Raw genomic sequence first — 61,127 nt, forward strand, 5'->3', positions numbered from 1 at the left:
TGGATCAGGCCAAAGGCCCATCTAGTCCATCTTCCTGTATCTCACAGCAGCCCACCAAATGCTCCAGGGAGCACACAGAACAACAAGACACCACCTTCATGCTGGTACCCTCCCCTGCATCTGGCAATCTTAGGTAGCCTACCTCTAAAACCAAGAGCTTGCACATATCTACTTGTAACACGTGATGAACTTTACAAATATTAAGGAAAGCATGTCTAATCTTACTTCTACATCCGACTTCCTGCTCCTGGAATTCTCAGATGTCCGAGAACTACAGATCTTGCACTTTCTTCTATTCTTAGCCTTGTATTTGACAACCATAACTGGAAACTTTCTCATCATTGCTACTATCACTTTAGACCATCACCTCCACACCCCCATGTATTTCTTCCTGATGAACTTAGCCCTGATGGACATGGGCTCCATTTCTGTCATTTTACCAAAATCAATGGCTAATTCACTCATGAACAGCAGGAGCATCTCTTATTCTGGGTGTGTTGCACAAGTGTTCTTTTTCTTCTTCTTCATTTCCCTAGATTTTTTCAATTTAACCATTAAAGCGCATGACCGTTACATTGCCATCTGCAAGCCCCTGAAATATGAAGCAATCATGAACAAAGGAGCCTGCATTCAGATGGCAATCAGTGCATGGATTTGCAGTATCATCTATGCTGCATTGCACACTGGTTGCACCTTTGCCATTTCCTTTTGCTCTAACATTGTTAATCAGTTCTTCTGTGAAGTCCCAAAATTAATGAGGCTCTCTTGTGATGATTCATATCTAATTGAAGTTTGAATTCTTGTGTTTAGTTGGGGTGCATCACTTGAATGTTTCATCTTCATCATTGCAACCTATGTGTGTATCCCTTCTGAGCAGGAACATCAGAAAGCCCTCTCCACTTGCCTCCCTCACGTCATTGTTGTCTCTGTGTTTCTGCTGACTGGACTTTTTGTCTATGCAAAGCCTCCCAGTAATAACTCATCTGGTCTGAATCTTGGTTTTACTGTGATAAATGCCATACTCCCTTCTACGTTGAATTCATTCGTTTATAGCATGAGAAATCGGGAGCTTCAGACTGCCTTGCGGAAGCTATTATATCCTAGGCAATTTTCTAATGGGTTCCCCAGATTTTTGTGATTCTTCAGATTGCAACATCTCTGTTGTATACTGCTTTGGGTTTTTAGAAAAGTGGTATATAAATCAAATAAATAAATAAATAAATAAATAAATAACATCCTTCTTTATTCAAACAGTGGAGAGTTTTCAGATAAATTATTTGCTCAGATTTTATGAAAACTTAAACCTCAAGTTTTCATGGAATTTTCTCATACTTAGCTACTTCGTCCATGTTATGCGGGCAACATCTTTGGAGAAAGACGTTATGCTTGGAATGGTCAGTGGTAAAAGATAACAGGGACACCAAAGAATGAGTTGGGAGATGTAATCATAGCAGACACCGGCCAAAATATAAAGCTATTGAAAGAAGCTGCACAAGATTGGAAATCATGGAGAGATCTGGGTCATGGTATCGCCAAGGGTCAAACACGACTGAATGGATAGTTCGATTTGAAAACCCCAGTTTAATTTCCTTGTTTTCCCAAACTTACAGGTTTAGTTCCTTTAATAAAATTGGATTCATATGTCTCTGTTTAGCAAAAAGTCATTGTATAGAACTGAAATTTGCTATCTTTTCAATGTTAGTAAATTCCAGTTACTCTATTTCAGGGGTGCTCAATAGGTGGATCGCGAGGCAAAATGAGTAGATCGCGGAGCCCTGTCTCTCCAAACTGTTAATATGTCAGTTTCGTCTAGTGACTAGACGAAACTGACATATTTAGCTGACACTAAACTGACACTGAAACTGACACTTTAGCTGCTCTTCAGGCATGCAGCAACAAAACTGACGAAACTGACTAGACTCTAGTCAGTTTCATCAGTTTCTTGGCGCTGCATGCCAGAAGAGCAGGAGCTAAAGTGGGTGGCGGCGGGAGGGGGAGCTGGGCTGCACTGGACTGAGGCACTTCCTGGGGCTCCATAGCGGAAGGGGGGAGGGGCGGGAGTTCGAGATGGAGTTGCTCTGATGGCGGTTGCCACGGGAGGCCCCGAGTGACCCTCCCCTTCCCTTCCAGTCAGGTCCGGCCCAACCCAGCCCAGCCATGCCTGGCCCAGCCACCCCTGTAGGAGCCCAGAGGTAAGTGCTGTGGCTGCTGCCGCTCTCGGTTGGGGCTGACAGGTGAGATGACCCCCTGGCCCCCCCGCCGCTGCAGGAGGAGGGCCGGTGGGAGCAGTGTCTCCCCTGCCTGCCGCCTGCATGCGCAGCCCCTCTCCATGGAAACGGGGAAGCCCCCCGCCCCTTCTGAGGAGGACCTGCAACACCTCCCTCTCCCTGCTGGTCTCGGGGCGCAGCCACAAAGAGTTTGGGGGGGCGGGGAGTGGGGAGTTCCCCCCCATAGTGCAGCAAGGCTGGGCATGTGCCTCTTGGGGGGACCTGTGGCTGCCCCCAGTATGTGGGGTGGGGAGAGAGGAGAGGCCTCCCGTGTGCTTCCTGAAGCATCTGGTGGGCCACTGTGGGGCACAGGAAGCTGGACTTGGTGGGCCTCCTCTGACCTGGTCCAGCATGGGCTCCATACATCAAAGGGGGTGTCTGTCAGATGCTTCCTTCCCCCCTGGTAGATCTCCGGGCCTTGCTGGGTTTCAAAGTAGCTCTCGAGCCAAAAAAGTGTGAGCACCCCTGCTCTATTTAGATGGGTTAACCTAGAATCTGATTAGATTTCAGGAAGTGCTTACTTGTGACTGTGTCACTTAAGTGAATTTGAATCAATTGAACATGTTCTCTTTTTCTGTGCATTCTTCCAAAGGCTGAGGGAACATTTTATTACCTCATCCATTGTAGACAAAAATTCCACATAGAATGATTTGGTCTTGCTTCTGCCCGAGAATAAGATAACATCCCTTCAGTAACCAGGTTTATAGTAATGGAAAGCAAGAACATCCATAACAAGGATGGCCATGGAGGATAGCAAATGTCACACTGATCATTAAAATAGTAAGGAGAGGGAATCTGGGAAACTACAGGATGGAAACTGCAGGCCAGTCAGCCTGACATCTGCTCCAGGTAAGATGGTGGAGGGCCTCATCAAAGATAAAATCTTAAAAGAGCAAGTCTTACTGAGGGGGGATCAGCATGGCTTCTGTAAAGGTAAGTCTTGTCTCACAAACCTTTTAGAATCTATGAGAAGGTCAGCAGGCATGTGGATGTGGGCAAGCCTGTGGATATTACATATCTGGACTTTCAGAAGGTGTTTGATACAGTCCCTCGCCAAAAGGTGCTGAGAAAACTCCACAGTCAGAAAATAAGAGGGCAAGTCTTTTTATGAATTAAGAATTGGTTGAGGACCAGGAAACAGAATGGCTGTAATGGGAAATTTTCACAATGGAGAGAGGTGAAAAGCAGTGTGCCCCAAGGATTTGTCCTGGGACCAGTGCTTTTTAACTTGTTCATAAATGACCTGGAATCAGGGATAAGCAGTGAGATGGTTAAGTTTTCAGATGACAGTAAACTTTTCCAGGTGGTGAAGACCAAAAGACCAGAAGGGATTGTGAAGAGCTCCAGAGGATCTCTCCGAACTAAGAGAATGGGTGGCAAAACAGCAGATGTGGTTCAATGTAAGTAAGTGTGAGGTAATGCACATTGGGGCAAAAAAATTCAAAACTTCACATATAGGCTAATGGGTTCTGAGTTGTCTGTGACAGATCAGGAGAGAGACCTTGGGGTGCTGGTGGACCCCAATAAAGTGTCAACCCATTGTGTGGTGGTAGCAAAGAATGCCAATCCTATGCTAGGGATAATTTTGAAAGGTACTGAGAATAAAACAGCCAAAGTGATGGCAAGGCCACACCTGGAGTATTGCATCCAGTTCTGGTCACCACATCTCAAAAAGGATATAGTGGAAATGGAAAAGGTGCAGAAAAAGGCAATCAAAATGATTGCTCGGCTGGGGCACCTCTCTTACGAGGAAAGGCTTCAGCAGTTACCACAATGGGACTTACTTCTGAGGTAAAACATAGGAGGGAGAGGCGGTGACAGGGTGGCTCCTTCTTTTCCTTTTGGTTTTCTTGACAAGGTGGCTTTGCTGGCTAACTTTCCACTCTTCTCCAACCTGTTTCATAGCATCCTTGATTCCCCCCGCCCTTTATGGCAGCCCTTCTCCTGCAGCTTTTGAGTGTCCAGGGCTGCAATCCTATCCACACGTTCCTGGGAATAAGTCCCATTGAACAAAATAGGACTTCTGAGTAGACATGCATAGGATTGTGCCTAAGCAAGCATTTTCTTATTACCCAGCACCCCCCAATAAAGACACAGGCAAAGGCATATGGTACAAAGGGCCACTTTATTAACTATTTAAATATACTTAAGATTGCAACAGGGCCTGTGACAAAAACCAGACCACACTCCTCCTGACAGTGTGATCTCTTTATTGCCCTCAGGGTGATCAAGTGGCCACAAGCCCTTATGGCCCCTTGGCACCCGCAGATCTCTCCTAGACCGTTTGCCAATTAGCTCTTAAACCCCAGAGCTTCCACTCCTGGTAGCCAGGACAAATTTGGGGAACCCTCCCCCTTGAGTCGTACTCCAGCTTACACCCCCCTGGGCTCAGCTTGGGAAAAGGAGTCGACTCCCATTACAGGGTCTCCAGGGTCCTCCCCAGACACACTGGATTGCCTCCCACAACCAGTCCCCTGTACTTTCTCCTTCCCAATAATCCAGTCAGTGGTAAAGAATAGGATTTATTGAATAAAAGATTAAGGCAGGGTTATACAGACAGCACTGCATTAGTCTAAGATTAAGAAATTTAGAAAAGAGCACACCAATACAATACAACACCCAGCACAAATAAAATAATAACAACTAACTCCTAGCTCTAACTATCACTCACCAAAGTCCTAGCTTTCAAAGTCCAATCTACCCCATCTTGCTGCAGTCAAGTTCGGTCACTCTCGCCAGGATGGTCCAGGATCTCAGGCCCCCTCAGCCACAGACAAAGTGAGAAGAACAGGTACTCTTCTTCCTCACCTTTATAGGTCCCCTGACCTATCCACCAATCAGAACTTGGTTCTACCCGAACAATCTAGGGGTGGATGTGCCACAAGCCTTCTCACTCATGCTGGAATCCCCCCTCCCAACCTGAGAGGTTCACAGCTGAACCCTGTTGTTAATCATGTTGGCCTTGAAGCTCACTTGGTAGCTTGGTACAATATCTGAGGGCCCTGTGAAACGGCCTCCTCCACAGTTCTCCCAGGCCTGGTATGCACTAATTAAAATCGGTTACAGCTGGAGCCCTATGCCTAGGCCTCTCAACATGGCTACAGGCAGAGACTTTCCTAATTCAGATGTTACCTGGTCATTGATGTCCCCTTTTTTGTCACATGCCTCCCTCCAAAGAGGGGGTTTGATTGTCATACACCTTCAACCACTTCTCAGAACATAACACATGGACTTTTAAGTGAGGACACACTTAAAAAAAAAAAAACTTACTCTACGTTACAATCAATAGAGCTTATGAAATAAATACATACAGAGGTAGAGCTTGTTTAGCAGCATTAATGAGGATACAATAGATACATACTCAGCAAGCATAGCAGAAACAAAATACTTAGAAAACTTCAGACTCAATTAAGGCAGAAACATCCTCTTTTAATCACCATTGGCACCCTGTGCCTCATGACTCCCCAAACGGGAGAGTGCATCAGCTAACACATTTTGCACTCCCTTCAGATAGGAAATGTCAAACTGGTAGTCTTGAATGCTTAAAAGCCAGCGGATGATCCTTTGATTGTACTTTGCCTTAGACAAAAATACAAGGGGAGAATGGTCTGTCTGGACTAGAAACTTTGCTCCCAGCAAATACGGACGGAGCTTTGCAAGCCCCCAAACCAAGGCAAGGCATTCTAGTTCAGAGATTGCATACCGTTTCTCTCTATCTAGCAGTTTATGACTTAAATATACCACAGGGTGTAATTCCCCATCCTCAGCCCTCTGTAATAAGACTACTCCCAACCCAGTGGCACTAGCATCACACTGCACAATAAACTGTTTCGAAAAATCCGGTGCACGCAACCAAGCCTCTGCCTCTGCCAAGCTCCTCTTCAGTGCTTCAAAAGCCCGCTGGCACTCTTCAGTCCACTTGACCTGCCAGGGAAGATGCTTACGACACAGGTTAGTCAAAGGTACAGCAAGTGTGGCACAGTGAGGTGTCAACTTTCTATACCAGGTGTTACTACAGTTGCCTCCCCTTGCAGAAAACCATTATATTGCCAGTGACAATTGAAAGAACTGCACAGGTGGCGCTGAGCTTAGTGGAGGAAAAAATGCTTCAAGGAACTGAACACATCCTGACCTAACAGCTTCTGCAACAGAAAGTTTACATACTAAAAGACAACAATAGCAGTAAGTAAGTAAAAGTTTATCCTCATCCACCGCTGACTATTGGCTTACACTGCTGTCTAATCATTGCATAGGATTTCATATTGGATTGGTAGCATGAGGATAAATATAGACAAAATCCTTTTCAGCCTAATTACATACAGAAGCAATTGCTCACATTTAGAGCCTCATCCTAGGCATATCTACTCAGAAGTAAGTCCCATTATAATCAATGGGATTTATTTCCTTACCCAGGCTTCGCACACTGGAGAGGACACTCCAACTTCGCCATACGGCATCTGCACAACACAGGAAGCAGCAGTTACCGGTTATAAGTCTTCGCTCCATTGGCATAAGTCTTCGCTCCATGTGACGCCAGGGGCTGCTTCTGACGGTGGGAGAGATCATTGCATCTCATTGGGCAGCTACCACCCACCTTAAGCTGGTTAGTCCCCAGCCAGTAAGGTGTTGCCTCGCCACAGTCCGTTAACCTCACGGGGTGCGTGGGGTTTAGGGTGAAAACCGACAAGTGGATCGACAACTCTGCACCATGCAACAGAAAACAGGAAACTCCTGCCCTAAATCTGGGCACCTGGAACGTAAGGACAATGACACCTGGCTTCTCTGATGACCTGCAAGAAATAGACGACACACGCAAAACAGCTGTCATCGACATGGAGCTGAGCAGACTGCAGATGGACATCGTCGCCCTTCAAGAGACAAGGCTGCCAGATTCCGGATCTGTCAAGGAGAGAAATTTCTCATTTTTCTGGCATGGAAAACCACCAAATGAAACCAGGGAACATGGTGTTGGCTTTGCAGTCAGAAATACCCTGCTGAAATCCATCATCCCACCTACTGTGGGAAGTGAAAGAATTTTGTCCCTGCAGCTCCAGTCATCAGCAGGACCTGTCACTCTCATCAGTGCTTATGCACCGACTCTGTCATCTCCAGCAGAAGCCAAAGACAAATTCTATGATGACCTGGCCACCACTATCAAGAAGATCCCCGTAAAAGAGCCATTGTTCATCCTCGGCAATTCCAATGCTAGAGTTGGTGCTGATAACAGTTCGTGGCCCACTTGCTTAGGTCAGCACTGGGAAGATCAACGAAAATGGCCAACGCCTGCTAGAGTTTTGCTGTCATCACGGTCTCTGTGTCAGCAACACGTTCTTCGACACGAAGCCCCAACATAGAGTCTCTTGGAGACACCCAAGATCAAAGCACTGGCACCAGCTCGACCTGATTCTCACCAGACGCTCCAGCCTTCCCAGCATCAAGATCACACGCAGCTATCAGGGTGCTGTCTGCGACACCGACCACTCCCTGGTGTGCAGCAGAGTGAAACTGCAAACAAAGCGACTATACCACACGAAAAAGGAAGGAAGACCTCACATTGATACCAGCAAGACCCGGGATCAGAGAAAAGTGGAGGAATTTGCATGAGCGCTTGAGGAATCTCTTCCAGGCCCGGTCGATGCAGACACATCCAACAGATGGGAACATTTCAAGAATGCCATTTACAACAACACCTTGTCCATATTTGGCAAGAAGACCAACAAGACGGCAGACTGTTTTGAAGCCCACTCTGAGGAGTTGACACCAGTCATTGAGGAAAAGAGGAGAGCTCAAGCAGCATACAAGGCCTGTCCCAGTGAGCGCAACCTTTTGCTCCAATGTGGTTGATCAGTTCTTCTGTGAAATCCCAAAGATAATAAGACTCTCCTGCACTGAATTGTATCTTTTTGAAGTTGGGTTTCTTGTGCTTAGTTGTAGTGCAGGATCTGGATGTTTTGTCTTCATCATTGCAACCTATGTCTCCATCTTCACTGCTGTGTTCAGAATTCCTTCTGCACAGGGACGACAGAAAGCCCTTTCCACTTGCCTCCCCCACCTCACTGTTGTCTCTGTGCTCATGTTCACTGGAATCTTTGCCTATACAAAACCTCCCAGGAATAGTTCATCAGATTTGGATCTTAGTTTAGCTGTCATATATAGCATCTTCCCTCCTATGCTGAATCCATTCATTTATAGCATGAAGAATAAAGAGATTCAGACTGCATTGTGGAATTTACTGCATAGAAGAAACTTTTCTAACAAGTTACTTCTGTGACTGTTGAAATGTTCATGTTCTTTTTAAATCAGCATAGTGGGAATGTTCTAGAAATTATATGTTATGGTTATTGGAAAATGTTTGCCACACATATACAGATTATTCTCCCACTTTAGCTGCTGTGGAGATCTGCCAGGCTCCTGACTGAGAAGATAACATCACCTTTGTACTAAACACAAACTTTAATTGTTATGACACTTTTATGTAGTGTTGTGAGTCCACAGGATCCTTCACATAACTGAGGCTGTTTCCAGGGCCTTTAAGAGTCATTTTATCAGGGAGTACAGTTTCCTTTGAGTCTCTTTGCAAAGGGAGAGGGGTGAAACAGAGCAGGGGAGGGTGGTGGGCAAGCAGAAATGGGGTCAGGGTGGGGCAAAACAGGGTGGGGGAGATGAGAGACAGCTGGGAAAGTCTTTGGAGCCCAGGTCTATCACCAGTCGCTGTAGTGTCCCCAGCATCCCATGAAGGCAACAAGTCAGAGGAGATGGGAAATGTAAGAGCCAAGGAAATTTCTGGGCCCCCTCCTTTGGCTCCTGGGCCCCCTTTTGACCCTAGGGCTGGGCACAAATTACCCCCCTCTCCTAGGCCCTGGCAGTTTATTTCATCCCCCCACCCTGCAAAAAAAAAAAAAAAAAGTAAGTTGTGATATGTTCTATAGGTGGGGTTGGTGGGATGAGGAAGGACAATCAACAACAAGAATACTGTTGGACATGCTAAAGACTAACTTGTGAATAAATGTAGTACATGTGTTATGCCTTAGAATAACCACATATTTATGTATTGTCTAAAACTTGGAATGGTTTGGGGCCTCTCCCCACATGATATGTACTCACAGCATTGGCAACTGAGATCTGTTCAAGCCATTTCTGTGACTGAATAAATCTCAATTTACAAGACTAGTGTGTGTTTGAGTGTGTGTCCCACTTCCTCCCTCCCTGCCATTCCCCACACCCCAGCAAACCTCTCTGCCACCCAGAGCTCTTTCCTTACTGATCTGGTACTGAGTGACATTTTTGTGCCTTACCGCACATTTGTGACACCCATTGCCAGCATAGGCCAGCACTTGAAACTAAGGTTTGGACTGTTAATTAACCAGTCTGGAGTACAGAAGAGGAAATAAAGAGGAAAAACATGAAAAAAGAGGAAAAACATGAAAAGTCAAAAAAGGCCAGGCAAGTTTATTTCATCTGGTCATTGTTTCAAAATCATCACCTACCCACGAGGGAGATACTGAAAGTCAGTTCTTGGATGTCCATTATTAGGAGAAGAAAAAGCAAATGAGGAGAAATTTGCAGTGGTAGAAGAAAAGTAACAGAATAGCACTACTCAAACTAAGTTATCCAACTCTGATAAATGTTTTCATTTAGTTTCAGGGTTGAATCCTATCTGACATTCCAGCACTGATGCAGGCGTGGCAACTGGCGTACGCTGCATTCTGCAGTGGGGGGGCAGTCATGGAGGCCTCCTCAAGGTAAGAGGCCTTTGTTCCTTTATCTTGAAGCTGCATTCAGCACTGAAAAGTCAGATAGGATTAAGCGCTCAATCTTGCTCATAATCTTGGCCCTCCCCCCAAACACAAACACTACATCCGCACCAGTGTAGGAAAATTTAGGAAGGGGGGAGCCCCGGGCCCAGTTCGAGCTCTCAGTGTCCCTGTACAGGGGTTTACAACAGCAGAACAAATTCCCCATGATGGACCTCCTCCCATGCAGTGGCAGGGCAATGGCCCGGGTGGTGGCGTGGTGATGTACCGTTGCCCCACCCCACTGTTGTTTTGGCTACAACTTTTGATAGAATAACAGAACAGAGTTCTGCTGTCATAAAAGGGCTTCCAACAATGTGTCACCCCCATAATGGCCCTCCTCCCATACAATGGGTAGGGCAATGCTCCCGGTGGTGGGCGTGGTGATGTACCATTCCCTCACCCCGCTGGTGTTTTGGCTATGACTTTGGATAGAATAAAGATATTTCAACACAATTTGTTTCATTGCATTCTGCATGAAATGATGCATCGAATGATATATAACATGTCAATATTATTTGAAAATACCAAGATTTAAAAATTTTGGCCAGTAGTGGTGTCATTTCAACAGTCACATTTCAACAGTCACCGTCCTGTGCATGTCACTTGGTGTGGCATGCACTTCCTTATCGATGCAAATGATAACATATCCATATCTTATGGTTTGGAGACTTCGGTCTCAATCTGCATGTCATGAAGTAATTGTTTCATTGCAATTTTCATATATTGAAATGCTGCTTGTGGAGCAATGGTTCTCTTAGTTTTGTCCCAGTAAGCAGAAAAAAATCAGCATGAGAAAAAATATCTGCAACTTTTTTTCCCCTGACCTACTGCGCTGGACTCCTGGGAGCAAGTCTCCAAGAAGTCAAAGGAATCATAAAGTAATAAACTTCCTTCGGGGAGAAAGGCAAAGTCCCTTCGGAGAGAAAGGCGGGGTAAAAATAAAGTTATTATTATTATTATTGCTTTGTATGAAAACAATCTTCATTGTCTATGACTGAAAGAACGGCATACATCATGTCCAATTTCAAAGGATGTAAAATGAGTCATTGAACACCAAAATGTTCACATGTAATGACGGAAAAGATTCTGGGATAGGAATGTTATCTATTCTTGACAGAACAATGGCAAAAAGTAAGTACATGTTTCTTAATTGTGTGTCATCTTGCCCATCCATCTATTCATCTTGTTTCTTCTCCAAAGACCATGATATCACTTCTCCAAATTCCGTTATATCACTCTCTCAATCCTTGAGGCGCAGTTCAAAGAATGCCTCATTTATTTTGCTCAAAACACTGCCTTATCAAAATGCTGTAGCAAAAGACCTCCAATGGAAAAGGCTTGTCTCGGTGAATATCACTCACTAGCTCATTTTTCCACAAGTACTAATTTTGATGACACCTTAGATTTTCACAATTCTCTCTCCTACATATAATAATTATGACCTAGTAGAAGGGATTATACTGCTCAACTACAGTAGTTTAAGTGCATGTATTCTTCTTTTATTTGATGTCCATTTTGAATAGACTTAAAGTTTATTCTTTCTCCCACAGTCAAACTAAAATATCTGAATGGGGACAGAATTCTCAATCTCACCTCCACTTCTGATTTTCTGCTACATGAATTCTCAGAGGTCCGGGAACTACAGATCTTGCACTCTTTTGCGTTCCTCACTTTGTACTTGACAACCATGATTGGAAATCTTCTCATCATTACTTTAGTGGTTCTTGACTGCAACCTGCACACCCCCATGTACTTCTTCCTGATGAACTTAGCCCTGATGGACATGGGCACCATTTCTGCCATTGTACCCAAATCCATGGTGAATTCACTCATGAGTACCCAGCTCATTTCTTATTCTGGTTGTGTTGCTCAAGTTTTCTTATTTATGTTTTTTGATGCCACAGATTTGGCTATCTTAACCATTATGGCGCATGACCGTTATGTTGCCATCTGCAATCCACTACACTATGAAGCTATTATGAACAAAGGGGCCTGTATTCAGATGGCATCCTGTGCATGGATTAGTGGTGTTCTCTGTGGTGTTATACACACGACTGGCACCTTTGCCATCAGCTTTTGCTCCAATGTTGTTGATCAGTTCTTCTGTGAAATCCCCAAGTTACTAAAACTCTATTGCACTGATCTGTACATAATTGAAGTCGGGCTTCTTGTGCTTGGTTCTAGTGCAGGGTTTGGATGCTTTATTTTCATTATCACAACTTATGTGTCAATTTTCACTGTTGTGCTCAGAATTCCTTCTGTACAAGGACGTCAGAAAGCCCTCTCCACTTGTCTCCCCCACATCATTGTTGTCTCTGTGCTCATGTTCACTGGACTTTTTGCCTATACAAAACCCCCCAGAAATAGTTCATCAGATTTGAATCTTAGTTTAGCTGTCATATATAGCATCTTCCTTCCTATGCTGAATCCATTCATTTATAACATGAGAAATAAAGAGATTCAGACTGCATTGTGGAATTTATTGCACAGAAGAAGCTTTTCTAAGAAGTTACTTCTGTGACCACTGAAATGTGACTGTTCTTTTTTTATTAGCATAGTGGGAAATGTTCTAGAAATTATGTTATGTTTATAGGGAAATGCTAGTTTGCCACACATACTCAGATTATTCTCCCACTTCAGCTGCTCCAGAGATCTGCCAGGTTCTTGACAAAGCAGGTAATGCCCCCCTTGCACTAAACACAAGGTGTATGCGCAACCTCCTGATTTTAGGAATGGGTTAAGTCAGAATGCCAGATGTAGGGGAGAGCACCAGGATGAGTTCTCTTGTTATCTGGTGTGCTCCCTGGGGCATTTGGTGGGCCGCTGTGAGATACAGGAAGCTGGACTAGATGGGCCTATGGCCTGATCCAGTGGGGCTGTTCTTATGTTCTTATGTTCTTATAAACACAAACTTTAATTGATATTACACTTTTATGTAGTGTTGTAAGTCCACATGATGTTTCACATAAAACTGAGGCTGTTTCTTTCATCCCCCCTCCCCCCCAAAAAAAATAAAAAGTAGTGATATGTTCTATAGGTGGGGCTGGTGGGATGAGGAAGGAGAATCAACAACAAGAATGCTGTTGGACATGTTAAAGATTAACTTGTGAATTAAATGTAGTGCATGTGTTATGCCTTAGAATAACCACATATTTATGTATTGTCTAAAACTTGGAATGGTTTGGGGCCTCTCCCCACATGATATGTACTCACAGCATTGGCAACTGAGATCTGTTCAAGCCATTCCTGTGACTGAATAAGACTCAATTTACAAGACTTGTGTGTGTTTGAGTGTGTCCCACTTCCTCCCTCCCTGCTATTCCCCCCACCCCAGCAAATCTCTCTGCCACCCAGAGCTCTTTCTTTGCTGACCTGGTGCTGAATGTCACTTGTGTGGGATGGGAGAGCTCCTCCAGCACGCATGCACTGGGGTGAGCTCAGTCCATTCCTGGCAAGCGACCCAATTGGTCGCTTTGCCTGGACTAGAGGGAGATTGCCCTTGGGACGGGGCTTGAGCAGCGCGAGGCGCGCTTCCAAGCCCCATCTCTGCCTCCAGCCCTGCACGCGGGCTGGGAGCTTCCCCAAGGAGGGAGAGTGGGAGTTGGGTGCCTCTCGCAGCTGAGGCTGCAGGCGCGGGGTGCGCTGAATGCTGCAGGAGCAGCAGCGGGAGCCCATGGAGGGAGAGCGGGCGGTGGGCGACTCTCGCAGCTGCGGTTGCAGGCTTGGGGCACTGTGTTGCTGCAGCAGCGGCAGGAGCCCACAGAGCCTCTTTTCAGCTGCTTCAGGCAGTGGGCCTCGTGGTGCTACGTGGCATGAGAGCCCGGCACCATTTTCTGCCTCAGGTTCTGCTCCCCCCAAATCAAGCCCATTGGGCAGGTGGTCTCCCTGATTGGGGGGGCTGCAAAGGGGGGCTTTTGGAGAGTGCTGCTTACAGACCCCCCGGCACCTGCCAGCCATTGCTGTACCTCTCCCCACTGTTGTTTTAAGCGGTCTTTGGGAGGGACCAACTTCACCCCCCAGTGCCTTGTCAATTTAGGATTGCCCTCCCACACTGTTTTATTCTGGGGAATTAAGGGCATTTTCAGAGGGGGTATCTCTGGGGGCAGGATAGGGGCCTCACACCCCTCCCCTGCCGTGCACAGGTGCTCTGCCCGGGGGACCCCGGGAGAAGTCACAAGAAGGTGGCAGCAGTGTGATCCCGAGCGTCAGTTACAGCAGAGAGTTCCAGTCATCAGGCTATCATGCCCCTCTCGGGGGCTGCTGTATCCTACTGGTTAAAACTAGAACATGGGGGTGGTGGGCCCCTGGTATCATACACTACCTTGGGGGTGTACACATGGGTAAAAAGTCGCAGAAGTCTGGTGCGGCCCTCCACCCCCTCCCCTTTTTCCTTTTCCTTAGATGAGGAGGCTCAGATGGCGAGTTTTTCGTGCCTTTATGGCCCACTATGAAGCCCAACAAAAGGAAAGCACTCCAAAAGCTGGGCAGAGTGATGGAGACTCGAGTTTGAAGAGTTCCTGACTGCCAGAGTTTCTTGTGTCCCTCAAAGGGCTGATTTATCTTACCTGTCAAAACAAGAACACTTGGGGTGACATCACCCACTGCCTGGTAGAAGCCTTGAGGATGAGCACAGCCATAGCATCTGGCCCAGCAGTCCATTTAGGGCTCTGTATCCTTCCGGTTATAATTAGAACACCGTATGGGGGAGGTGGGTTCCTTTTTAAGGAACTTTAGCGCAATGGGTAACGTCTAGGAAGAAGTGCATGCTGGAGTGTTGCGGCCCCCCCTCTTTTTACCAGCCTCCCCTCCCCTTTTCATCCCCCATTTCCTCAGCTGCTGGGGAGAATGAACTTAAGAGCCCAATCCTGTGCAGGTATTCTCGCAAGTAGGCTCCGTTTGGTCTATGAGGCCTGCTCCCAGTAAAGGGTGTGATATTGACAGCCTCAGGAATTTGAGAGCCTTCCTTAGTTGTCCAGATGTCGCCGGTATCATCTCCTGCTCCCCCTACAGATTTGGATCAGATGGGTTAATGAGCGCTTAGGAATAATTTCCTCCCTCAGGAACCTCCCATGGGGGTGACAGTTGTTAAGTGTGAGAACAGGTGCAGCAACTAGGCAATGGTGCATGTTATTAATTATTGGACTTTCGGGTCACCCCTAGGTAGGAATCCGGTCCAAGCCTTGTTACTCCTTGCACCTGGCTATAGTCTTAAATGTTTCAACCTGGCTTACTTTGGGAATTCATAGTAGCAATACCAACACTAACTTTTAGGAGGAGCATCTTTAGTTGCTAGCTCCAGAAGCCCACAAAAGGTCTTGAGTGCATGCCTTTATGGCTCTGAGCCTGGCCCGTGCAGGATCCAGATGCTACCTGGCCATTTCAAGTTTCATTCACCTGAGTCAGCTACCTGAGTAAATCGCTGACTTCACCACATTTGTGATAGTCTGCTTCCCTACCAAAAAAAATGGAGCTTTAACTCCTCAAATCATCATCATCCCTACTCGAGGGAAGAGAAGGGGACTGGCAGTTTGTTTAAGCAGTGCCCTAATGGCTTCCACATTCTTTCTGCTTGTAACCTTAGGGTGGAGAGGCTACACCAAGGGTGTTGGGATTGGAAAGATGCTTGCAGGTTAGAGGAAAGATGCTCCCGTGGACTAGCTCCTACCTGCCTTGTGTTGCAACAGCAGTTGCAGGTTGGGCATTAATGCTCTTTAACTATGTCCACAAACTATGACTTCATGTCCCACAATCGGTCCCAACAACAATTTTGATTGTTCATACAACTGACAAGTGGCTAGGTTATATGTATTAAAAATTGAAACAAACCACTGTTTGGTGGAAGAGCAAATAACCATTATAACCACGGAGGCTTGCGTGTTTGGTATAGCCTTAACTTTAATTGGGTCCCAGTCCCAAATTTGAAGTACCACCGCGCTGTAAACGGTGCACAGGTGTAACTTGAGGACGAGGTATTCCCTATCAGTATAGTTGCCTAGTCCATGCCAGGTCAGTTTTTGTCTAATAGCTACACATTGGCACTTGGACTTTTACGCACTGTCACTGGTCTCTGACATCAGTTCCTGCTGGTAGGGAGCATCAGGATGGCAGGACTTCACTAGGGGTTTTTCAAATTAATGTGGCAAGAAGAATTTATTAAAGCTGCCCCTGTGGTGGCTGATCACCACAGGCTTATTGCCCAATATCATGTACAGGAATCACCATGAAGTTTTAGCCCCCTTTAGTGGGGGGGGGATCTCCCCCAGCAAGGTTCCTACATGTTTAATACCAGGTGTGGTAGCCCTGCGCAGATAGGCATGGATGCAAGGGCCTTGGTTAAGGCTAGGGTCTTTGCAATTACTAACCCACCTGCCTCTACTCCTTGAGAGTGGGGGGGGGATGTTCGGCTACCAGTCCCACCTAAGTATTGTCCCCTTTTCCTCGAAGGTGGGGTTGATGTCCTTAATAACCTGCTTAACAGGCATGGCAGTGCAGCCGTGCATTTATCAGGTGCAGTAGCCCTGTGCAGATATGCACAGATATAATGGCCTGCGCCACGGCTAGTTCTTTGCTTGTTAACCCACCTAATGGGTGCCCTGCATCTATTCCTTGAGAGTGTGGGGCTATGTTCTGTTACCAGTCCCGCCTAATGGGTGTGCTGTCCCTATTGCTCATAAGTGGGGTGAGGCCTTTAGTAACCTGCTTAACAGGCATGGCGCTGCAGCCGCGCATTTATCAGGTATCTGCTCATATGCACAGATGTAATGGCCTAGGCTAGTGTCTTTGCTTATTAACCCTCCTAATGGGTGCCCCGCCTCTATTCCTTGAGAGTGTTGGGCTATTTTCTGTTACCAACCCCATCTAACGAGTGGGCTGTCCCTACTCCTCATAAGTGGGATGTTGCCTTTAGTAACCTGCTTAGCAGGCATGGCAGTGCTGCTGCACATTTCCCAGGTGCAGTAGCCCTGTGAATAGGCACAGACATAGTGGCCTTTCCGAAGGTCTTGCAATTATTAATTACGAGTGTGTCGTATTAGTGTCTTTGCTTATTAACCCTCCTAATGGGTGCCCTGCCTATTCCTCTAGAGTGTGGAATTATGTTCTGTTACCAACCTAACGGGTGTGCTGTCCCTACTCCTCATGAGTGGAGTGACGCCTTTAGTAACCTGCTTAACAGGCATGGCAGTGCTGCTGCTCATTTACCAGGTGCAGTAGCCCTGGTGCAGATAGGCACAGATGTGATGGCCTTTGACAAGGCTAGTGTCCTTGCAATTATCAACCCAACTAATGGGTGCCCAGCCTCTATTCCTTGAGAGTGGGGGGAATTTTGGGGTGTGGGCAGTGGATTCAGCTTAAACGGGCTCCTATGTGGTACCTTTGCCCTGTATCCACCATGGAACAGTATTCCTTGTTGGCTCCTTTGTTAGTGGACCTGCTATTTCGACATTTGGATCGTTCCCCCTTCACGATTTATCCATTTCGGGTCATTTTTTAAGAGGGCATTGGCTCACTTCGGTTAGAGGCCAGAACTATCCGGGCTTCATTCGTTTTGAATTGGGGCAGCATCAGCAGTGGCTCGCATGGGTTTTTTCTCCCCAGGACATCAAGCGCATCAGCAGATGGCACTCTGGTGCATTTAAATACTACATTAGTTGATGCTAGGCCTGTTAGTGTAGGCCATGACTCCCTGGGTGAGCATGGGGGGTAGTTATTTTGCAGCTGCATTTACCCCAAGGTGCTGTGCCATGTTGGCATGATGTGTAGGTGCTGTCTTTGGTCTAGACAGACCCCTGTTGATCAGGCTCAGGCCTGAATCGTGTTTGCCCCCAGTCCTGTTTTGGATGGGGCGATGTGTTTGTGATGACCAGGTTACTGGCCACGCAATTGTTTGCCCAGACCCATTTGGGTGGGGCGATGTGTATTCTTCACAAGGTTGAGGGAATTGGTAATACCTTTAAACCACGAGCTATTCTAAGTGGTTTTTAAGTGAGTTCGCCTCACGATGTGCATTTCTTTCAACAGGTCCACGAGGGAGGTGCCTGGCCAGTGTCTTGATCTGCAGACATTCCATAGTTATTTTTGGGCCTCGAAGCACGCCATGGGGTCCGTTCTTCCCAGCCTTCTGGATTTTATTGCACTCAACCCCCTGCCCCAGGTAATCTTTGTCCACTTAGGCAAGAATGACTTGGGCCAGAGGACATCTATGTGCTTGAGGTTCCAGGCCCGCAGGGATTTTACAACGCTTGTTAGTCAGTTCTCTGGGATTACCATCCTGGGGTCTGACATTCTGTCTAGGAGGGTTTGGAGGTGGGCGCACAGCACTAGAAGAATAGATGTTGCCCGCAAAAGAGTCAGTGCTTACTGGGCAGGGTCATCACGGAGCTTGGGGGAGTGGCTATCCATCATCCCAGAATTTGTTTTGGGCAGTCTGCTCTTTACCGTGGTGATGGAGTGCATCTTTCCCCTATGGGATATGGTCTCTTTTTAACAGACTTGCAACAGGGCTTGAGTACCTTTTTGGGTGAAAGGAAGGCCAAGCGCTAGGCTGACCTCCCCTTGTGGCGGTAGAAGTGCATGGTGCATAGGCAGAAGACCTTCTCCGGTGTTGAATCTAAGTCAGCAAGGACGGGGTGAACCAGAACCGCTCCCATGATGCCTGACCGGCTCAAGGAGGCAGGCTGGCTAGCCCCTTGTCTGAACATGGGGGCCTTGCAGGGGTGACCTGAAAGCATAGCAGTTCAGCTGACTTACCCTCTTTGGGTGCCGCTGAAAGGCGGGCTTAATAACAATTGAGTTATGCCTGGAATTGCATGGATGCCCTATGAGATTGGGGGACGAAGATGGCTAGGGCTGTTTCCCCCATGTAGAACCCCGCACTTGGGATGGATTTTGTTTACCCCTTTTGTTGCCCTGTCGCAATCTTGTTGTATTCAGTAAAGTGGCCCATTTTAATTCCATACCTGTTGTTGACTGTATTTATTTGGGGAATGTATGTTAAGGGAACATTCCTGTTGAATGTTTCCCTTGTGCTACACACACACTTTTATTCTTATTAAGCCATTTGTGTGGAATTATCAGTCCACTTGAAGCTTCTCATGATGTCTTTTATAGTCTCCCCTCAGAAGCTTCTGTCACTTGTCCAAATATGGACATTCTTGCGGTTGGTTTTAGGCAGAAAACTATAATGAAGCAAATTAACCCTTTTAAACACCAGCATCCTCTGTTCTCTAATCTTTCACAGGGTTTTTGAGGAGATTTTAACCACGAACATTTCTGAACCTATAGATAACACATATAACATCACATTTTCTCTTCTGTTAAATTTTTACTGCAGGTGTCCTTCACCAAGGGAGCTCTAAATCTTCTAGTAACCTCAGAATAGTGAGAAACATTATAGAAATTGTGAGTTATGGTTGTAGGAAAATGTCAATTTGCTTCACAAACTCAGATTATCCTCCCACTGCAGATCTGTTCGGCCCCTGAGAGAGAAGATAACATTCCTTTTGAACTTCTCTCTTGTACTACACATACACTTTAATTGTTATTAAACCATTTTTGTTGCATTATCAGTCTGTAGGATGCTTCACAGAGTAACAGAAAACTAAGGCAGTTTCTTTCATTTCCCTCCAAGCAGTTCAGGAAATATGTTCTATAGGTGGGGTTGGTGGGATGAGGAAGGAGGAAGCACAATAAGAATGAAAGTCCTGCTCATGGACAAGTAAAAGTTTAACATGAGAATTAGAAAGTGGTGTGTGTCTTATACCTCAGAATAGCAAGATATTTATGTGTTGTCAAAAACATGAAAGGGGCTCTGTTCTCTCCCTACATGATATGGTCACTCAGCATTGTCAGCTTAGGTCTGTTCAAGACATTCCTGTGACACAGTAAGTCTCAATTTACAAGGTTTGACCATCCATTGTGTGTGTGTGTGTGTGTGTGTGTGTGTGTGTGTCCCTTTATGTTTCTTTTGTATCTTGAGTGTGCGCATTTAACTCATGATAAACAAATGATGCTTGATGGAAAGTGTAAACTCTTATGAACTTTGATTACATAGTGTCTTCTACTTTAAACTTTGCTACTGCATGTCTTTGCGTTAATAATCAACTAAACACCAGAAACAAGGGCTATCCACTAAAATTGAGAGTTGGGAGAGTTAGGACAGACAAAAGAAAATGTTTCTTTACCTAGCATGTGAGTCATTAGTGGATCTCCTTACCACAGGATATAGTGATGGCACCTGGCCTAGATGCTTTAATACAGAATTTGACAGATATCTGGTGGAAATGTCCATCACAGGTTACAAACCATTATGGGAATATGCACCATCCTGGTTTTAGAAGTCCTCTGAATTCCAGGTTCAAGGGAGTGGCAATAGGATACAGGTATCTTGTTGTCTTGTTTGCTCCCTGAAGCATCTGGTGGGCCATTGTGAGATACAGGAAGCTGGACTAGATGCGCCTTTGGCCTGATCCAGCAGGGCTGTTCTTATGTTCAGGCCCTAAGGGCACAATCCCAAACCAACATTCCAGCATTGACATAGCTGTGCCAATGTGGCATGCACTGCACCCTGCAGTGGGGAGGCAGTCAAGGGGGCCTCCTCAAGGTAAGGGCATGTTTGTTACCTTACCTTGGGGCTGCATTGCAGCTCAGTCAGTGCTGGAAATTTGGTTAGAATTGCGCCCTAATTCTATGAGTGTCTTCCAGTGATGGAATGAGCACTGCAGATGCACCACACATGTCACCAGAGCACCCAGCCTTTCCTGGAGGAGGTACATTGGTTGTGGGTATGGGCATGGGGGCATAACAGAGTGTTTCAGAGGACAAACTTGTGGTAGTGTTGGGGGAGAGATGGGTGGATTGGAGAACAGTTGTGCATACTAGATCTTTTACCTCAATTTTCTGTTCACATGGCTGCTGGCTCTCCTTGCACCAACTATATATCTGTCTTTTTTTAGAGTGGAATTCCTGTTGATTGGCAGGACTGATTGATGAATGACTGATGGATGAAAATGTGGATTTTTTTCATAGCACACAGTTAAGCTATGTGTGTGCAACTGATTTTGCTTCTGTACTCATCTTTCCTGGAAAGAGTCATGTTCTGTATACATATTGAGGCTTTTGTGGCCAGTACTACTAACATTACCATTAAAATTAATTCCCTTATCCTGGAGCAAGGGGACAAATGACCCCTTACTCCAAGGAAACATCCAGCAGCCAAAAATCCCCCCTGCAGGATGCAGCGTAGCCCACACCAATCCTGTTGCATCACCACACAGGGATTTAGTTAGGATTGGCCTGACAGCGTGAAACAGCTATTGAGAAAGTAAAGATTGCTGTGCATCCTGAGGTAAGTTCAAGGGGGGGGGGCACGGAACAGATCTCCATGGGCTGTTTGGCTCAGGGATGCTGGCTGGGAACTTGCTCATGCCATGAAGAATTTCTTTCACAGGCCCTAAACATCTATGGGTGCCATCCTAACCCCTTATGTCAGTGCTTTCCAGCACTGGTATAGCAGTGCCAATGCGACATGTGCTGCATCCTGCAGTTGGGCGTCACTCACGGAGGTCTCCTCAAAGTAAGGGAATGTTTGTTCCCTTACCTCAGAGCTGCATTGCCCTTGTGTTAGTGCTGGAAAGCACAGACTTAAGGGGTTAGGATTGCGCCCTCTGTTACATCTGTTGCAGAAGTAAAAAATCTGAGCACACAGCAGACACAGATCTAGCTATCAGGGCAATGAGTTTTTCATGTCTTCAAGTGTAGCATCCTGGTGCCAAGAATCTTGCTAGGTTTGTTTTAAAAAGGGACAAAAAATAAGTTCAAGGTAAAAAGCCCCAAAAGCGCTGTGTGTGTGTGTGTGTGTGTGTGTGTGTGTGTGTGTGTGTGTGTGTGTGTGTGTGTGTTTCATCAGCTGCTATGCTGGACTCTTGGGAGCAGGTCTCAAAGAAGTCAAAGGAGACATTGGGAGAACCTCTTTCACAAAGTTCTGCAGAAAGCCTTTTATTTCCAGTGATGATGGATGATCCACCTTTATAGTGCCAAGTTTCAATGGAAGTAAATGTTTCAAGGAACAGAGCACTGATGACACACCATGACCTAAAAGCTTCTGGAATTGGAATGTAACCTGCTATTGAATGAAAGCATTGGCAAAAAGTAAGTAAATGTTTCCCCATTTTTACCTACGTTCTCAGCTGCCTGTCAGCCCAGCCACCCACCCATCATTTTCTTTCCCAAATACTATTTTGCCTTCTACCATTCTCTGAACCGTTCAGGCCAGTTTCATATCCAGCCTAGTTCATGTGATAGCCAGACAAAAAATTGCCTTCATGGGACTGAAACATCACATTCTAGTTGCAAACTTATGCAAAAGCAAACTAGTGGTGGCCACCAGACTTCATGTTTTTTCCTCTCCCCAGTGTTAAGTGACTCCAGGTGATATATCAATTTCCCCCCACTGTTTCCTCTGCAAATGTAGGCGGTTACATATTAGTTAGAGATCTTCTTCTCTCCTGTCCACACCCAGCTCGGGCAACCTTGTCATATGTTTTGGGAAGTGATGGTGTTATATACAAATTAGATTAGCAACTCAGGGACACGATTGTGTCAAGAATAGACACAATCCTTCCCAGGCTGTACACTTGCAGAAGCCAGTTGTTCACATTTCACTACAGTTTTTAAAACAAAATGCTGAATTCTTGCAGGTTGGTGTGTGGAACAGACAGAGCTGGTTGCAGCCCTCTGTCTGAGTCCTTTGTGGCTGAAGAGTAGAAATAGTATCTTTTTTTCAGAAGTACAATGTATGTGCAACTGCTTGTGCTTCTCCACTCATCTGTCCTGGGAAAGATCATGTTCTGTATTTCTTTTGATAAGTTGGAACTTAAAAGAAAATGATTTCAGTTTGTAGGAAAAGCTATATTCCCACCTAACGCATCAGGCTTATATAATCTAGCAAGGGTGCTTTCTGCTGTGTGGCTCATATTAGAACAGATGCAATGTCTAAATAGGTGTTCTGTAAGATAGCAGAGTATCTGGTGACTCACTTTATTCATTCAGATAAGTTACAACTAATATGAGTCACTTCGGAGTCAAACAGAAGCCATACAGACCACATTTTCTCCAACCATTTTGGACCAAATCATGGTCAGTTGAGACAGACTGGAAAGGATGGACTAGCCTAACTTGGGCAGATGACTTGATTAGATTCTTCATCCTGTCCCTGCCTTTGCAATAACTGTATTGTATAGATCAACCATTTTCAACGACTGTGCTGTGGCAAGTTGATGTGTCGCGAATGGTCTGCAGGTGTGCCGAGGGAGTTTGAGGGAGGGTCATTTATTAGTAGGGCTATTGGGGATGTTAGCCCCCCAGCAGCAGTATGGTGTGCCTTGTCAATTGTCAAAAAACCGATGGTGTGCCTTGACAATTTTAGCACCTTTTCAGTGTGCCACGAGATAAAAAAGGTTGAAAATCACTGGTATGAATAGTGTAGCAGTTATACTGTACTATACAGGAGATAGTATAGCAGTTCAGGGGTGAAAAAAGACAACCACAGTCTTTTCTCACTGCTATAATTCAATTTTAGTCAAACTATTGCCTTCTCCAAATGCAATACCAAATATTCCCAATGGAAAGGACTTATCTCAATCAATAAATTTCAACCACACTTTCTACATGAGGGACCTAATTTGGTATAGATCAAGACAATGGCCTAGCTGGGCTGAGAACAGGGGTCCATGCCGGGTTGTTGGTTTTCCGCCATCACTGTGGGGGTGACAGTGCCTACCTGGTGGTGCATGGAGGTATCATGAAATTGGCACACCCCATCCCTGCCCTAACACGGTGTACTGCAAATGCAGCCGTTTCTAGGGCCTTGGCCATGCATGGAGGGTGGGTGTCTGCGCAGGCATGGGGGTGACACAATGACACAAAGGTATCATTGTGTCACCAAGCCCTGGGTCCCCCCCCCCCACCTATGCTGTTGGATCAAGATTATCCTGGTCCATCTCGGCTCATTCACAGAAGTGTACTGGAAGTGTGACTTGAATTCCACGTTTCATTGTACATGGACTAAAAGTGATATAATAGAAATGCATGTTTCAGTTGTCTTGCATATATCCGTTTGAATAAAACTAACTCCTGTTTCTTCCCCACAGGTAGCATGAAATTTCCTGTTTGGGATAAAATGCCCACTCTTAACTCTAGCTCTGACTTTCTGCTTCTGCAGTTCTCAGAAGTCCGTGAATGGCAGCTCATCCATTTCTTTGTGTTCTTAGCTCTATATTTGGCAGGCATGTCCGGAAATCTTCTCATTGTTACTGCAGTCATCCTTGACCACCACCTACACACTCCCATGTATTTCTTCCTCATGAACTTAGCCCTGATGGACTTGGGCTCCATTTCTGTCACTGTTCCTAAATCTATGGTTAATTCACTTTTGAACAGCATAGCCATTTCTTATTCTGAATGTGTGGCTCAAGTTTTCTTCTTTGTGTTCTTTGAAGGCACAGGCTTGGCTATCTTAACCATCATGGCACATGACCGCTATGTTGCCATCTGCAAACCACTTCAATATGAAACAATTATGAACAAAGGAGCCTGCATTCAAATGGCAACTGGTGCATCGATTTGTGGCGTTCTCTATGGAGTTGTGCACATAAGTGGCACATTTTCAATCACCTTCTGCTCTAATGTTGTTGATCAATTCTTCTGTGAGATCCCAAAGTTACTGAAACTCTCTTGCTCTGACTTGTACCTAGTTGAAGTTGGACTTCTTGTGCTTAGTTCTGGTGTGGGGTTTGGATGCTTTATTTTCATCATTACAACCTACGTGTGGATCTTCAATGCTTTGCTCAGAATCCCTTCTGAGAAGGGACGTCAGAAGGCCCTCTCCACATGCCTCCCCCACCTCATTGTTGTCTCTGTGCTGATGTTCACTGGAATCTTTGTCTATGCAAAGCCCCCTGGCAAAATTTCTTCTGATCTGGATCTTGGATTTGCTGTCATATATGCCATCTTCCCTCCTATGCTGAATCCATTCATTTATAGCATGAGAAATAAAGAGCTCCAGACTGCATTGTGGAGGTTATTAAATCAGCATTTTTTGAATGGGTTTTCCAGACTTCTTCTGTGATTCCTGAGATTGTGACCTCTTTGAAATAATGAACATTTTCCTATAAGTTCTTAGCTCTTGTTGAATGAAATTTTACTCTGCCACACCAAGAGATCAGCCAGGCTCATGACAGAGAAGCAAACAGTCTTGTTTTGCTTTTCCCTTGAATTCCATACGTTTTTTTGTTGTTGCTATTAAACAATTTGTGTGTGTAGCTTTATCCGTGCACGTGATACTTTATCAAATAAAATGAACTCAGGCAGATCCCTCTCTGTGCCCCAAGTGTACAGGATATCTATTCCTTTGGTATGATGGGAAGGGAAGATTCACAACAAGAATAACAGTCCTAACTTTTGCATATATTCACAATTAACTTTTGAAATATTTATTTAAAAAATTTCCCCATCCCCCACACTTTACTCTCCCATTTCCAGCAGTGATACTACATATGCTCGTGAGAAATAATATGTTAGCTAAATCTTGAAATATTGTGGAGGGGAACTGCCCTCTCATCATGTGGTATGTCTGCAGACCTCTGATGCATTAGAACAATTTGAAAGGATGGTTTTGTGATTACGTCTCAACCCTTTCCCATGTACAGTATACATTTTGTAAAAATCAGTGTGTTTCTTTTGCATCTTGAATTTGGCCATTAATATCATGCAATTTCTAGCATTATAAAGAATACTCATATCCTGCTTTTTAACCAGACAATTTCACTAAGCATTTGATATAGCAAAACACATTAATAAATAGTTCCCTGTTCTACAAAGACTCAGTATTTAAACTGAACACTGATTTTTTTTTTAATGCCATTTGTTCAACCATTGATTAGACTAAAGTTCACTTATCTAAAATTTGATACTGTATGTCTATCTTCTGATGATGATGGGTGGTTGTGTTTTTGTTTTATTGTTTGTATAGACCTTAAGGAACCATGCACACCACCCTGAGCTGCTTAGAGGAAAGATGGTATAAAAATGTGAATGAATGAATGAATGAATGAATGAATGAATTAATTAATTATGTCCTATAGGGTGACAAAAATTTATGGGCCCCGGGGTGTCAAATGACCTAGCTACGCCACTGGCTGTGGGCTCAGGAATGTTAGATGATGCCTTTGCTCAAGTCATAAAGAGCTTCTGTAACTGGTACTAAATATCTTATGCAGGTTCTGCTCCACCTGTTGCAGGAGAAAAAATCTGAGCATACAGCAGACACAGATCTAGTTCTAAGTACAGTGAAGTTTTCATGTCTTCAGATGTAGCTTGCTGGTGCCAAGAATCTTGTTAGGTTTGTTAAAGGGGGGAGGGGCACAAATCAGTTCAAGGAAAAAGTCTCAGCATCTCTCTCTCTCTCTCTCTCTCTCTCTCTCTCTCTCTCTCTCTCTGTGTGTGTGTGTGTGTGTGTGTGTGTGTGTGTGTTTCATCAGCTGCTATGCTGGGCTCATGGGAGCAGGTCTCAAAGAATTCAAAGGAGACATTAGAAGAACTTTTACAAAGTTTTGCTGAATGTAGAAGGTCTTTTATTATGTATGATGACAGGATGAACTACCTACATAGAGCCAAGCTTCAATGCTTCAAGGGACAGAGCAGAGCAATGCTGACATTCCATGACCTAAAAGCTTCTGTAATGGGAATATTACCTGCTACTGAATGAAAGCAATGGCAAAAAGTAAGTAAGGCTTTTCCTTTTTTCCCCCATTCTCAGTTGCCTGTCTGTTCACCCTTCCTTCCATCCATCCATCTTCTTCTTTCCCAAATACTATTTTGCCTTCTACAATTCTCTGAACCATTCCAGCCAGTTCTATACATAGCCTCATTTATAGGGTAGCCAGTAAAAATTGCCTCCATAGCACTGACTGTGCAGTCCTAACCCCCACCCAGCCACCACACTTGTCCCAGCACCAACTCAGAGTGTTTGCAAACAAGTTGTAAAGCACATTTGTGACTACATCTGAGCTACCAGTGATGTAGCTGGCAAGGATCTGGGAACCCCATAGGGTGACTGAGGCTTTACCTGGGGTGAGGGGGGAATATATCCCTTTACCACAAGGAGACCTCCAGCCGCCTCCTAACCTGTGCTGGATACACACAGTGCATAGTTTATGTGATAGTCAGAAAAAATAGCCTTCATGGGACTGAAACATCACATTCTAGTTGCAAACTTATTCCAAAGCAAAATATTGGCGGCCACCAGACTTCATGTTTTCTCCTCAGTCTTAAGTGATTCCAGGTGAGACACCAATTACCCCCACTGTTTCTTTTGCAGATCTAGAGGGCTATATATTAGTAGATATCTGCTCCTCTACTGCCCACACCCAGCTAGGACACATGGGCAACCTTTTCATAAGTTTCGAGAAGTGATGACATAACATACACATTCACCTTAGGGCACAATCCTAACCATGTCTACTCAGAAGTAAGTCCCATTTTGTTCAATGGGGCTTGCTGTCAGGAAAGTGTGGTTAGGATTGTAGCCTTTGATTGGCAGCTCAGAGAGCAACTCACTACATATACACTACAGCAATTCACTACTGCATTTCACTACATTGATTTTTTAATGCTGAATTCCTGCAGATTGGCATTTGGAACAGACGGCTGGCTTGAACCTCCTGACGGAGCCGTTTGGGACTGACCTATAGAAATAATGACTTCTTTTTTTCTGTTGTACAATGTGTGTGCAACTGTTTGTGCTTCTACAGCATGTGTGTAACTGCTTAAGATTTTTTCACTCCCTGGGAAAGGTCAGGCTCTGTGTGTCTAAGAACTTGAATGGTTGTAATGTGAAAGAAAATGATTTCAGCGTTGTAGTAATCACTATATTTTCTCCAAGCACATCAATCTCATACTCTGGTAAGGATGCTTTCTGCTGGTGATTCCATTTATTCACTCAGATGAACTATAGAGATGTTTGAAAATGGTGTTTATTTTACTCTGAAGAAGTAAGTCCATTGTGTTCAGTTAAGTCAGTGGTATTCAAACTGCGACGTCGCAACACCCCAACCTGTAGGTCCTAGCCTCTGTCCCCTTAAGAGGTGGGGGCAGCCAGGAGACAGGGGGAAGGTAGGGGGCTGCAGGGGCTTGGGTGCACTTGACCAAGACTCCTGCAGCCTCCTGGGGGTGCAGGGAGCAGTGAATGTAAAAGCAGAGCGATTGCGCCCTGCCTCCACTAAAGTGGAAGTGGAGGATGATAGCTCTCACATTCACTGCTGCAGGAAGCCCTAACAAAGGTTCGCACCAGCTCCCCACACCCTGGGCAGGCTGCAGGAGGCTTGGATAATTGTGCTAACATTGATGCCTGTCCCACTGGTGGAAAGGCCTGCAACAGCCTCCCAACAGCAGTTGAAGGCCAGTGCCCTCTGGAGCATGGATGGGGAGGGGGTGTAATGAGGCAGGGGGAAGGTGGGGAGGAGGGTAGATCAGGCCTAGAAAGGGGCAGGAAGAAGGCCTCTGACATATTCTACCCCCCTCCTGACCCTGAAAGCCCATTATGGGGCGGCCCAGCTTTGCGCCTGCTATAGAGCTGGTGTGGATCTGAGTAGTCTCATAGAGGCTGTTGACACTTTGCCCAGGGTAAGGAAACAAAGGCCCCCTTTATCTCGAGGAGACCTTCAGCAGCCACAATTCCTGTGCTGGAGGCAGCAGAGGTTGCATTAGCCCCACTACAGTGCAACATGGTTATTTGGTTATGATTAGACTCTTAATTACAATCCTGTGGGCTCTTGCAGACATGGGTGGATCCAAGAGTGCTGTGGGTGTATGTTCCCCTCCCCCAAACTGTTGCACCAGTGGCGAGAAAAGTCGGGAGCCAGGGTGAACCCTGTGAACACTCACTGGGCAGGGCATTAGTGGCTGATAGAGCTGAGTTCGAATGGGAGCCCAGGTCTACCCAGCAGGTATAGCTGGGCTCCATGTCCAGGCAAGAGCCCAGGTCTCCCCGACCAGCAAATGGCCACAGGTCCATCAGCTCAACCGCGAGCCCAGATCTACCCAGCAGGTAGATCTGGGTTCCAAATCCAGGCAAAGCCCTAATCTACCCACCTAGCAACCTACCATGGATGCTAAAAGCTCAGTCTGGAGCCCAAGTCTACCTGGCATGTCTATCAAGTCTGGGCAGGAGCCCTGGTCTACCCATCTGTTTGACCTGGGCTCTGGAGTTAAGGTAGTGCTCACGGCCCCCCACAACACAAACACTGGTCTGCCCCTGCTTGCAGCACATGTGTTCTGCCAATGCTGACTTCTGAAAAGCAGCTGTAAAGCATGCTGCAGCATTGAGCTGATTAGCAGGCTTCCCGAGCACCTGTGGGAAGGCCAGAGTCTTCCCATGCGCATTGCCACACCTCTGGCTAGGCTACCAGGTAAACCAGATGGGGAAGCAGGAAAGGGTGGAGGAGGGTGGAATGGGAGCAGGGGAGGCAGAACAAGATGGTGATTGTAGTGTTTATGCAGAGGCGCTGGCCTTAGCCTCAGTATGTTGGCAATGACAGCAGAGCACACTCTGCGTCTGTGCAAAGAGCACACTCGGCGCAGCCTTGGAAATCATGCTGAATTTTCGCCCACTGCCGGTAGGCAAGAGGATGTTATGAAGAAGCACTTCTTATCAATGTCAATGGAATGTGTGGTTAGCTAGAAAGCCAGCTAGAGACAGCCAGTTCCCAAACATTATAACCTTCAGTAATTTTCCCTATTGCATAGCTTTGCATCATGTGTTTTGAGAATGAATAAAAGTCTGAGGAAGCTAGCCGGGAGAACGGACTTCTCTCTCAATCTCATACTGTCCTACTTCCGGCTCAGCTCTTCCTGCATCAACCCTCTGAATGAATGTCTGCTGTGTCTCATTCATTGTTCTGCTCCTCACTGTTCCTGTTTATAGTCTAAACTTTCTCAGTGCCTCTACACTCCCACCAAACAACAAGGCTCCAGAAGCCTTGGTTATTTCCCATAGCAGCATTGAGCTGCTACAGGTGATGGGTGAAATGGGAAGGCAGTGGTGTAGGTGATGGGCCAATCAGGCCCTTCCTGCAGTAGCCAGACAAATCATGACCTGGGCCTGGTCCACCTGAATGAATCAACTTGGACTTGCAATCTATGGCAGCAGGGCAGTGACTCATTGCTGTAAATTGGCTGTCAGGGACATGTGGAGTGTGCCATCAGCCACCATTTTAAAGCCGCTGTCGTAAAGGGGAAGCAGCATCAGAGACTCACTGCCATAGATGACAAACCGGTCAATGCAAGTAAGCCAGTGTGGAGGGTGAATTCTGGGTAGGGAGACAGAGATCAAGAAAAGAACAATCCTGATTGATATTTTTTAAAATGCTAGTTTCAGGATTATGCAGATAAATGGTTTGGATTTGCTAACTGGGAGAGAGAGAAATGTAAAAAGGATTTCACAACTCAACTCAAGCAATTCTGGTACAAGACAGAGAGGAATTGGTTTCGACGTGCTTCAGTTTATTCTCCCACAGGGAGCATGACATCTCCTGTTGCAGACAGAAGACCAAATCTGACCTCCACCTCTGATTTTCTGCTATTAGAATTGTCAGAGGTTCGAGAACTACGGATCTTGCATTTCTTTCTCTTCCTGGCCCTGTATTTGACCGCCATAACTGGAAATCTTCTCATCGTTTCTGCAGTAGGCCTTGACCATCACCTGCACACTCCCATGTACTTCTTCCTCATGAATTTAGCCCTGATGGACATGTGCACCATTTCAGTCATCATACCCAAATCGATGGCGAATTCACTCATGAATAGCAGGACCATTTCTTATTCTGGATGTGTCGCTCAAATGTACTTCTTTTTGTTCTTTGGAGGTTCCGACTTTGCGCTCCTGACGATAATGGCACATGACCGTTACGTCGCCATCTGCAATCCACTGCAGTATGAAGCTATTATGAACAAAGGAGCTTGCACTCAGTTGGCGATACTCTCATGGATTTGTGGTGCTGTCCATGCTATTATACACACATGTGGCACCTTTAACATGACCTTTTGCTCTCATGTGGTTGATCAGTTCTTCTGTGAAGTCCCCGAGTTAATGAGACTCTCTTGTGATGATTTGTACCTAGTTGAAGTGGGGCTTCTTGTGTTTAGTTGCAGTGCAGTGTCTAGGTGTTTTGTCTTCATCATTACAACGTATGTGTTGATATTCAGTGCAGTGCTCAGAATGCCTTCTGCACAGGGACGTCAGAAAGCCCTCTCCACTTGCATCCCACACCTCACTGTTGTCTCTGTATTTGTGCTCACTGGACTCTTTGCCTACACAAAACCTCCTAGTAATAGTTCATCTGATCTGGATCTTGGTTTTGCTGTTGTATATACCACATCCCCTTCTTTGCTGAATCCATTCATTTACAGCATGAGAAATAAAGAGATCCGAACTGCATTGTGGAAGTTATTTCATCAGAGGCATTTTCCTAACAGAATCCCAAGTTTGTTTTGAGTTAACCTTCTTCTCTAATGGAACAGTGGGAAAGACTCTAAAAATAATTAGCCCCGATTGTATGGAATGTTAGTCTGCCACATATACTCAGGCTTTCCTTTATCTTCACCTGAATTTGTCTCATTTTTCCAGTTATTCTAGTGATCAGCCAGAATTCCTTAAAAAATAGTAGACATTCTTGTTCGACTTTCCTTGTGCAGACACATACATCTATGTTGTTTTTATTAAACCAATTTTTTTTAGGAAGATTCTAATGAATAATGAATTACTTGCTCTTAGATGTAGTGGTGCTTGTGAAATGTAATATAGAGCATGCGTCATATCTCCTTTTATTCAGAGATTTGGTACCATACACTGTAATTAGTGTGGTGCAGACCAGACATCAGCAGACCCCCATCCTGGGATAAGATGGGATGCAGCGGAGCTAGTGGACGCATGATCTTTAACCCCCTTGCATACAAGACATGTCCCTTGCAGTTCCTCAGAGTTACACCAGCAAGGGATCTGGCATAGCCCTGAGGGGTTCTGTCAAGGACCATGTGGCAGCTGATGCACAGGTTAGTATCTTGAACCTAATCATATAACTTGGTAAATGAAGGCTGCTTCATGGAACTGCTAAAGTCTTGCATACTACACCTCAAAAGAAAGGGCTCCTGACTACTTCTGCAAATTCTGTATGTGTTTGTTTTCTTAATTGGCTGGGTATGTTTCTTCTCAGTTTTGTTTGGAAAGTCTGCAAGCTAGCAAGGTGATATCAGAGTTTTTCCATGATGACATTTGCTAAAGTTGAAAGGATAAATGATGTAACGACAGACCAACATTATTAAAATATGTTTCCTGTAACATTTAAAGTCCCAAATAAAAGAATGCTTTCAGGAATGTATCAAGTATTTAGCAGTGATCATTCAGGGTGTCCTGGATGGAGCCTTGCCTGCTCTTTGGGAAATTCCATAAGTGAACACATTTGGACCTGGTAAGAAGAGGCACCTCCTAGAAATGTCTTGGAGCCAACAATTGTTGCCAACACAAACACAGGGTCCTCAATTTTGCCTGTCCTCAGTGACTCCATGGCCAAATTCACAGCACAATCCTATCCTTTTCCTCCCCTGCCTATGCAGAGGTGCCACAAGAGCATGTACTGCATCCTGTGGTGGGTGGGCGATCCTGGAGTTCTCTTCTGGGCAAGGGAACATTTGCTCCCTTACCAAGGATTAGCCCTCTGTTGCTGGAATAGATCTACTTGGATTCGTGCCAGTGAGCTGGTGCAAGTTCAAGTGGATCCAGGAAGGCAAATCGAGGTTGGAACAAGCAATACGATATTGGTGGTGCTGCCCCCCCAAAACTGCCCTATTTCAGGCTGCAATTTGCTCCCATTCTTCTCCCTTTGCAGCCCACTCTGCGAGTTTTTCCAATGACTATGGAGTCAGGCCTCTTGGCCACTGCAAGCCCTTAACTTGCAGTGGTAGGCCCCTTCTCAGCACAGGCACCTCCACGTGCCATTTTCTTGCCCTTGTGAGGGCAGCTGGTAGTTTGGGAGGGGGTTGTTAGGGCCTGGTAAGGACAAGTTTCCACTGCCTACAAGGCTCATCTGTGGAGCACATGGTTAACCCCACCATATTACCAACATAACTCCCTCCCTCTCTTACCCAGGAGTGAGTGCTAGCTGAAGGACCTCAGGTGTAGCTCACTCTCACCGCCTTCTTGGCTCTAGGGTGTTCTTCAACCCTCTCCCGACAACCCCCATTTACACCCACCTGATCCCCTCCTCACCTCTCCCATTACCTTTCCTTCCTTGGCTGTAACTGAGCTACTCAACGTGCTGCCAGAGTGCACTTTACAGCCATTTTTCAGCAGTTGCCACCAGCAGAATGCACATTTCTCAGGAAACAAGGCCCAATAGGACTGGGCAGTTAGTTTCAAACTGAAACAAGAAGATTTAGGGCGCAATCCTAACCCTTTATGTCAGTGCTTAAGGGCAATGCATCTCTGAGGTAAGGGAATAAACATTCCCTTACTTTGAGGAGACCTCCATGAGTGAGACCGAACTGCTCATTTCACTGTACATTGAATAAACTGGTATAAACACAAATTGATTATAGTGGACTGAAAATCTAATCTTAATACAATTTAAGTTTACTTCCCACAGGTGACATGAAATTTCCAGCTGAAGATAAAATGTCCAATCTTACCTCCAGCTCTGACTTTCTGCTCCTGGAGTTCTCAGAAGCCCGAGACATACAGATCTTGCATTTCTTTTTGTTCCTAGTGTTGTACTTGACTGCCATAATTGGAAATCTTCTCATCATTAATGTAGTTGTCTTTGATCATCATCTGCACACCCCCATGTACTTCTTCCTAATAAACCTAGCCATAATGGACTTTGGCCTAATTTCTGTCATTGCACCCAAATCTATGGCTAATTCACTCATGAACAGCAGACTCATTTCTTATTCCGGTTGTATGGCCCAGGTCTTCTGCAGGATCAAATATTGTCCTCCTGACCATAATGGCACATGACCACTATGTTGCCATCTGCAATCCACTACAATATGAATCTGTTATGAACAAAGGGGCCTGCATTCAGATGGCAATCTGTACATGGATTTTTGGTGTTCTCTATGGTATTATACATGCGACTGGAACCTTTGCAAACACCTTTTGCTCCAATGTGGTTGATCAGTTCTTCTGTGAAATCCCAAAGATAATAAGACTCTCCTGCACTGAATTGTATCTTGTTGAAGTTGGGCTTCTTGTGCTTAGTTGTAGTGCAGGATCTGGATGTTTTGTCTTCATCCTTACAACCTATGCCTCCATCTTCACTGCTGTGTTCAGAATTCCTTCTGCACAGGGACATCAGAAAGCCCTTTCCACTTGCCTCCTCCACCTCACTGTTGTCTCTGTGCTCATGTTCACTGGAATCTTTGCCTATACAAAACCTCCCAGGAATAGTTCATCAGATTTGGATCTTACTTTAGCTGTGATCTATACCATATTTCCTCCTATGCTGAATCCATTCATTTGTAGCATGAGGAATAAAGAGATTCAGACTGCATTGTGGAATTTACTGCACAGAAGAAACTTTTCTAAGAAGTTACTTCTGTGACTGTTGAAATGTTCATGTTCTTTTTTAATCAGCATAGTGGGAATGTTCTAGAAATTATATGTTATGGTTATAGGAAAATGTTTGCCACACATATGTAGATTATTCTTCCACTTTAGCTGCTGTGGGGATCTGCCAGGCTCCTGACTGAGTAGATAACATCACCCTTGTACTAAACACAAACATTAATTGTTATGACACTTTTATGTAGTGGTGTAAGTCCACAGGATGCTCCACATAAAACTGAGGCTGTTTCCAGAGCCTCTAAGAGTCATTTTATCAGGGAGTACAGTTTCCTTTGGGCCTCTTTGCAAAGGGAGAGGGGTGAAACAGAGCAGGGGAGGGTGGTGGGCAAGCAGAAATGGGGTCAGGGTGGGGCAAAACAGGGTGGGGGAGATGAGAGACAGCTGGAAAAGTCTTTGGAGCCCAGGTGTAGCAGCGGGCCCCTGTTCCAGGCGCCAGATGTAGCAGCGCAAGATTCTGCTCTGGGGAGCACCCAAGGCTTTTGAGGGCCTTGATGCTTGATGGGAGACACACAAGACTGTCTCTTGTGGCCCGATGGAAAGTTTGCTAAAGCAGAAGCACTCTGAGGGTTTGAAAGTTAGATCTCAACAAAGTGTTAGAGCAATGAATACAACAGACAAGTATAGTAGCTAGATGCAGAAGGAAGAAGAAACAGTAGTGGGATCCAGCCTTCTCTGCCTTTTAATTCCTTCTCCAAACATTACACAACAGGCTGGGGTTTTCCATTCTCTCATCTTGTTTACAATACTAAGCCATGAGTCAATAGTCTGTGTAATAGGGACTTTTCCAAGAGGAAGCTGAGACTAACCACAATCACATTCCTAGATATGATTCTCTACAACAGGGGTGCTCACACTTTTTTGACTCGAGAGCTACTTTGAAACCCAGCAAGGCCCGGAGATCTACCAGAGTTTTTTTTACAATGTTTGTGCCATCATAACATATATTGTATTGGCAACCTTCAGTCTCGAAAGACTATGGTATCGCGCTCTGAAAGGTGGTTCTGGCACAGCGTCTAGTGTGGCTGAAAAGGCCAATCCGGGAGTGACAATCCCTTCCACACCGGGAGCAAGCGCAGTCTGTCCCTGGTCTGTCTCCCTGGCTATGGGCCTTCCTTCTTTGCCTCTTAGCCTCAGACTGTTGGCAAAGTGTCTCTTCAAACTGGGAAAGGCCATGCTGCACAGCCTGCCTCCAAGCGGGCCGCTCAGAGGCCAGGGCTTCCCACTTGTTGAGGTCCATCCCTAAGGCCTTCAGATCCCTCTTGCAGATGTCCTTGTATCGCAGCTGTGGTCTACCTGTAGGGCGCTTTCCTTGCACGAGTTCTCCATAGAGGAGATCCTTTGGGATCCGGCCATCATCCATTCTCACGACATGACCAAGCCAACGCAGGTGTCTCTGTTTCAGCAGTGAATACATGCTAGGGATTCCAGCACGTTCCAGGACTGTGTTGTTTGGAACTTTGTCCTGCCAGGTGATGCCGAGGATGCGTCGGAGGCAGCGCATGTGGAAAGCGCTCAGTTTCCTCTCCTGTTGTGAGCAAAGAGTCCATGACTCGCTGCAGTACAGAAGTGTACTCAGGACGCAAGCTCTGTAGACCTGGATCTTGGTATGTTCCGTCAGCTTCTTGTTGGACCAGACTCTCTTTGTGAGTCTGGAAAACGTGGTAGCTGCTTTACCGATGCGCTTGTTTAGCTCGGTATCGAGAGAATGAGTGTTGGAGATCGTTGAGCCAAGGTACACAAAGTCATGGACAACCTCCAGTTCATGCTCAGAGATTGTAATGCAGGGAGGTGAGTCCACATCCTGAACCATGACCTGTGTTTTCTTCAGGCTGATTGTCAGTCCAAAATCTTGGCAGGCCTTGCTAAAACGATCCATGAGCTGCTGGAGATCTTTGGCAGAGTGGGTAGTGACAGCTGCATCGTCGGCAAAGAGGAAGTCACGCAGACATTTCAGCTGGACTTTGGATTTTGCTCTCAGTCTGGAGAGGTTGAAGAGCTTTCCGTCTGATCTGGTCCGGAGATAGATGCCTTCTGTTGCAGTTCCCAAGGCCTGCTTCAGCAGGACAGCGAAGAAAATCCCAAACAAGGTTGGTGCAAGAACACAGCCCTGCTTCACTCCGCTTCGGATGTCAAAAGGGTCTGATGTGGAGCCATTGAAGACAACAGTGCCCTTCATGTCCTTGTGGAAAGATCTGATGATGCTGAGGAGCCTGGGTGGACATCCAATCTTGGGGAGAATCTTGAAGAGGCCGTCTCTGCTGACCAGGTCGAAAGCCTTTGTGAGATCTATGAAGGCTATAAAGAGTGGCTGTCGTTGTTCCCTGCATTTCTCCTGCAGTTGTCTAAGGGAGAATACCATATCAGTGGTGGACCTGTTGGCTCGGAATCCACACTGCGATTCTGGATAGACGCTCTCTGCAAGTACCTGGAGCCTCTTTAGTACAACTCGGGCAAACAGCTTTCCTACAACGCTAAGGAGAGAGATGCCGCGGTAGTTGTTGCAGTCACCCCTGTCACCTTTGTTCTTGTACAGCGTGATGATGTTTGCATCCCTCATGTCTTGAGGTACTCCACCTTCTCTCCAGCAGAGACAGAGGATTTCATGCAGCTCAGTGACGATGATCTCCTTGCAGCATTTTAGGACTTCAGCAGGGATGCTGTCTTTTCCAGGTGCCTTGCCAAAGGCAAGGGAGTCCAGGGCCACGTGAAGTTCTTCTAGGGTTGGTTCACTGTCAAGCTCTTTCATCACAGGCAGGCACTCAATGTTGTTCAGTGCTTCTTCGGTGACTACATTTTCTCTGGAATATAGCTCAGAGTAGTGCTGCACCCAGCGTTCCATCTGCTGTGCCCGATCCTGGATGACCTCGCCTGTGGCAGACTTCAGAGGGGCAATTTTCCTTTGTGTTGGACCTAGGGCCTGCTTGATACCATCATACATCCCCTTGATGTTGCCCGTGTCAGCTGCTATCTGTATCTCGGAACAGAGCTGGAGCCAGTAGTCGTTAGCACATCTTCTGGCAGTCTGTTGGACTTTGCTGCGAGCAGTTCGGAGGACCTGCAGGTTGCGCTCACTGGGACAGGCCTTGTATGCTGCTTGAGCTCTCCTCTTTTCCTCAATGACTGGTGTCAACTCCTCAGAGTGGGCTTCAAACCAGTCTGCCGCCTTGTTGGTCTTCTTGCCGAATATGGACAAGGCGGTGTTGTAAACGGTATTCTTGAAATGTTCCCATCTGTTGGATGCGTTTGCGTCGGCTGGGCCTGGAAGAGATTCCTCTTATATGTTCCTCTTATATGGATTCCTCTTATATGGAAGAGATTCCTCTTATATGATATGTTATATCATAACATATAACATTTATGTATACAATGTATGTTGGTGTACCTTGAGCCCAACTGACTATAACAGGACTTACTCCTGACTAGAAATGCCTAGGATTAGGCTGTGAGGCTGCAATCCTAGCCACACTTACCTGGGAGTAAGCCCCATAGAGTACAATGGGCCTTACTCCCGGCGTTTCCTCCCAGAGGCACCTGAAGGGGGGGGGTCGGCACTCCGCGATCTACTCATTTTGCCTTGCGATCTACCAGTAGATCGCGATCCACCTATTGAGCACCCCTGCTCTACAACATCTTCAAGGCTAGCTACAGAGCTTCAGACCTAGCATGTCACTAAGGCCGTGCCGAGTTTGCTCTGTGCATGTGCAAAGTGTGCTTTGCTTCATTGCCAACATACAAGGCTAAGGCTAACGCTTCTGTAGATAACCACTACACCCAGGTCTATCTGGAGCCCATGTGGCATCAGGTTTGGACTGTTAATTAACCAGTCTAGAGTACAGAAGAGGAAATAAAAAGGAAAAACATGAAAAAAGAGGAAAAACATGAAAAATCAAAAAAGGCCAGGCAAGTTTATTTCATCTGGTCATTGTTTCAAAATCATCACCTAGACACAAGGGAGATACTGAAAGTCAGTTCTTGGATGTCCATCATTAGGAGAAGAAAAAGCAAATGAGGAGAAATTTGCAGTGGTAGAAGAAAAGTAACACAGTAGCACTACTCAAACTAAGTTATCCAACTCTGATAAATGTTTTCATTTAGTTTCAGGGCTGAATCCTATCTGACATTCCAGCACTGATGCAGCCATGCAAACTAGTGTGTGCTGCATTCTGCAGTGGGGGGGGCAGTCATGGAGGCCTCCCCAAGGTAAGAGGATGTTTGTTCCCTTATCCTGAAGCTGCATTCAGCACTGAAAAGTCAGATAGGATTGAGTGCTCAATCTTGCTCATAAACTTGGCCCTCCCCCAAACACAAACGCACCAGTGTAGGAAAATTTAGGAAGGGGGGAGCCAATCAGTCTTCTTGCCCCGGGCCCAGTTCCACCTCTCAGTGTCCCTGTACAGGGGTTTACAACAGCAGAACAAATTCCCCATGATGGACCTCCTCCCATGCAGTGGGCAGGGCAGTGCCCCGGATGGTGGGCATGGTGATGTACCATCGTCCCACCCCATTGATTTTTTGCTATAACTTTTGATAGAATGACACAACAGAGTTCTACTGTCATAAAAGGGTATGTGTCACAAAACAATGTGTCAGCACCATAATGGACCTCCTCCCATACAGTGGGCAGGATCATGTTCCAAGTGGTGGGCGTGGTGATATACCTGCTGGTGTTCTGGCTATGACTTTTGAGAGAATAAAGATATTTCAACACAGTTTGTTTCATTGCATTCTGCACATAATTATGCATCCAATGATATATGACAGTATTATTTGAAAATGCCAAGATTTTAAAAATTTTGGCCAGAAGTGGTGTCACCCTCCTGTGCCCGTCACCTGGTGTGGCCTGCACCCCTGCCCCTCCCTATTGATGCAACTGTTAACCTATCCACATCTTATGGTTTGGAGACATCAGTCTCAATCTGCATGTCATGAAGAAATTGTTTCACTGCAATTTTCACATCTTGAAATGCTGCTTTGCTGAGCAAAGTAGAAAAAAATCAGCTTGAGGAAAAAAGTCTCAACCTTTTTTCCCCCCTGATCTACTGCACTAAACTCTAGGGAGCAAGCTTCCAAGAAGTCAAAAGGATCTGTAATAAATTTCCTTCGCATGCAGACAATCTTCATTGTCTATGTGTGAAAGAACTGCAGGCATCGTGTCCACTTTCAAAGGATGTAAAATGAGTAAGGGAATACCAGATTGTTCACACGTAATGATGGAAAAGATTCTGGGATAGGAATGTTATCTATTCTTGACAGATCAAGATGGCAAAAAGTAAGTACATGTTTCTCAGTTGTGTTTCATCTTGCCCACCCATCTATTCATCTTGTTTCTTCTCCAAAGACCATTCTATCACTTCTCCAAATTCTGTTATATCACTCCCTGAATCCTTGAGGGCACAGTTCAAAGAATGCCTCATTTATTTTGCTCAAAACACTGCCTTATCAAAACGCTGTAGTAAAATAGTACCTCCGATGGAAAAGGCTTGTCTCAGTGAATATCACTCACTAGTTCATTTTTCCACAAGTACTAATTTTGGTGATGCCTTAGATTTTCACAGTTCACTCTCCTACACATAATAATGATGACCTAATAGAAGGGATTATACTGCTCAACCACAGTAGTTTAAGTGCATGTATTCTTCTTTGAGTTGGCTTGATGTTCAGCTTGAATAGACTTAAAGTTCATTCTTTCTCCCACAGGCAACGTAAGATGTGTGAATGGGGACAGAATTCTCAATCTCACCTCCACTTCTGATTTTCTGCTACATGAATTCTCAGAGGTCCGGGAACTACAGATCTTGCACTCCTTTGCGTTCCTCACTTTGTACTTGACAACCATGATTGGAAATCTTCTCATCATTACTTTAGTGGTTCTTGATCGTAACCTGCACACCCCCATGTACTTCTTCCTGATGAACTTAGCACTGGTGGACATGGGCACCATTTCTGTCATTATACCCAAATCTATTGCTAATGCGTTTATTAGCAGCAGAAGCATTTCTTATTGTGGATGTGTTGCCCAAGTGTTCTTCTTTCTGTTCTTTGAAGCCACAGATTTATTTCTCTTAACCATTATGGCGCATGACCGTTATGTCGCCATCTGCAATCCACTACACTATGAAGCTATTATGAACAAAGGGGCCTGCATTCAGATGGCATCCTGTGCATGGATTAGTGGTTTTCTCTATGGTGCTATACATGCGACTGGCACCTTTGCCATCAGCTTTTGCTGTAATGTTGTTGATCAGTTCTTCTGTGAAATCCCCAAGTTACTAAAACTCTCCTGCACTGATTTGTACTTAATTGAAGTTGGGCTTCTTGTGCTTGGTTCTAGTGCAGGGTTTGGATGCTTTATCTTCATCATCACAACTTATGTGTCGATTTTCACTGTTGTGCTCAGAATTCCTTCTGCACGAGGTCGTCAGAAAGCCCTCTCCACTTGCCTTCCGCACCTCATTGTTGTCTCTGTGCTTATGTTCACTGGACTTTTTGTCTATGCAAGGCCCCCCAGTAATAGTTCATCAGATTTGGATCTTAGTTTAGCTGTCATATATAGCATCTTCCCTCCTATGCTGAATCCATTCATTTATAGCATGAGAAATAAAGAGATCCAGACTGCATTGTGGAATTTATTGCACCGAAGAAACTTTTCTAAGAAGTTACTTCTGTGACTGTTGAAATGTTCATGTCCTTTTTTATCAGCATAATGGGAAATATTCTAGAAATTATGTGTTCTAATTGTAGGGAAATGTTAGTTTGCCACACATACTCAAATTATTCTCCCACTTCTAGAGATCTGCTGCTCTAGAGATCTGCCAGGCTCTTGACAGAGAAGATAACTTCCCCCTTGCACTAAGCACAAACTTTAGTTGTTATGAACCTTTTATGTAGTGTTCTCAGTCCAAATGATGCTTCACATAAAACCAAATCAGTTTCTTTCATTCCCCCCCCCCCCACAAAAAGTTTGTGATATATTCTATAGGTGGGGCTGGAGGGATGAAGAAGGGGAATCAAAAACTAGAACAAAGTATTGCTATTGAACATGCTAAAGTTTAACTTGTGAATTAAAAGTAGTGCATGTATTATGCCTTAGAACAATGTTTCTCAAACTGTGAGTCGAGACCCACTAGGTGGATTGCGCGCCAATTTTGGGTGAGTCCCCATTACCATGCATTCCCCAAATAAATACAGCTGACAACAGGTATGGAATTAAAATGGGCCACTTTATTGAATACAAAATATTGCAACAGGGCAACAAAGGGGTAAACAAAACCCAACCCAAGTGCGGGGTTCTACATGGGGAAAACGGTCCTAGCCGTCTTCGTCCCTCAATCTCATAGGGCGTCCACCCGACTCCAGGCATAACTCAATTGTTATTAAGCCCGCCTCTCAACATCGACCAAAGAGGGTAAGTCAGCTGAACTGCTAAGCCTTCAGTTCACCCCTGCCAGAACCCCAAGTCTGAACAAGAGGCAGCCAGCCTGCCTCCTTGAGCCGGTCAGGCATCATGGGAGCGGTTCTGGTTCACACCGTCCTTGCTGACTTAGATTGGACACTGAAAAGATCTTCTGCCTACCCACCCCGCACTTCTACCACCACAAGGGGAGGTCAGCCTAGCGCTTGGCCTTCCTTGCACCCAAAAAAGGTTCTCAAGCCCTGTTGTAAGTCTGTTAAAAGAGGCCATAACCCATAGGGGAAAGATGCACTCCATCGCCACGGTAAAGAGCAGGCTTTCCAAGTCAAATTCCAGGATGATGGTTAGCTGCTCTCCCGAGTTCCTTGATGACCCTGCCCAGGTAAGCATTGAATCTTTTGTGGGCAATGTCTATTCTTCAAATGTTGCGCATCCACCTCCTAATCCTCCCAGACAGCATACCAGACCACAGGATAGTAATCCCAGGGAACTTACTAACGAGTGTTGCAAAATCCCTGCAGGCCTGGAGCCTCAAGGACATAGAAGTGCTCTGGCCCAAGTCATTCTTCCCTAAGTGGACAACGATTACCTGGGGCAGGGGGTTGAGTGCGATAAAATCCAGAAAGGCTGGGAAAAAATGACTCCAACGCATACCCCTCTTGGCCAGCCAATCAATGTGTGCAACATCACCCAGCTCTGCCTGAGAGCCGATGACATGGCATGCTTCTGGGTCCAAAAAACTATGGAATGTCCACAGATCAGGACCCTGGCTGGGCACCTCCCTCACGGACCTGTTGACAGAAAAGCTCATCGTGAGGCGAACTCACTTAACACCCACTTAGAATAGCTCACAGTTAAAAGTATAACCAATTCGCTCAACCTTGTGAGGAATACACATCACCCCACCCAAATGGGTCTGGGCAAACACTTGCGTGGCCAGTAACCTGGTCATCACAAACACATCGCCCCCATCTGAAAGGGACTGGGGGCAAACACGATCCAGGCCAGAGCCTGATCAACAGGGGTCCTTACATACCAGGGGTCGGCAACCTGCGGGTCTAGAGCCGCATGTGGCTCTTTCAGCTGCCTGCTGCGGCTCCTCCCGGTGAAAGTGGCAAAGGGGGTAACAGGAAGCACCTGTGTTGGGAGGGCAGGCTGCTTCCCTCAGTCCCCTGAGCTCACTGCCCTCCTCTCCCTTCACCCCCACCTGCCCCGCATTGGTTTCCCTTTTCAATTTTACCCACTCTGCAGGCTTAAGCTCCCTATTTTTCCCTTCCCCAACTCTCCAGCAGGACACCCTCCTCCTCAGCCATTGCAAGCCCTTGCAGCCCGCCTTTCCCTGAGCTGGTCCCCACTCAGTGCAAGGAGAGGCTTTTCCCCCAAAGCAGAGGAGACATCCTGTGTGTCTACTCAGTAGTAAGCCCCATTACAGCAGATTAAGCTTACTCCCAGGAAAGGGTGCCTGGGATGGCAGCCTTGGAGCTTGCTCAAGGCCAAGCGCAAGGTGAGTGGGAGCCTGCACAGGTCTGTTTGAGAGTAAGCCCCTGGGCTACTCCCAGGAAGGTGTGGAGGGCTGTAGCCTCAGCCTCCTCCTGTGCAGGTCTACTCACAAGTAAGCCCCACTGTAGTCAGTGGGGCTTCCTCCCAGGAAGGTGTGGAGGGCTGCAGCCTCAGCCTACTCCTATGCAGGTCTACTCACAAGTAGTGAGGCTCCCTCCCAGGAAAGTGTGGAGAGGACTGCAACCTGAGAGCTCCAACCAACTTGTCTTCTCAGAAGTCCCATTGTAGCAAATGGGGCTTACTCCCAGGATAGTGTGGAGAGGGTTGCAGCCTGAGTGAAGGAGGGCAGGCAGGCAGGCAGGCAGGCAGGCAGGCAGGCAGGCAGGGCAGAAGCTGGCCTGTGGCTGCCCCCCCTTGCTTCTTCTCTTCCCCACCTCTGGAGTCTGTGTCCTTTTTTCTTTCCAGCAGGGTGCCTCTGGAAGGTGGGGGGAGTTCTTTAGTATCCACGTAAGATAAGCAGATGTCATAACCGCCATATGTATTGGAATCCTGGAAGATCTGGTGAGGAGGTAGATGTGGTGTCAGCAGTGGCCCCTTTAAGGGTAAGGCCTGGGCATCCAGCAGAGTGTGCTGCACAGCTGCAGCCACTTGAAGGCAATAGGGCCCTCAGGGATATAAGGAGCACCTGAGGAAGGAGGTGTGGGTTGTAGAAGGACTGCAGGTAGGAGAGGAGACAGACTGACTTGGCTTATTGACGTTGACTTGGATACTCTTGACTGATTTACTTTGGAATCTGATCTTGGACTGTGACTTGGCTTACTGACTTTGGACTCTGCCCTGGATACTCTGACTGACTTTGTGACTAATGGACTGCTGGAGAAACTGGAGTTTGAAGTGTGGCTGCTGTGCTCAAGACCTGCTGATGACCCAGGGTCTGCTGTAGTGGTGGGAGGCTGCTGGCAGGAGAGAGGACCTCTGCAGGTTGAACAGGCGAGCTACCCTGGAGGTGGGGTCCAGCAGGACTGCAGGGCAGAACCAGGGTCATTTGTTGGGGGAAAGAAGGGGAGCTAATTTGCTTAAAGTGGGCATAATTCTCCAGGCAGAGAATGGCCTTGGAATCAGGCAAAACACCATAGAGGACCAGGTGTCTGGAAACACAGGACAAGAATGTATGACAAAACTAACTAAAAGCTACAAGAGGGGACTACATTATAAAAATGGGACCTATAAGAGCATAAAGGTAAAAAAACAACAACACTATATATGCAGTGTTATCTTCATTTTAGATGTCGAAAGGGTTTTGTGGCTCCTAAGGTTTTTTTTCCTCCGGCAAACGGGTCCAAATGGCTCTTTGAGTGTTTAAGGTTGCCGACCCCTGTTATAGACCAAAGACGGCAACTACACATCGTGCCAACGTGGTGCAGTACATTGGGGTAAATGCAACTGCAAATAACTACCCCCCATGATCACCCAGGCAGTCACGGCCTATACTGACAGGGCTAGCATTAATGAACACAGTATTTAAAAGCGCCAGAGAGCCATCCTGGGGCAAAAAAGCCAATGCGAGCCGCTGCTGATGCTGCCCCAATTCAAAAAGAATGAAGCCCGGATAGCTCTGGCCTCAAACCTAAGTGAGCCAATGCCCTTTCAAAAAATGACCCAAAATGGATGAATCGTGAGAGGGGAACGATACAACTGTCTAAATAGCGGGCCTGCTCCTGAAAGGAGCCAACAAGGAATACTGTTCCATGGCAAATACAGGGCAAAGGTACCACATAGGAGCCCATTTAAGCTGAATCCACTGCCCATGCCCCAAAGTCCCCCCCCCACTCTCAAGGGATAGAGGCAGGGCACCCATTAGGTGGGTTGATAATTGCAAAGACACTAGCCTTGTCAAAGGACAGCACTTCTGTGCCTATCCGCACTGGGTTACTACACCTGGTCAATGTGCAGCAACACTGCCATGCCTGTTAAGCAGGGTACTAAAGGCATCAACCCACTTACGAGGAGTAGGGACATCCTACCTATTAGGCGGAGTTGGTAACAGAACATAGCCCCACACTCTCAAGGAATAGAGGCAGGGCACCCATTAGGTGGCTGCACAGGGCTACTGCACCTGATAAATGCACAACTTGAAGGAGATTTTTAAGGTTTACCTGTATTGGTATATCTTCTTATGTAAACCTATGTATGTGTTTAACTCTAGTAATGTATATTGATCTCTGAAACTGGTTTTCGGGCCTACAATTATGGCTACAGACTTTGGTTCTCTGTTACGCAGATAAGAAGGAATGTGTTTTTCAGCTCTAAACTGTGGCTGACAGCCAGGGACTTTTGCAAGGGAACATCCAAGATCATGTCAACTTGTACTAGGGCGCTTTGACCTGAGTTTCGATGAGTTCTGGAAGTTTGGAAAGTCCCGAGAAGCCAAAATGCGTCATGGTTGTTATGGACAGTTTGTTTCTACTGTTATAAAAGTGATTACAAACGGGAGGTACAGTAGGGGGTATGGTCCTATCCGTGACCAGTCTGTTCGAGCCTGTTAGAAAATAAACCATCTGAAAGAGAGCAACTCTTGATTTTTTCATTTCGGCTTCTAATTGGAAACAAAGAAATCCAAATTCTTTCTATCAGACTGCAGCGCCATGCCTGTTAAGCAGGTTACTAAGGGCATCACCCCACTAATGAGGAATAGGGATAGCACACCCGTTATGTGGGACTGGTAACAGAACATAGCCCCACACTCTCAAGGAATAGAGGCAGGGCACCCATTAGGTGGGTTAATAAGCAAAGACACTAGCCTTGACACAGGCCATTACAACTGTGCCTATCGGCACAGGGCTACAGCACCTGGTAAATGCGTGGCTGTACCGCCACACCTGTTAAGCAGGTTAGTAAAGGCATCACCCCACTACTGAGGATTAGGGACAACCACACCCATTAGGCGGGATTGGTAACCGAACACCCCCCCCCTCACTTTCAAGGAGCAGAGGCAGTGCAACCAATTAGGTGGGTTAATAATTGCAAAGATCCTAATCTTAACCAAAGGCATTGCATCTGTGCCTATCTGCACTGGGCTACCACACCTAATATTAAACACATAGCAACCCTGCTGGGGGAGATGCCCCCCCACTAGAGGGGGCTAAACTTCCTGGTAATCCCAGTACCTGATATTGGGCAATAAGCCTGTGGTGATCAGCCCCCACAGGGGCAGCTTTAATAAATTCCCCATGCCACATTAATTTGAAAATCCCTGGTGAAGTCCTGCCATCCTGATGCTCCCTACTGGCAGGAACCGATGGCCTGTGTCAGAGACCAATGACAGTGGGTAGAAGTCCAAGTGCCAATGTGCAGCCATTAGACAAAAGCTGACCTAGCATGGACTAGGCAACTATACTGATAGGGAATACCTTGTCCTCAAGTGCCGATTGTGCACCCTATACAGCGTGGTGATACCCCAACTTTGGGATCAGGACCCAATTAAAATTAAGGCTATATCAACCACTCAAGCCTCCGTGGTCATAACGGTTATTTGCTCTTCCCCCAAATAGTGGTTTGTTTCAATTTTTTTAAAAAAATGCATATAGCCTAGCCATTTGTCAGTTTTATGACCAATCAAAAGCGGGTTGGCACCTATTGTGGGTCAGGAAGTTATAATTTGTGGACCATAGTTAAAGAGCATTAATGCCCAACCTGCAACCATTGTTGTAACACAAGGCAGGTAAGAGCTAGTCCACGGGGGCATCTTTCCTCTAACCCTCAAGCATCTTTCAAATCCCAAAAAACCCTTGGTGTAGCCTGTCCCCTAAGGTTACAAGCCAAAGGATGTGGAAGCCAGGTGGGCACTATTTGACCAAACTACCAGTCCCCTTTCCCTTTGCTCAAGTAGGGATGGTTTGAGAAGTTAATGCTCCATTTCCCAGGAGGGAAGAAGACTATCAAATGTGCTGAAGTCAGTGATTTACTCAGGTAGCTGACTCACGCGAACGAAACTTTAAAATGGCCAGGTAGCATCTGGACCCTGTTTGGGCCAATCTCAGAGACATGCACTCGATACCTTTGGTGGGCTTCTGTAGCTATCAACTAAAAACAGCGCTCCTCCTAAAAGTGGGTGTTGTTATTGCTATTATGAAGTCCCAGAACAAGCTGGGTTGAAACCTCTAAGACTATAGCCAAGTACAAAGAGTAACAAGGCTTGGACAATAACATGCACCATTGCCCAGCTGCTGCACCTATCTTTGTCCTCCCACCCAACAACTATCACCCCATGGGAGGGGCAATGCAGGAGCACTGTCAACCCGCAAACTGGGGAATTATGGGAAACCAAGGCTCCCAGTATTTCCTGAGGGAGGAAATTACTGCTAAGTGCTCATAACCCATCTGATACCGGCGATGCCTGGATAACTAAGAAAAGGCTCTCAAGGCCCTGAGGCTCCCAATATCATGCCCTTTACTGTGAGCAAGTGTCACAGACCAAAACGGAGCCCTCTTCCCAGAATACCTGCAAAAGAGTGGGCTCTTGAGTTCATTCTCCCCAGCAGGTGAGGAAATGGGATATGGGGGGGCAGTAAAACGATACCAAGCAAAGATTACTGAGATTATGGTCATAGGCCATCCAAGCCGCCCCAGCGTGGTCGCGAAAAGCGCGATGAAAAATGTCCAGGTATTTAAAGAGTTTCCCAGCTTTCTTAGGGTACATCTGGACAGTGACCCCTGCCTATATGATGAAACCATTGAGCCAATTAGTCCAATTTTTGTCAATTTTCTTTGCCTAACGGTTACAACATCTTGCATGGGATCACTCACTTTGGGGATAGGCTCTGGCTCAATGTGTAAAAGGCTAAGCATGTCTATAAAGTCACCTCGCCATATCTTCTCCTTAACTGCCAAGGCGAGGTGTGAACACAAAGGGATGGCAATAGTGCCATATGAAATCTTAGGCTTTTCTTTCTCCTCTACAAGGTCTAGAGAAGCAACCCCCCAATCCACATCCTGCTGTTCAAAATCAGGCTCACGAACAGCCAGGTACTGCAAATAAGTCAGAGGGGTCCTCCCTGCCACTGATCTAGCCTTGGTATATGGATATGTCCAGCCTAATGCCCAAGGGTACTGTGGATAGCTAGGACCATGCCAAAAAGTAGGGGGGCCCCCAAGGGGACCAGGGTTGCACCAGGACAGTCTGGCCAGAAGTCCAGCTTTGGCCCTCCCGTGCATCCCAAACCGGTTCCAGATTCTGGTCACAGTCAAACACTGGCTCACCTTGCTCCCCGCTGCCTCTATAGGCCTGCGGTCTTGGCTTCTTGTGGGCTGCCCACCTCAACCTCAGGGGAGCTGTCTTCTTGTGGGCCACCCTCCTTGGTAGTGACCAGCGCACCAGCTGAGGCGGCGCCTGCTTAGAGGGGGAGAGGCACCCATCAATGCACCTTCATTCATTCATTCATTCATTCATTCTCGGGCCTGCGAGGACCAGGGGCCGGACTGGAACTCCAGCCCCCATCGTCCCGACCAGCATTCCTGAGTGCCTTTTCTTTTTGTCTGGCTTTGTAATGGGCCATAAAGGCATGAAACTACGCCATCTGGTCCTCCTCGTCTGAGGAAGAAGGAGGGAAGAGGGTGGCTGCACCAGGGCAGGCCTTTTGGCAGTCTTACCACCTGACTTCTGCATCTTTTTCCCCATGTCCTTACCCCCCAATGTAGTATATGAGACTGGGGCCCACCACCCCTGTGTTCTTGCTTTAACCAGTAGGATACAGTAGCCCCGTGAGGAGGGCACGATAGCTTTGCTGAAGAACTTATCTGCTGTCACCTGTGCTCAGGGATCACCCTGCTGGCAATGAAGATGCCAAGGGAATATCCCCCCAAAAAAGTGGGGGAGGGGGCGGCCAGCAGGAGCTGATGCCATCTGAGAAAAACCCTTATGCAGCAGCTCCAAATCTAGGTCTCCTGTCCAAGCCAGGACCCTGCTTAGCTTCGTTTATGCTTGAGCATCAGCACCACACAGCCACCAGGCCTCATAGCCAGTTGAGGGAGGTGGATTCAACCTTAGACTAATGCACAATGGGAGGGTGAAATACCTCCCCTCTAATTAAGCCCCCCCCAGCAGCCCCTAACAGGGACTCTGGCTTCCCAGCTCAAAGACTGGGGGGAGCACGGGAAAAGAAAATAGCGCCGAGCTCTATGGGCCCTGCAACGCCACACGGTCCCCCAAAATGGCCGCCGCCACCCAGGACGCTCACCCCTGGACTCCCAGCCACCTGGCACGGCAGGAGGAGCGCCCGCTGCCGCCCAATATGGGGTGTGCTGAGGCAGCAGCCTCGGCTGCCAGAGGGACCAGCCGCCCGGCCCGCTCGGCGGGCGGCCATCCCCCCGGGACCCAGCCACTTGGTGTGGCGCCACCGCCCAATATGGGGTGCACTGAGGCTATGGTCTCGGCTGCCAGAGGGGACAGTCGTCTGGTCCGCTTGGCGGGCAGCCGCCCCACCTGGCACCCAGCTGCTTGGTGCGGCTGGGAGGAGGCTCCCACTGCCACCACCAGCCAGGCGACTGGAGCCTGCAGCTCTACCTGCCCCTGGCTTGTGTCACCCGGGCCACCCGTGGGGCTGCCATCGCCCACGCATGGGGCTAGGAGGTTGCCGGCACTGACTGGGCTTGACAGCGGGCTAGCCCACTCAAGCCCCATTCTCTGGGAAGCCTCCTGCTCCTGGCTATGCATCCACACCGGTCACTTGCCAGGAACGGACTGAGCTCCCTCAGTGCATGAACGCTGGAGGAGCTCTCCCGTCCCACCCCCCCTTTCAGCCAGCCAGCCAATCAGCTGGCAGCAACTCACTGTTGCTGGCTGGAAAGGGGGAAAGCCCGGCAATCCCTGCTAACACGCCAGGGAGGCCTCAGTGCTGCTGCCTGCATTGGACTGCCAATGGTCCCTTCCCCCTGTTTAACCCCACCCCAACACTGGCTGCCTAGGCACTGTTCCTGGGCTGCTCTTGGTCATCATAGTGAGGATCCTTGTCATCACTCCGAGTTTGCATCCTCCCGCTAAAGCTCTCAGGTGAGACAGAGCTCAGATGGGAAGGTGATCACCTAAAGAGAGCTCAGTCCCACTCCCTGCAAGGCTCCACCAATCAGGGGGAAGCCCCATCGTGGAGCATGAGGTGGGATGCAGCAGTGCACCGTTAGCGCAGATTGCATGTTAACAGCTTTTAGGGTGATCGCAAAACAAGACACCCTAATGTGTGGAACTGTTCCACAACTGCATCTGGCAAGCAGCCACAGCACCTTGCCAGTGGATTCTCCATATCCTCTGGCTCAGGAAAGTCAGCACAGGGTGTGGGAGGGAGGCAGGGAGAAGAATGGGAGCAAATTGCAGCCTGGAATGGGGCAGTATTAGGGGTGGCAGCACCACCAATATCCTATTGCTTGTTCCAACCCCGATTTGCCTTCCTGGATCCACTTGAACTTGCACCAGCTCACCTGCACGAATCTAAGTAGATCTATTCCAGCAACAGAGGGTGAATCCTTGGTAAGGGAGCAAATGTTCCCTTGCCCAGAAGAGAACACCAGGATCTCCCATCCACCACAGGATGCAGCACATATTTTTGTGGCACCTCTGCATAGGCAGGGGAGGAAAAGGATAGGATTGTGCTGTGAATTTGGCCATGGAGACGGTGAGGACAGGCAAAATTGAGGACCCTAAATTTGTGTTGGCAACAATTGTTGGCTCCAAGACATTTCTAGGAGGTGCCTCTTCTTCTTACCAGGGCCAAATGTGTTCACTCATGGAATTTCCCAAAAAGCAGGCAAGGCCCCATCCAGGACACCCTGAATGATCACTGCTAAATACTTGATACATTCCTGAAAGCATTCTTTTATTTGGGACTATAAATGTTACAGAAAACATGTTTTAATAATGTTGGTCTGTTGTTACATCTTTTATCCTTTCAATTTTAGCGAATGACATCATGGCATCATGACATCATTTTAACTGTGACATCACCTTGCTAGCTTGCAGACTTTCCAAACAAAACTGAGAAGAAATACACCCAGCCAATGAATAAAACAAACAAATACAGAATTTGCAGAAGTAGTCAGGAGCCCTTTCTTTTGAGGTGTAGTATGCAAGACTTTAGCAGTTCCATGAAGCAGCCTTCATTTACCAAGTTATATGATTAGGTTCAAGATACTAACCTGTGCATCAGCTGCCACATGGTCCTTGACAGAACCCCTCAGGGCTATGCCAGATCCCTTGCTGGTGTAACTCTGAGGAACTGCAAGGGACATGTCTTGTGTGCAAGGGGGTTAAAGATCATGCGTCCACTAGCTCCGCTGCATCCTATCTTATCCCAGGATGGGGGTCTGCTGATGTCTGGTCTGCACCACACTAATTACAGTGTATGGTACCAAATCTCTGAATAAAAGGAGATATGACGCATGCTCTATATTACATTTCACAAGCACCACTACATCTAAGAGCAAGTAATTCATTATTCATTAGAATCTTCCTAAAAAAATTGGTTTAATAAAAAACAAGATAGATGTATGTGTCTGCACAAGGAAAGTCGAACAAGAATGTCTACTATTTTTTAAGGAATTCTGGCTGATCACTAGAATAACTGGAAAAATGAGACAAATTCAGGTGAAGATAAAGGAAAGCCTGAGTATATGTGGCAGACTAACATTTCCATACAATCAGGATTAATTATTTTTAGAGTCTTTCCCACTGTTCCATTAGAGAAGAAGGTTAACTCAAAACAAACTTGGGATTCTGTTAGGAAAATGCCTCTGATGAAATAACTTCCACAATGCAGTTTGGATCTCTTTATTTCTCATGCTGTAAATGAATGGATTCATCATAAAAGGGATTATGGTATATATGACAGCAAAGCCTAGATCCAGGTGAGATGAAACATTACCAGGAGGTTTACTATAAGAAAAGATTCCAGTACATGCAAACAAAGAGAGAACAGTGAGGTGTGGGATGCAAGTGGAGAGGGCTTTCTGACGTCCCTTTGCGGAAGGGATTCTGAACACTGCCCTGAAAATCAACACATACGTTGTAATGAAGACTAAACAACCAAACATTACACTACAACTCAGGACAAGAAGTCCAACCTCAACTAAGTACAAATCATTGCAGGACAGTATGATTAACTTGGGAACTTCACAGAAGAACTGATCAACCACATGAGAGCAAAAGATCCTGCTAAAAGTACCACTTGTGTGCAAAATACCATTGATAATGCCACAAATCCATGCACTCATTGCCATCTGAATGCAAACACCTTTGTTCATAATAGTTTCATATTGTAGTGGATTGCAGATGGCGACATATCGGTCATGTGCCATGATGGTCAGAAGCACAAAATCTGAGCCTCCAAAGGAGAAAAAAAAGAACACCTGAGCAACACATCCATAATATGAAATGGTCCTGCTATTCATGAGTGAGTTAGCCATTGATTTGGGAACGGTGACAGAAATAGTGCCCATGTCCATCAGGGCCAGGTTAATCAGGAAGAAGTACATAGGAGTGTGCAGGTGATGATCAAGGACTATTATAGTAATGATGAAAAGGTTTCCAACCATGGCTGTCAAGTACAAAACCAGGAAGAGAAAGAAATGCAAGATCTGTATTTCTCGAACCTCAGAAAACTCCAGAAGCAGAAAATCAGATGTGGAGGTGAGATTTGGTCTTCTGTCCATAACAGGAATATTCATACTACCTGTGAGACGATAAACTGAATTCAATTAAAACAGATGTCCCTGTGTAATGAAGCAGAGCTACTTAAGCTTAGACCACTTTGGTTCATAGAATATGAAATGACTAATAGAATCAGGGACATGCAGTGTGGAGGCAGCAGGCAAGGCAGAACAGCCCCATTGTAGTCTGTGGAAAAGCACCATAGCCACCCCACCCACTTACACCTGAGGAGGCTCTCTTTATACTTGAGAAAGCAGATGTACGAAGAGCCTCCTCAGGTATAAGGAGAGCATTTTTTTGGTGTAAGCAGGCAGGGTAGCTGCAATGCTTTTCCATGGACAACGATGGGGCAGTTCTGCCTCACCTGCCCCCCCCAACACATGTCCTTGAATAGAATGAACTCTTCAAGAAATTCTGTTGTATAAGGGGAGATGGTATGGGATAATCCTAGTCCTCAATAGACTAGTTTTCATGGTACAAAGTGCTGGTGAGTTATGTTCACGGAAATAAGTTATTTCTATCAGGAGTACTTTGGTACAGCATTTGGTTAAGGCAGCGTTTTGTTGAGAATAGTATCAAAGCAGGGTAAGAAAGACTGTGTATTTGTTTCTTCATGCCAGAACTACCATATTTCTTCACTGTCCACAGACAAATATTGGGCTTTGTTGGAGGAGTGGCAGTGTTTGAGCTGAGCCACCAATTATATATAGCTGCGTTTTTCAAACTCAGGGAGTTTGAGGACCGCAGTAAGTCCTTGCAGGGAAGGGGAGGGGAGGGAGGCAGGGGTGGGGGTGGGGGCGGGTGAAGGTGTTGCAAGGTCCAAAAAGCAAGACTCAGTAGTCAAGGGTGATCGTTTGCAAGCTTTTATTTCGTTGCCAGCAATGGGCATCTCATGGGACTACTATCCAAAGCACTGAGAGTGAGTATCAATGTTAACCAGACCCTTTATAACATTCTGGGTTCTTTGTTTGAAGATTTGAACTTCCCATTGGCTGAAGTTTGACATCATAGATGGGGCTAACTCTTAATAGGCTGTAGATAGCCTTAGAGACACTTGATAGGTGAGCTTCAAGTTACAGGTTTCTAAATAAGGTAAAATTAAACAATTAAACATATTGAATTACAAAGTTTTCAAGAACCAGCAGGGGATGCTATAACATTATTTAATCCAGGACTGTCCTTCTTGGCAGAACTTCAAACCCATTTCTTGGCATACATTCCCTTCAGACTCTTGGATGGCCTTGCTTGAGCCACCTGTCTTATCTCTCCTGCATTCCTTCTCCTGTTTTTAGCAAAACACTGTGGGGCCCTCTGCCAACCTCTGTTAAGCAAGGTCCTTTAAACTTCCGTTTAACAGTTTTACTCTATGTCTTAATTCTATTTGTGACCAGTTACTTTGAGTACATTGGTACTGAGGGATCTATAGTGGTGTATATCTTTGCTAGAAGTGACCTCTTCCCTTTAGTGGCTGGCTAAGCTTCTTGTGATTTTTCATATATTTTAACATAAAACTAGCCAAACTTTCACTGCACCACATTTTCTTTTTATTAAATCCTTCTCCTATTTACCTTCAAACAAGTTACTCAGACATTACATACCAGGCAAACTGCTTGAAGCAACCCTGCACCAACCCCCTCTAAACATTCATTTCTCCATTTCAGTTGCAATTCAAACAAAGACTGATTTTCAAGGATGTTCTTGCTTATCTAATTAAATGTATTCTTTTTTCTAAATTGGTCTCTTGCAGGTATCTGTGACCAGCTAGCTAGACACTATATTAGTTTGCCAAGAACCTTGCCAACTGATAAGCCAGCCGCTAAAACTTACTTCTAATGACTACAATTGTTGCATATATGTGTTTACTCAGCTTGTGATATCTTGGCTGGCCGTATACTTCTGCCAAGATGTCACCTATCTATCTTTGCCTTAGATACGACTCCCTTTTCCAAATTCTAAAGTGTATCACAGCCTTTGAAGCCCAAGGTCTCAGCTTCTGTGAAAACAGCTTCTAAAATGAGTCTTTCAACCAGCTTTTCTGTGAGACTAACTATGATTTTTAGATGAAAACGGCTTTCACTATTCTATGTGCCTTTATGCTTTAGCAGTGTGGCTTTTAAGCTTTTAAGCTTTTTGCCCCAATGGCATATTACCCTGGTTATTCTGTCACCTTCCATCAAAGGCAGCGATGCAATCCCCAGGATCACGTCGCTAAGGGGGCTGCAGGGACTGGGATGCCTGATGGAGCACGAGCATCCGCAGGGCTCCCCAGCCTTCTAAAAGTGAAAGCAGAGCGATCGCACTCCACTTCTGGTTTTGTGGAAGTGGAGCACGATAGCTCCGTTTTCACTTTTAGAAGTCTGGTGAGCTCTGCAGGCACTCACGCAGGGCTCCCTTCACCCCCACAGGCTACTGCAGGGACCGGTGGGTGCATCCCAGTCCCTGCAGCCCCCCTTAGCAACACAATCCTGGGGATCGTGTCGTTGCCTTCTCCCTGCCCCCTCCCCTTAAGGGGGCAGAGGCCAGGGCTGTCAGGCTGGGGCATTGTGACACCCCAGTTTTAATAGCTCTGATATATAGTGAGAAAAAGTGCAAATTTTGACCTTCAAAATATCAATCGTGAGGAATTCAGCTTTTTAAACTTATAAGCATGCCTGTTTTCTTGTACAGAACTGTCTGTGAGTATGCCTCAGTAAACACAGTGGGACTTACTTCTGAGTAGACATGTATAGGAGTATCCAGTATCTACCGATTCAGTTATCCATGGATGGAGGGGGCAATAGACAGTGGAGAAAAAGTTGAAGAAAAATGTACTTACTTTTTTCCCGTTGGTATTTTTCAATAGTAGGTATATTCCCTTTTCTAAACCTGTGAGGTGATTGTATGTCAACATATCTTGGTTGTGTATAATTATACTTATTTTTTTTTCCATTGGTGCCTTTCAATAATAGATATAATTTCCAAACACTTTTAGGTCCATTTGTGTCAGCGTATCTGTATCTGTTAAAATGCTTCCCCTCCTTTGAAATTTGGCACTGTGTGTCGTTCTTTCTAACATCTTTGCCGAAGAAAGGCTTTCTATGTGGGAAGGAAATTGTATTAATATCTCCAGTGACTGCTTTGAGACCTACTCCCAGGAGTTCAGCACAGCTCATTACAAAAAATTGAAAAATAAATTGCTGAGACTTTTTTCTTCTTGGTCTGATTTGTTTTTCTGTTTGCTTAACAAGCCGAAAAATATCATTGGCATAACTAAGCTGAGTAAAGAACTATCTAAAGATAAGAAAATTCCACCCAGCTGGCTAACAGAATCTAATTGTGACGAATCCCCCCCCCCCAATTTTTTGGCCTATTTTCTTGTGCTTTCTCACACTCTTACCTCTGCAAAAAAAAAGCTGCTGGACCATGCCTTGCAAGTAGCCTTTTTCTTGTGTCTGAAACTCCATTATCCAGTCACAGATTTGTTTGTAGGGTTGGGAAATTCCTCCATATCAGGAGTGCCGAGTTTGACATGCACTTATTGATTGGAAAGCCAAACTCCTTCATCTAGTCAAGGGGCTGGGATGGAGTGACCAGGTGGGTTCCACTCCTCCAATCAGGTTACTTGATGACATAATCAAAGCAAAGTTATATATTTTCAAGCCCAGAGGGGGTGGGGATTGTTCTCTGCCATATACCTGAGTGACCCATTCATTTGGAGCTTGGAAAGAAGCACCCACTTGCTCATCTGTGAGTACAATAACTGGAGAGACCTTCATTCACTTAGGCTAGAAGTAACCTAACTAGATCATGACTTTTTTTGCTTTGTCTACTAAGTGACTCCACCCAAAGTGCAAATGATCCCGGTTTAATGTAGGGCAATGTTGGGAGATGAGTTCTGGGATGAGAATTCAAAGAGCAAACCAGCTCCATCTGCTGTGCATTAGTGCAGAAGGTTACTGCAGCCGTTTTGGAAAACATTTCTTTGGGTACTCCGTTAAGCTAACTGTTTCTCCATTTGCATGCTTGTATTTTTACTGCCAACCTTTCTTTCCTATATTGTTTAATTCTCTTTTGGTTTAGACTTTTAGGGCGCAAACCTAACCCCTTATGTCAGTGCTTTACAGCACTGGCATAGATGTGCCAATGGGACATGTGCTGCATCCAGAGGCGTAGCTAGGTCATTTGACACCTGGGGGCCCATAAAAGTTTGTCACCCCATACAACGTAATTAATTAATTCACATTTTTATACCACCTTCCTCTAAGCAACTCAGGGTGGTGTACCTGGTTTCTCCCCTTATTTTGTCCTCACAACAACCCTGTGAGGTAGGTGAGACAGAGATAATAATAGTCATGACATGAAATGAATAATAATAATGGCCAGAAAATAAATGCAGTGAATCTTTCCCCACAAGCAATGGATGAAATTCTGCATAAAATGGTATATAACATGATGGTATTAATCCGAAAAGCCACAATTTCTAGAATTTTGGTCACTAGGAAGATTGTGGGGGATCCAGGCTTGGTGGGGGGAGAAAGGGAGATTGTGGGGGGATCCAGGCTTGGGGGGAGAAGGATGATTGTGGGGGATCCAGGCTTGGAGGGGGGGAGAAAGGGAGATTGTGGGGGGATCCAGGCTTGGAGGGGGGTGAGAGTAAGCATATCACTATCAGGACTCATCCAGCTTTGCAAGTCTAAAAACAAGGAAAAATTCACCTTACAGCTGAAGCCTCTGTTTTATTCTTGGGGCGGGGGGGGGGAGGTGCTGCCTTCAAGGAACATTTGTTGAGCCCCACTTTCATCAGATCGGGACCATGCAGCTAGCCTTGCAGTCCTCTGTGCCCAACTTGACCAGGAACCAAGGTACATTTGCCTACTTTTGAGTAAACGTAGCCGTGTAGCTTCCTTTCGCTTTCCATAGCGCTCAATACATTCTTCAGCTTAGAGGGAGGGACTTCCTTCTTGGGTGTTTTTTTTTGGGGGGGGGCTGCTTTCATTGGACAGGAACCACTCTGCTGTTGTTGGAATCCACTCAGTCTGCCCTTTCTGACGGACTAAGGCATGTCCACCTACTCACGAGTAAACAAGTGATACAGCTCCATTTCACTTTCTATGGGGCTCCATGCATTTTTGGGTTTCTGGTTTCCTGGCCATAACTTTTGGTAGAAAGGAGATATTTCACTCTGGTTTTTTGCATCGCATTCCGCTGGAAATTCTGCATCCAATGGTATATGGCATGATGGGGTTACTCCGAACCTTCGTAATGTTAGCGATGTTGGGTCATTTGTGGTGTCACCCCCCCCAAGGGTGGTATCCGGGGTGGATCACCCCCAGCTAGCTATGCCACTGGCTGCATCCTGCAGTTAGGTGACACTTATGGAGGCCTCCTCAAAGTAAGGGAATGTTTATTCCCTTTACCTCAGAGCTGCATTGCCCTTTTGTCAGTGCTGGAAAGCACTGACATAAGGGTTTAGGATTGCTCCCTAAATCATCTTGTTTCAGTTTGAAACTAACTGCCCAGTCCTATTGGGCCTTGTTTCCTGAGAAATGTGCATTCTGCTGGTGGCAACTGCTGAAAAATGGCTGTAAAGTGCACTCTGGCAGCACGTTGAATAGCTCAGTTAGAGCCATGGAAGGTAAGGTCATGGGGGAGGTGAGGAGGGGATTGGGAGGGTGTAAATGGGGGTTGTCGGGAGAGGGTCGAAGAACACCCTAGAACCAAGAAGGTGGTGAGAGTGAGCTACACCTGAGGTCCTTCAGCTAGCACTCACTCCTGGGTAAGAGAGGGAGGGAGTTATGTTGGTAATATGGTGGGGTTAACCATGTGCTCCACAGATGAGCCTTGCAGGCAGTGGAAACTTGGCCTTACTAGGCCCTAACAACCCCCTCCCAAACTTTCAGCTGGGATAATAGCCCTCTCAAGGGCAAGAAAATGGCACGTGGAGGCTGCCTATGCTGAGAAGGGGCCCATCAAATGAACTGCTAAGGGTTTGCAGTGGCCAAGAGGCCTGACTCCATAGTCACTGGGAAAACTCGCAGAGTGGGCTGCAAAGGGGCCTCAGTGCTGCCGCCTGCATTGGACTGCCAATGGTCCCTTCCCCCTGTTTAGCCCCACCCCAACACTGGCTGCCTAGGCACTGTTCCTGGCCTGCTCTTGGTCATCATAGTGAGGATCCTTGTCATCACTCCGAGTTTGCATCCTCCTGCTGAAGCTCTCAGGTGAGACTGAGCTCAGGTGGGAAGCCGATCACCTAAAGAGAGCTTGGTCCTGCTCCCTGCAAGGCTCCACCAATCAGGGGGAAGCCCCATCGTGGAGCTTGAGGTGGGATGGGGCAATGCACCGTTAGCGCAGATTGTGTGTTAACAGCTTTTAGGGTGATTGCAAAACAAGACACACTAATGTGTGCAGCTGTTCCACAACTGCATGTGGCAAGCAGCCACAGCACCTTGCCAGTGGATTCTCCATATCCTCTGGCTCGGGAAAGTCAGCACAGGGTGTGGGAGGGAGACAGGGAGAAGAATGGAAGCAAATTGTAGCCTGGAATGGGGCAGTATTAGGGGTGGCAGCACCGCCAATATCCTATTGCTTGTTCCATCCTCAATTTGCTTTCCTGGATCCACTTGAACTTGCACCAGCAAACTCACTGCCATAAATCCAAGTACATAAGAACATAAGAACAGCCCCACTGGATCAGGCCATAGGCCCATCTACTCCAGCTTCCTGTATCTCACAGTGGCCCACCAAATGCCCCAGGGAGCACACCAGATAACAAGAGACCTCATCCTGGTGCCCTCCCTTGCATCTGGCATTCTGACATAACCCATTTCTAAAATCAGGAGGTTGCACATATACATCATGGCTTGTACCCCATAATGGATTTTTCCTCCAGAAACTTGTCCAATCCCCTTTTGAAGGCGTCCAGGCCAGTCGCCATGACCACATCCTGTGGCAAAGAGTTCCACAGACCAACCACACGCTGAGTAAAGAAATATTTTCTTTTGTCTGTCCTAACTCTCCCAACACTCAATTTTAGTGGATGTCCCCTGGTTCTGGTGTTATGTGAGAGTGTAAAGTGCATCTCCCTAGCCACTCTGTCTATCCCCTGCATAATTTTGTATGTCTCAATCATGTCCCCCCTCAGTCGTCTCTTTTCTAGGCTGAAGAGGCCCAAACGCCGTAGCCTTTCCTCATAAGGAAGGTGCCCCAGCCCAGTAATCATCTTAGTCGCTCTCATTTGCACCTTTTCCATTTCCATTATGTCTTTTTTGAGATGCGGCGACCAGAACTGGACACAATACTCCAGGTGTGGCCTTACCATCGATTTGTACAACAGCATTATAATATTAGCCGTTTTGTTCTCAATACACTTCCTAATGATCCCAAGCATAGAATTGGCCTTCTTCACTTCCGCTGCACATTGGGTCGACACTTTCATCGACCTGTCCACCACCACCCCAAGATTTCTCTCCTGATCTGTCACAGACAGCTCAGAACCCATCAGCCTATACCTAAAGTTTTGATTTTTTGCCCCAAGTAGATCTATTCCAGCAACAGAGGGCTAGTCCTTTGTAAGGGAGCAAATGTTCCCTTGCCCAGAAGAGAACTCCAGGATTGCCCATCCACCACAGGATGCAGTACATGCTCTTGTGACACCTCTGTATAGGCAGGGGAGGAAAAGGATAGGATTGTGCTGTGAATTTGACCATGGAGTCGGTGAGGACAGGCAAAATACCAGGGCCAAATGTCTTCAAGGAAGGTGTGTTCTCTCATGGAATTTCCCAAAGAGCAGGCAAAGCTCCATCCAAGA

At 46.3% G+C, this 61,127-nt stretch overlaps 5 protein-coding genes and 1 pseudogene across 5 annotated transcripts; 5 read left to right on the forward strand and 1 right to left on the reverse strand.

Annotated features, from left to right (window-relative positions):
• The first annotated feature begins 11,184 nt into the window (after positions 1 to 11,184).
• LOC136653027 (olfactory receptor 14C36-like) lies at positions 11,185 to 12,584 on the forward strand. Its single transcript, XM_066629952.1, has 2 exons — positions 11,185 to 11,194; positions 11,614 to 12,584. Exons 1-2 carry the CDS (start codon positions 11,185 to 11,187, stop codon positions 12,582 to 12,584), a joined length of 981 nt encoding a protein of 326 aa, XP_066486049.1.
• A 76-nt stretch (positions 12,585 to 12,660) lies between these two features.
• On the forward strand, positions 12,661 to 26,001 carry LOC136653028 (olfactory receptor 14C36-like). The gene is made up of 4 exons (XM_066629953.1): positions 12,661 to 12,739; positions 14,206 to 14,325; positions 24,211 to 25,150; positions 25,923 to 26,001. The coding sequence occupies exons 1-4, from the start codon at positions 12,661 to 12,663 to the stop codon at positions 25,999 to 26,001; spliced, it is 1,218 nt and encodes a 405-aa protein (XP_066486050.1).
• A 4,637-nt stretch (positions 26,002 to 30,638) lies between these two features.
• LOC136653029 (olfactory receptor 14I1-like) lies at positions 30,639 to 31,610 on the forward strand. Its single transcript, XM_066629954.1, has one exon. The coding sequence runs from the start codon at positions 30,639 to 30,641 to the stop codon at positions 31,608 to 31,610; it is 972 nt and encodes a 323-aa protein (XP_066486051.1).
• Positions 31,611 to 33,785: 2,175 nt separating this feature from the next.
• Positions 33,786 to 34,713, forward strand: LOC136653030 (olfactory receptor 14A16-like; annotated as a pseudogene).
• Positions 34,714 to 39,995: 5,282 nt separating this feature from the next.
• On the forward strand, positions 39,996 to 41,404 carry LOC136653031 (olfactory receptor 14C36-like). The gene is made up of 2 exons (XM_066629956.1): positions 39,996 to 40,005; positions 40,434 to 41,404. Exons 1-2 carry the CDS (start codon positions 39,996 to 39,998, stop codon positions 41,402 to 41,404), a joined length of 981 nt encoding a protein of 326 aa, XP_066486053.1.
• A 10,985-nt stretch (positions 41,405 to 52,389) lies between these two features.
• Positions 52,390 to 53,358, reverse strand: LOC136653032 (olfactory receptor 14I1-like). Its single transcript, XM_066629957.1, has one exon. It carries the CDS (start codon positions 53,356 to 53,358, stop codon positions 52,390 to 52,392), a length of 969 nt encoding a protein of 322 aa, XP_066486054.1.
• Between the last annotated feature and the right edge of the window lie 7,769 nt (positions 53,359 to 61,127).

The sequence above is a fragment of the Tiliqua scincoides genome, chromosome 5 (genome assembly GCF_035046505.1).
Source record: "Tiliqua scincoides isolate rTilSci1 chromosome 5, rTilSci1.hap2, whole genome shotgun sequence".
In the NCBI taxonomy this organism is placed as follows: Eukaryota; Metazoa; Chordata; class Lepidosauria; order Squamata; family Scincidae; genus Tiliqua; species Tiliqua scincoides.

Excerpts from the sequence above, each read along its gene's own strand:
- LOC136653028 (XM_066629953.1), top strand. The coding sequence starts at position 12,661 with ATGCTAGTTTGCCACACATACTCAGATTATTCTCCCACTTCAGCTGCT. Across the intron at positions 12,740-14,205 it reads CCAGGTTCTTGACAAAGCAG|GTGCTCTGCCCGGGGGACCC; the intron begins GTAATGCCCCCC and ends TGCCGTGCACAG. Across the intron at positions 14,326-24,210 it reads TGCCCCTCTCGGGGGCTGCT|GTAGCATGAAATTTCCTGTT; the intron begins GTATCCTACTGG and ends TCTTCCCCACAG.
- LOC136653029 (XM_066629954.1), top strand. The coding sequence starts at position 30,639 with ATGACATCTCCTGTTGCAGACAGAAGACCAAATCTGACCTCCACCTCT.
- LOC136653032 (XM_066629957.1), bottom strand. The coding sequence starts at position 53,358 with ATGAATATTCCTGTTATGGACAGAAGACCAAATCTCACCTCCACATCT.